Source organism: Pongo abelii, chromosome 12, assembly GCF_028885655.2.
Source record: "Pongo abelii isolate AG06213 chromosome 12, NHGRI_mPonAbe1-v2.0_pri, whole genome shotgun sequence".
NCBI lineage: Eukaryota > Metazoa > Chordata > Mammalia > Primates > Hominidae > Pongo > Pongo abelii.
The window spans coordinates 126888477-126960565 of NC_071997.2; the positions used below are offsets into that span (position 1 = coordinate 126888477).

At 41.2% G+C, this 72089-nt stretch overlaps 1 long non-coding RNA gene across 1 annotated transcript; it reads right to left on the bottom strand.

Annotated features, from left to right (window-relative positions):
* Positions 1-23712: 23712 nt before the first annotated feature.
* On the bottom strand, positions 23713-24759 carry LOC134759725 (uncharacterized). Its single transcript, XR_010136372.1, has 2 exons — positions 24431-24759; positions 23713-23970 (listed from the first exon to the last, which is right to left on the bottom strand). It is a non-coding gene; the product is annotated as an uncharacterized LOC134759725 (long non-coding RNA).
* Positions 24760-72089: the final 47330 nt, after the last annotated feature.

Consider the following 72089-nt stretch of genomic DNA (forward strand, 5'->3'; position numbering starts at 1 on the left):
AGGTTGTTTAATTTCTATGTAATTTCATGATTTCAAGCAAAATATTTTTAGTCTTGATTTCTATTTTTACTGCACTGTGGTCCAAGAGTGTTTGGTATGATTTCAGTTCATTTGCATTGGCTGAGGGTTGTTTTATGTTCAATTGTGTCATCAATTTTAAAGTATGTGCCATGTGGTGATGAGAAGAATGTATATTCTATTGGTTTTCAGTGGAGAGTTCTGTAGGTGTCTATCAGATCCATTTGATCCAATGTTGAGTTCAGGTCCTGAATACCTTTGTTAATTTTCTGCCTTGATTATCTGTCTAATACTATTAGTGTTGAAGTCTCCTACCATTATTGTTATAGTAGTGTGGGAGTCTAAGTATATTTGAAGGTCTCCAAGAATTTGCTTTAGGAATTTGAGTGCTCCTGTATTGGGTGCATATGTGTTTAGGACAGTTAGGTCTTCTTGTTGAATTGAATCTTTTACCATTATTTTTATTTTTATTTTTTTTACCATTCTTTTTACCATTCTTTGTCTTTTTTTTAATCTTTGTTGGTTTAAAGTCTATTTTGTCTGAAATTAGGATACCAACTCATGTTTTTTTCTGATTTCCATTTGCTTGGTAGGTTTTCTTCCTTCCCTTTATTTTCACCCTGTTGGTGTCATTATGTATGAGATAGGTCTCTCCTCTTGAAGATAGCACACCATTGAGTCTTGCTGTTTTTTTTTTTTTTTTCAGCTAACTCCTCTGTTCCTTTTTAAATAGGACATTTAGCCTGTTTACATTCAATGTTAGCATTGATATATATGACTTTGATCCAATCTTCGTGTTGTTAGCTAGTTATTATGCAGACTTGTTTGTGTGGTTGCGTTATAGTGTCACTGGTCGGTGTACTTCAATGTGTTTTTGTATTGGCTGGTAATGACCTTTTTATATTTGTGCTTCTTTCAGGATCTCTTGTAAGGTGGTTCTGGTGGTGTCAAACCTTCTCAGCGTTTGCTATTCTGAAAAGGATCTTATTTCTCCTTTGCTGAGGAAGCTTAGTTTGACTGGATATTAAATTCTTGGGTGGTTGAAGATTTTTTTTCTTTAAGAATGTTGAATATAGGCTCCCAATCTCTTCTGGCTTGTGGGGTTTTTGCTGAGAGGTCTGCCATTAGCCTGATGGGGTTTCCTTTGTAGATGACCTGCTTTTCCTCTCCAGCTGCTTGTAATAGTCTTTCTTTCATTTCGACCTTGGAAAGTCTGATGATTATATGTTTTGCAGATGAGCTTGTGTAGAATCTTGTAGGTGTTCTCTGTACTTTGCAAATTTGACTGTTGGCCTCTCTAGCAAGGTTTGGGGAAGTTTTCATAGACAATATCCTGAAATATGTTTTCCAAGTTGTTTGCATTCTCTCCATCCCTTTTAGGGATGCCAGTGATTTGTAGATTTGGCCTCTTTAGATAATGTCATATTTCTCAGAGGTTTTGTTCATTTTTTTTTCTTTTGTCTTATTTAAGAGAGTCAGTCTTCAGGTTTCAGGATTCTTTTCTCTGCTTGTTCTATTCTGCTGTTAATACTTGTGATTGCACTGTGAAATTATTGTAGTGTGTTTTTCAGCTCTATCAGGTTAGAATTTTTTATACTATTTCATCCATGAGCTCCTGTATAATTTTATTGTGATTCTTAGTTTCCTTGGATTTTGTCTTGCTGTTCTCTTGAATCTTGAGGATCTTCATTCCTATCCATATTCTGAATTCTATCTCTGTCATTTTAGCCAACTCAGCCTGGTTAACAACCATAGTTGGAGAACTAGTGTAGTCATTTGAAGGACATACAACACTCTAGCCATTTGAGTTCTGGGAGTTCTCATGTTGGTTCTTTCTCATCTCTGCATGTGAGTGTTCCTTTAACTGCATTGTAGATTAAGGACAGTCAGTAGACTTCTTGTCTTAATGTTTCCACAGGGCCCAGGCTTTGAGCATGGTCTTTATTTGTAGCTGGCTTCTTGTCTCTGTTTTCACAAGCAAGTATGCTTGAAAGGTGTTTTTGGTGTTGAAGCTTCAGGGTGTGATCCAGTAGGTAGGTGGTGCTTAGGCATATTGGTCAGTAGGTGCACTCTTGCTCAGTTGTGTGGCTCCCTTATATTTCCTCATATGTGCATCTGTGCTCCCTCTCAATACTCTGAAAGTGTGGACTCCTCTCCCACTTGAGTGCTGGCCATTGATTGTGACTTAGTATTCCTGGGCTGCCCAAGATAGCTCTGGGGTAATCCCAGGGTTTATGTTTCCACCCTATCTTTGAGGCAGCAGAGGAAGGGACCTTACTCATGGTTGTGGCTGAGGGTCTTTTACTTGATTACTGGGGACTCCACCCCAGAGAGATGCGGGTCAGGAATTGCTCAGTGCAATCAGCCTGGGATGGGGCGGTAGTTCTGTGCTGTGGACCCGAGCCAGGGGTTCCCTTTCTGGTGACAAGTGGGGGAGGGGTGGGTGGCTGGGACCTGTGGCAGATAAACTGACCTCCTTTCCTTGGGCAACTTCTGCTTATTGGAGGTGTGGATAAAATACTTGGTGTCTTTGCTCCTGCATTATTCCAAGGGTAGCAGAGTCAGTAACACTGCAGAGGCAGTGGCAGAGGGGCTTTTGGTTGCCCCTGAGGGCTCCATCTCTGAGGAACATGGAGTCACTGTTATTGGAAGTGTTCAGCCAATGAGGTAGGCAGCTGCAGTGCTGGCATGAGCTTCGGGCTTCACTTGCTGGGGAGCAGGGGGTTGAGGGCTCACTGGAAGGAGACTGGTCTCCTCTCTGTGCAGTGATGGTGGTCTGCTATAGGCTCAGGTGTAGTCCTCAGGCTCTCTGTTTCTTCCCAGGCTGGGGATGGCAGGGATAGAATCACTGCTATGGGAGGGGCTGTAGATGGCTCTGTGGGCCTCTCCCCAGGAAAACTCCAGCTACTAACAGTGGGTATGTTCAGCCACAGGTGGGACAGATGTTTTGCAGTCATGAGCCTGGGGCCCTACTTGGTGAAGAGTGGGAGGTGGGGGTTGCCAGGGAAGAGGGGCTGGACTCCTTTCTGTGTGGTGGCTGCCCTGTGCTGGTACCAGTGTACTGACCAGGTCCTTTGTTCTTTCCCCAGCCCAAGGACTTTTAAAATGAGGGTTGTGGATTGACTGCAGCCGCAACGGTGGAGGGGTGGTGGGTTGATTCTGGTATTTCCTCCTCAAAGAAATGCTGTGCTGCTTCTAATTGAAGTTGTCAGGTGAGGGCAGGGTAGTTGTGCTGGAGTCCCAGGTAGGGCGGACCTGTCCACTGAGAAGCAGTGAGGACTGAACCTGCATGCAGAATAGTCTGGCCACTTTTCCATGAGGTGGGTGCTCTGTGCTGGGGGTCCTGACCAGCTCCTAGTCCTCACAGACTCCAGAACCTGGAGACAGCAAGGGTGAGGGAGGTGAGACAGCAAAGATGGCAACCCACCCCTCCCACTGGGGGCTCTATTCCAGGGAGTTGCAGAGATGCTACTGGTTCCATAGCCCCAGCAATGGGGTGGCTGGAAACCCAGGCAGGGAGAACCTGCTCAGTGAGAAAATATGGGATCAGGAACCAATATAACAAAAGGTCTGGCCACTTTTCCTCAGGCTGCTGCAGTGTGCTGGGGGTCTCCTCCAATCCCTAGTCACCTTGGATTTTCCAGCAGCTGAAGGTATCAATAGTGAAGGCTATGAAACAGCAAAGATGGCGACCTGCCCCACCTTCTAGGAGCTCTGGCCCGGGGAGGTGTGGACCTCTTGAGGGCCTGAACACACTGGTGGGGGTGGTAAGGGATCCCAGTTGGGAGGTCTCACTGAGTGAGGAGGATCAGGGGCCCACATGCAAAAGCAGTCTGGATGCTTCCTAGAGCAACTGTGCTTTGTTGGGGGTCCGCTCCAGCCCCCAGTAGCCTCAAACTCTCCAAAGGCTGAAGGCAGCAATGGCTGAGGCTGTGAAACAGCAAAGATGGGATGCTCATTCACTACCCAAATAATAAGTAATACTGACTAGGTTACACAGAAAACTAGGCTTGACCACTTACATGGGAAGTTTGCTCACCCCTCCGTCTGGGAACTCCAACCCACGGAGGTTTGGAACTGCTACCTGCTGGAAAACATCAGTCAGGATGTTATAGACCTCAGCTGGCAAATTCGGTCCAGTGAAGAGAAATGGGATCTGACACCCACATGAAAAGCAGTCTGGCTGCCTCTTTGTAGAGCTGCTGTGCTGTGCAAGGGACTGCTCCAGTCGCTGGTCACCTCATATTCCCGGGAGCCTGAAGGCACCAACGTCCAAAGCTGTGAAACAGCAAAGATGGCGGCCTGCCCCTCCCTCTGGGGGCTCCCTCTCATGGAGGTGTAACGTCGCTATCCCTGCCTGGCTGAAGTTCCAAGCCAGTGGGTCTTATCCTGGGAGGTGCCTTGGAAGTGGGGCCTGCAGACCACGGCTGCTCAGCCCCTGGATTTCCTAGGGGTACAGACGGAGGTCGAACCTCCCACTTTGCCAGAGTTGCTGCTGCTTTTGCAGCGGAAGCCCAGATATCTTAAGCTCCTGGGGCTCTGTGTGTCAAACTGCAGGTACTGGTCGAGCGGGTTCATGAGGGGGTCTCCTGATGCGAGCTTTGCAGAGATCTGTGGGAGAAGCATGGGTTCCCAGGGTCACTCACTCACTCGCTGCTTCCCTGAGCAGCGGAAGCTTCCCTGGCACCATCTCACTCCCAGGTGAGCTGTTGCCCTGCCTTGCTTTTCTTTGTTTTCTGTGTTATTTTCTTGATGAATCCCAATGCATGTACCCAGATACTTCAGTTGAAGGTGCAGTATTTATTAATATTTGCCCCTTCCATTTCTCTCAGGGAGAGCAGCACACACTAGCTGCTTTTAGTCAGCCATCTTGAAAAGAGTTAATTCCGATAACAAAGTGCCAATCAGCAGCTCCCACATTATTCTCCAAATTGCCAGGGCTTTGTACTGTTTACGCAGGCACTTTCTATACCTTTACCCAGAAAAGTGAGCAAGAGGGAGTTTCTGGATCTTGGTAGTAAGAATTCTATTAGTCTTTACAGACTTAGGATTGCTTATTCACTACCCAAGTAATACTGACTAGGTTATACAGAAAACTAGGCTTGACTACTTATATAGAAAGCGTGCTCATCCACTAAGAAGTATAAAACCAAGCTTTAAATGAATAATTTCTTAATTTAAAAAATGCAAAATGTTTAAATTAGGTGGTGTAGTACTGTGAATTCCTAGCAAAACCAAAGGGACTGATTTGCCATTTGGATTTGGAGAAATCTCTTTTTTTTTCTGTAACATTAGGAACTTTTTTTTTTTTTTTGAGACGAAGTCTTGCTCTCTCGCCCAGGCTGGAGTGCAGTGTGGCGTGATCTCGGCTCACTGCAAGCTCCACCTCCCGGGTTCACACCATTTTCCTGCCTTAGCCTCCCGAGTAGCCGGGACTACAGGTGCCCACCACCACGCCTGGCTAATTTTTTTTTGTATTTTTAGTAGAGACGGGGTTTCACCATGTTAGCCAAGATGGTCTCTATCTCCTGACCTCATGATCCACCCGCCTTGGCCTCCCAAAGTGCTGGGATTACAGGCATGAGCCACTGCGCCCAGCCAGGAACTTCTATTACCGTCAGAGGAAACTATAAAAGCATGCAGGAAGGAGAATGAAGCTGTGGTTGAGACATGTGTCACCCAAGTGCACCAAGTCTTTGCTTTCAGAATGCTGCCTCATTCCCATCCTAACCTTGCCTAGGATAGCCCAGGAGAGCACCTCTCTGAAGCTACCTCACTAGAAAGTCAATCTTTTAGTGGGGGGAGATGGAGACCAGCTGCTATGTGCCCCAAATAAAGTGATTTCCCCCTTTTGTAGACTTCTGAGCAATATTCCTGTTTCAGCTCGATACCATAAGCAAGTGTTCATAGAAATTCTGTGTCTCTAGTTTTTTAGCCTCTACAAGTTTCAATCATGGGAATAAAATTGCTTCTAAGTGGTAAATATCTCTTCTCTCCTTTTCTACTTTGCTAAGCCAGTTGTGACTTATTTATTCACTTTTCAACTTCCAGAATTGTATAGTAATCTCTTATTTCCTTTGTTATTTTGTTCTCTTTGCATTTGTATACAAATATATAAAAGTTGTCCTTGCTGTCATTGTAGCACAGTGTCAGAAGAGAAGTAGAGATAAATCCACCATGTATGTGTTAGTTTGTTCTCACACTGCTAATAAAAGACATACCAGAGGCTGGGTAGTTTATAAAGAAAAAGAAGTTTAATGAACTCACAGTTTCACATGGCGGGGGAGGCCTCACAGTCATGGTGGAAGGCAAAGGTGGAGCAAAGACACGTCTTACGTGATGGCAGGCAAGAAAGTATGTGTAGAGGAACTCTCCTTTATAAAACCATCGGCTCTCCTGAGACTTACTCACTATCAGGAGAACAGCATGGGAAAGACCTGCCCCTATGATTCAATTTCCTCCCACTGGGTCCCTCCCATGACACGTGGGAATTATGGGAGCTACAATTCAAGATGAGATTTGAGTGGGGACACAGCTAAACCATATCAATGTGTAAGGTAAAGTTTGTGCCTTATTTTTTGCTTTAGTTTTATGGAAGTAGACTGGATTGTGTCACTGTGGAAACTTTCTTTACTTTTGATCTCTTGTTTCATGCCAGTCTATTCAGCACAGTCTAATCCATGGGTAGACAGCCTCCCTGACTCACCCAACTGATCCACAAAGAGAACTGAAAAAATGAGCAGTGATAGTGGCCATTGCCTTAAATGAATATAGACAACGTTAGAAATAAAAGATTAAAGTGTTCTCTGTCAATGCAGTAAATATATTCAAGAATGAGAAAATAACTTTTTAAAAACATTGCTTTTTAAACAAAGTTTCGTGGTCATTAGACCTTGATTAAAATTCGAACTTTACCAAATACTTCCTAGGTCCCGTTGTAAGAGTCTTTGAAGCCTCATTTTTTTTTTTTTTTTACTTATAAAATGGGGATTTTGTGAACAAAAATCAAGATAGCAAGTGTACAGTATTCAGTATTCAGCACTTTGTTTGACAGGTAAGTGATTCTTGAAAATATTAGGTCCATTTTTACATACTCACGTGTCCAGCCTTCCTAATGGGGAATAATTTATATCAGAGAAAAATATATAATTTATTCAAATTAAACTTAAATTAGTTCTGTAAGTATTCTATCCTTCAAATCTTGGGGACCAAGTCTTTTCTGTTGTTCTGGCTTTAAATTTCATTCAATTCCTTGGGCAGAAACTTTGGAGACTTAAAATAGTTTATTATGTTCTTTATGGAGTAATACAGTTACATTTCTGCATATAGGCTCTAGTCAGAGAGACTTAAAAAATTAAATTTTCCTAAAACTGGAAATGAACCAAACCTTACAAACATGGTTCTGAACAAAGGCCATTGTAGTAATAGAGTTCCAGGAAAACAATAGAGACCACATTTTCAAAAACTCATTTCATGTCTGATTCCAGAGCGAGGTAGAGGAGGTACAATATAAGCTTGGAACATCTTTTTATACTGCACATACTGTATATCTGGTACACTATTTCCATATAGGTAACATTATAAATATGTAAAAACTGTGTATTTCTGGCTTCATCATTTGCCAACTCTGAGACCTCAAGAAAGTCACCTCCCATAAGGTTTCCATCTTTTATTTGTACGGTTGGACCGATCACAGCTCCTCCCTCACGGTGTGAAGATTGTGTGAGACTCTGTAGGTGGACACCTGGCTCCCCATAACTGATCATTGTTACCATAACCCAGAATTTCTCTTGTGATCAAGGCATTGTGTGGGGGGTGGCATGTGATGAGCTTTATATTTTCTGAGCATTAATCATCACCAAGAACATGGGTTTTTACTTCTTTGCATGGTCCTGTTCCCTAGTGTGGCTACTGCCATTACTCAGTGTTCCAGTTACTCACCTGCTGGGCAACTTGCCCTTCATAGTCCTCGCAGGAGGGCACTTTCCTGCCAAGTCTGGGAAAGGACCTGCTAAGTAGAAGCTGAAAACCAGCCACAGAGAGCCAGTGCGTGGCTTGGGAAGGCCGTCACTCTCAGGAAGAATGACTTTTTGTGTGTTGTTTAGAAGCATCAAATAATCACTTGAGCTGAGATGAGAGGCACTGTGAGCTTTCACAAAGAGAGGCAAGCCAAGAACCTAAGAAGTAATATGGAATAGAGAGAAATACAGATTTATATTCAAATTATTATTACCATCCTGCTCCTAATGAATAGAATACGCTTTCTCTAGTCAGCACTAGTTTATGGTACCAGAAGGTGAATCAGGTGCTTGAACAGGAAAACCCAATGCCCATGTGAATCCCCACCATATAGAGAGAGGGATGAGACCAAGACCTGAGGCTTACAGAAGGAGAATAAGACCAGAAAAGGGAGCAAAGAATTAACAAAGGTGGAAGTGGCTACTTTAATTAGCAGCAAAAGTGACTCGGAAAAAACCACAGTTTTTAATCCTTTCCCCCAACCTGCCACAAGTTAAGGTTGTTTTATTTTCTTAACAAAAGCAAATATTTTAAATTGGTCAGAGAAAGAAAAAAGGAATCATTATTTATTAAAGGTTCTAAGAACAAGTTTTGTAAGAGAGAGTTAGACACTATGAGCCAACCATAGCAGCAATCTTTCTAAGAAATAAATTTAGGGCACAAAAATGTACCATTATGACTCTAATTCAGAAAAAAAAATGAAGATGAGTTTTCATTCATTTTTCATACAAATCCTTTGGGCCCCTGTCACATTATTTGCTACCTGCCAAGTACTGCAGACTTGGATCTCCAGTGACAATCTCTCTCTTTCCCTCACTCAAATGCAGGGCAAAACAAAAACGAACAAACAAAAAAAAAAGGAAAATCAAAATACTCTCTTCCATAAATAGCTTTATTTCCAAATTAACTTTCTCTGTGCTTCATTGCTCATGGGAACATCTGCTAGGCCTCATTCTGAATAATTTTGGAGTAATCTTGTACCACATTCTTGCCTTTCAGAGAGGCACCTAAGGAATTCCTCTGTGCTCCTTTTAGGCAAAAAGATAATTCACATTTGTAAGAAGTTTCTGCATTTTCTTCTTTGGTCTCTGATACTCCTGTCCTAATAACTTGTAATTACTTTGCCTTTGAAGAGTGAGAGAAGGTGCTGTTCAGAGCACAGTCCCTTTTTTTCTGGGTCACTATCTGGCATCTCTCTCGTCTACATTTATAAAAAGCAGAATAGATTCTAACTAAATCCCATTTTTTCAGATAACTCTATTGAGTAAACTGATAAAGATGTTATCAGTGGACGTGTTGTCATGTTTGATCAAGTTCTTTACAGAGCTGTATAATCTCTCATAAAACCTGCTTGAATGGTGTAGTTCAGAGAAACCTTTGAACAGTACTTTTCTGTTTTCTAGAATCAAGGGGGGTAGAGGAGGTAGGGGGATTGCTTGAGAGGCTCCTGTTACTCACTTGGAGTGATGCTTAAATGGTTTGTTTTAGGAAAAAAAAAACTCTCTTCTCATCTTTTACTGTCTTGCTATGAAATCCCACTCAAGGTACAAATGGAACCTATTTTCACTTATTACTAGGGTGAAAAGAATGAGCCACTTCAAAATCACAGTTTTTTTAAGGCTGAAATTTATTTAATGTCTATTATTTGTAGGGGACCATACTAAATATCCTACATGAATTATCTCATTTGATGCCTATGACAATGCAGGATGTTAATTCTGCTTTGGAGGTAAGGAAATTGAGGGCTGGGCAGACTTGTCCAAGGTCACACAGCAAAGATACCTCTGAGCGTAAGAGGGGAACAGGGAAAAGAGGAAGGAGAAATAAAGCAGCTCTGTGTGGAGATGAAGTTCTGTGTATTTATGTCAGTTAGGTCTCTCATGGGAAACACACCCCCAGTAGGAGAATTCAGTAAGCTTTATTTACTGAGGGACTACCAATGTTTGGGTGGCTACAGAGGCATGGGGCTGCTGGCAGCTGAGCTTTTACCCTTCCTAAACCTGAGGGAGAAGGATGAGGGGAGAGAGGCCTGCAGAGTCACAGCGTGATGGAGAATGACATGCTTTGAAAAGATGGACGACCTTCAGTCTGAGCAAGCAGCCACCCTGAGGCCACCTTGCTGGCAGAGTCAAGACCTCCCTCTCCCCAGCTAGCCCATCAGCAGAACCTTCCTGCAGTCCACAGGACATGGAAGTCCTGCTCACACTACCCTGACTCAGCCTCTCAGGCAGCCTGTGGTGGGTACAGGACCCCAAGGTCTATTCCCGTTTTCACCCAGAGCCCCCATGAGTTTCAGCCACACTGGGCTCCCTGGCTCCTGCCTTGTGGCTCCTGTCCCTTTCACACAGGGATCCTTGTCTCTCTTGGTCTCATTTAGAGGGACAGAGCTAACGTGGAGTGATGACAGAGAAGGGGCCTGTTTCCAGAGCATGTGCAGTGGAGCTAAATCTGGATGAAAAGCAGTAGCAACATGGGGAGACTGAGGCAGGGTGAGCTGAGATGGGGGCGGGCCCTGGAGACCATCACTGTCCACCTTGTTTGGATATTTGACACTTGGATAAGGTCCTGGGCCATTTACTCCTGTTTTTGGCCATCAGATATTACTACTATTTCCCCCAAAATAGAACTTTTTTGGGTGGACATTCAGGAGGCTGTCCCACATGCCTTTACTCCTCCACTTAGGGATTATTTCATTGATTTATCCATTCACTGTCATTCATTTATCCATTCAATCAGCACATGTTATGAGCATGTATCAACTTACTATTTGCACAAAGATCATTGTAATATGATCTGTCTTTAAAGCATTTGCAAGCTACAAATAAAATTTTAATGATCTTCACAAATAATTTTAATTTATTTTAAAAAGTGGGAAAACCCATGCAGATGGGATAGATAAAATGTATTTAACTGTTGAAAAAACAAGGAGGTTATTTTTAATCCTCACATCAGAAGTTCAAGGTTCAAGTTCTTCTCTTGTGGAGAATTGTCTAGCACCATCTTCCTAGAAACCTGGAGTAATTCTGCCCTAGACTTAGCTGTCGACTCTGAGCTCTGATGGACAGAGTCCGATATCAGATGATACAGTGACTTCTACCATTCATGAGCTTGCTCTTGTGTTTACTTCTGCTTTCACCAATGATATTTCCATCCAAGGCTTCCGTCTGGCTTCTGGATTCTTTCAGGGACTGGGTGGGTTCCAGCTAGTCAATGGTCGACCAGAGATGGTGTCAGTCACTGATGAGGAGTAGGAGACTTAAGCAAGTTAAGTGATGTCCCCATGCCACATAGCAAGCCAAGGCTAAGACAAGGCCACAGGTCCCCAGCGCACACTCCATCATCCCACTCTGGCTCAAAACTAGATAAGATGAAGCTAGATACAAGAAAGCTAATCTTCCTTCTGATTAAGTTAAGACAAGTCCATAATGAAAATTGATGCCCAACGGTTTCCAGGCACTGTCCCTTCTCTTCCTCTCTTAAAACCTCCAGGAAACTGCTCACTGCATTTGAGAAATGTGTCTCTGCATGTCTGTTTTCCTTACTCTCTTGTGAGCCCTGGGAACCACAATCTGTGTCTTATTTATGTTTGTATCTTTAGTAGAAAACTTTGCCTGATATGTCGGGAGCATCTATTAAATGCTCATTGAGGGAATGCTTGCACTGGTTCTTTCTTTTTTTAAAAATAATATTCACAAACCTTTAGTGACCAGACCCACAGCAAAAATTATTAAATGCTGTTACTGGATGCCCCTTTCTTAAACAATTTCTACTAGTATCTTGTGAGAATATTAGCTCAATTCCCATTTTACAGACAAGCAAATAGAGGCTATGGCTGGTTGAACAATAACAGCTAACTCTTCTTGACCTGACACTGTGTCAGGCACCATTTGGAGCACGATCCCTGTAATGCTTCATTTAGTCCTTATGATGACCCTATGAGAAGATAAAATTATGGTCTTCATTATTTCATATGATGAAACTGAAGCACAGAGATGTTAAGTAAATTGCCCAAGGTCACAAAGCCATTAACAAGAAGCCAGGATATGAGGACAGTTAGTTCCACTTGAGGACTCAAGTCCTTAATGGCTTCATTGTACTGTCTTTAATGACCTACCAAAGACTCAGAGATAGCCAGGGACCACAAGTTTTTCCTTTTGTTAATGACTGGGCTTATGATGCTGAAAATGTCTCCATCTTTCAGAGTTTGGTTTCCTTATCTCTGAGATGTTATACCAACATCCACTTCCCTAATACAGGTCTGATTTTCTCATAGACTGCCCCCAAGCCTACATAAAAAACATACATGTATAAGCCACTCTTTGGCTTTCAAAATGCCAAAATCTCAACGGAATCATTTTATCCTCTACATTTTTAAATATACTAAGCAACTAAGCACCATTTGTCCAGCCCTGGGCTCAAGAAAAATACTTTTTCAATGTTTGAGAGTCAGAGTAACATTGGAAAAAAAACTAAGGGTATAAAATTGTCTTTTTTTACCTCTTAATAACTGTGTGACCTTGGGTACTTCATGTCAGTTCTATGTATTTGATGTTCATCATCTTCAAAATAATAACAGTGACGACAATAATAATTATCAATGAATTATTTTAAAAATGAGAGAATGATACACAGCTTTTTAAAACAGTAAGAACCAATTAAATGCTAACCTATGATTACTATTTATACTGATTCAGTTAGTTCAACACTGTTAGAACACAGACAAAACTCCAAAGGTTTAACTGAGTAAGTAACCTGAGTAGTGGATGGCAGTCTGTATCCTCAGATTGTTCATTTACTGGTCAATGTGCAGATACGGGGTTAAGAGGACATAGGAGAAAGACCCCACACTCTGGAATGAAATACTGTTATGTGACCTTGGGCAAGAGGTTTCACATTTCAAAATATCCATGGATGTTTACACTAAGGGGTTAAATAACTTTCAGAATTGTCATGGTCATAGGATGTGATGCCCGAAATACAGTGTCTGGCTCAGGTGAGGATTGAATAAATATATATTTTCTTCCTCGCTTTGGATAGAACTGTTTTCATGAGTGAAGAGAACTCAAGCAATTTTTAAAATTCCAAGTTTAATAGAGTATCATTATTAACAAATAACACTACTAGCCTTCCTCTCCCCTCCTTTGCCAACACTCTAATCATTTCATTGATTTCAGACTCCATTTGTGAGATGAGAATGCCCCATGAGAAATAGCCTCAACACAATGCTGCTTCCTCACAAATAAAGACAATGCCTATTTGATTGAAGGAGAGAGTACATTTACTAGCTCCTGATGGAAGCCAACTTGTCTCCTCTCATATGGACCATCAATGTAAATGTGTATCTCTTTTATAACTTATATAAAAACTAGCTTTGTGCTTGAAATAATAGCATTAGAATAGCTTCAGGGAGCCAGAAGTCCTGGTTTTAATTTTACTTTGGCAACTCTTATTCCTGATACCATGGGAAAATCTTTATCATTTCATGAGCCTCAGTCTACTCATCTACAAAATGGGGATTAAATGGGTCCAAATATGTAAAAGTTTATAACATAATAACTCATACATAGTAGGAAGTTTGTAAATGTACATTTTCTATCATCTTCCCCCATAAGACCATACTTTAAATTTTACATAACTATATAGAGCCCATAATGACTAGCAATATGCCCTGCACAAAATATGCTCTTGAGAAATGTTTATGAAATTAAACTAAATTTAAAATATATACAGATAATACAAATGTTTTAATACATCATTATTTTAAATTATAAAAAATACAAGCTTAGGGCCTAAAATTAATTTTATATGTTTTGAATTTTATGTATTATAATTATAACTAAAAATTCACAGTGCTCAAACTTTTTTTGTTGTTGTTGTTGGTTGGTTCATTTTTTTTTTCAGCCAATCTCACATGAGGCCACAGAGTATCAAGGAAAGAATAAACAATTTGAAGCCAAAGTTGAATTTAAATTTAGCATATTTCATTGGCTCAAAGATACCATTATTATGAGATGCACATATACAATTGTTACAAAGACTGTACTGCCAATACACTAAGGCAAGATTGCTAATGCATTAATTGCACAATGAATACTTATTTCAGAGATATTAATATGAAAGAAAATATGACCCAATGAAATGTTATTTAACTTCTTTGATCCCCATTTTCTCCATCAGAAAATTAAGTCTAACAATAATAACTAAGAGGATCTTGAAAGAATCACATGAAGAAAGGGTATGACTGTCCGCTTCAAATTCTAAAACACTGAAAATATTCTTTACAGACAACAATCTCACTTGATGACAAGCTAAGTTTGGAGATATGAAATGTCTTCTATCTTCCTGATCTGTTTTTCCTCGGTTGCTTATGTAATGCCAAGACCAAGAAGTAACAGGTTTTGTGTCTATTTCACTGTAAAATGACAACATATAATCATGATAGATCATCTGAATTTGTGTTACTTTGCCTTTGGAGTAAACTTCTTAAAGATTTTTTTTTCTTAATCTAGTTTCTGGTAATTATTCAAACACAAAAGTAATTGTTTAATGATTATTCAAGAAAAACTTTATATCCTATTTAGGTACTCATTTAGAAGAATTGACCTTAGATTTTTAAACAAATCCAAAGAAAACAAATCAGAAAGCAAAACCCACAAAAAAAAAATCTAGAAAATTACCCAGGTCAGGGAAAGAACTGGATGATTTACATGGCGAACTATTCTTGAATTTTTTTTCTATAAGTCTAGGATATTAGATTTGAACATTTTTACAGAAACCTCAACAGGTCCATTTGACTTCAAAGTTTGGGACTGAAGATAGGAGACACACTTTCTAGGCTTCCTGATCTTCTGTGTGTCAGGTGACATACCTAAAGAATTGCATGCCCTATGACTTAAATAGTTGGATGTTGCAGATTCATTGTCTTGTGGGGTTTTGCCAATACCTCCCGATGTGACAAGCAAAGGTGCCAAGAAATAGTATGATTCAGCTTTGTGAGTCCCTCCTGTTTCTGATTTTGTAACTCTATTTCTGCTGCCCCTGGAAAGATGGTCATCATTTGGTAAATTTGATTCATGTTTGGAAGTTCAATGAGCAAAGGAAATGCAAATGGTTTACAACTTACAAGTACACACAGTACTGCAGAATGCCACAATAAAGGCATTAACAAAGTCATTGTGACGTTTGATGGGGATAATTTTTTAAACTTAGGAGACAGCAAGGTGCTGGACACGTTCTGCCATGTGTTCCTGGACTCTTCCAGGTTTATCTCCTAAATAACTCCGATAATTCAAAGTACCTTAAGATTACTTCCCCTCATTCTCAAGCCTTTAATTGGTGTGTTTTCTTCATCAAGAACATCTTCCTCAGTGCTCTCATGTTAAAATCCTAAATATGCTTTAAATTTCAAACTCATTTTTCTTTCTTCCATAAAACCTTCTTGTCTCCTTGCAATCTCTATCCCATAAAGCATTCCATTTAACATGTCCTTGGTACATCCAGAATAGCTCTTATCCTAGTTGCTCAGGGATTTAGGGATATGTTTCTCTTATAGTTTTAAATTTCTCTGTTTTATTTATAGTTATAATCCTAGGGCTTATGTACAGATTTATTCAATATTTGTTGGCTAATTTTGATTCTCTTTTGCAATTGGGATGAAGAAAGAGACTGTAAATGCGTGTCATAAAGCAATAGTTTTCATGGAATAGGTAATGTTCACTGGGCTGCTACCTTCCCTTGCCCAGCTACCCCCTAGTCCAACTAACTCCATGCCTCTATTCCTGTTAAAGAAAAAGAATAGCAAAATCCAAAAAAGTGAGAGTGATATTATAAAAGAGGACCATTAAATCTGCAAACCTCACGCTTTGTTCTTAGTTATAATGGACTTAAAACGTACCTCAAATTTCTGCATGTTAGGTTTGGCCATGCTATAGTTGAGAGCTGTTGCCCTCAACCCATGCTCAAAGAATTTTGCACAGAAATTGTTTCAAACTTCCCCCACTTTCTCCTAATCACAAAACACCCTCTTGTCTTCAGAAAATTACTTCCTGTTTTATCAATCTATGGCAGCATTTCTCAGCATTGCGCTGCTGACATCATGAATCAGATAATTCTTGGTTTTGTGGGCTGCATGTGCATTGTAAAATGTTTAGCAGCATCTTTGATTTCTACCTGCTAGATACCAGTAACAATCTCATGACAATCAAAAGTATCTCCATACATTGCCTAATCTCCACTGGGAGAGAAGAGATCCCCCCAGTTTTGGAGTAACTAGTCTATAGAGACGCCTCTGGCTAAGCCTCCTCAACTTACATAACTGAGACTATTAAAATAGGAGAGATGAAAGCAGCCACAGAGATTCACTGGTGCAACCACATATTACAGATAAGCCCATAACAGCCAAGCATTTTCCCCAAATAGACTAACAGTGCAAGAGTAATGCATCTAAAATATAAGCGTGACTATGTCCTTCTAGTATTTAAAATTCTTCGGTGGCTCTTTGTAACTCACAAGAGAATATCATAAAATCCCTTGCCTTGATTCACAGTGTCTTCTCTTGTGGTTCTACCTGTCCAGCTTCATAGCTTCCTCAAGCTACTTGCAGATAGTGGAATGTAGTGTGCTCTCTCACTCATTGGCATGAGATGTTCCCAGCAAACATCTCTGTCCTTCAGTGTCATATTTTGACATTTCTCTGCATATTTGTCAGCTTCTCACCATGAGAATGTAAGATCCATAAGGGCAAATGTCTGGTCTGCCTTCCTTGTAATTTCCTCACCAGCACCTTACTCCACAAAGTTGGTAGAAAAATGACTGGAAGCCTCTATATTTTGGCTAATATTTATCTACCTGAAATGCCCCTTAGAAATTCAGTCCAACTTCATCAAAGAGCATACAAAGATACAAATATTCTCCTCTTTTATCAGAATGGATCCTGTGAGTTTCTCCTAAAAACCTTAATGGCTGGGTTGTTCACCTGTCAGTCAGCCAGATGCTCATTCTCAACACCATTGATTTCTAAGAGCAAGGACCAAATGGCACCACACTTTTAACCTTAGTGTTTAGTGCCACTGTTTGGCTCACATTAAATATTTCATTTAAAATGGATGTCTGTATCCCTTACTTCTTCCTTTTCTTTTTTGAGTACAACAGAATTTGTGTCTCATCCTTCTGGATATTTTTCATAGTGCGTAGCACAATACCTGGCAAACAGTAAACAATTAGTTAACATGCTACATCTGTTTCTTCTTCATCATTGCTTAAAGGTTTTGGGGAGTGCTAGACCTGAAGTTTCAGCTAAGCTTTCTCAGGAATAGCATACATTGTTTATTGGTTTCAGGGTGCTTGGCCACTGTCACCAACACTGCCAGTGCTCTGCACAGACCTTCTTAAGTCCCTCTCACTGCTTTAGTATTTGCCTTTCCCAGCTTCACGGTGTTTCTGAATGCAAGGTCTGTACCAGCAACTCTTTATTGAGGACTGCCCTTAGCTACCAAGGGCCTTAGTACCTTTGTGCTGCTATAAAGGAATACCTGAGGCTGGGTAATTTACAAATTCAAGAGATATATTTGGCTCATAATTCTTCAGGTTATCCAAAAAGCACAGGGTCACCATCTGCTTTTGGTGAGGTCCTCAGCAAGCTTCCAGTCATGGTGGAAGAGGAAGGGGAGCCTGCATGTGCAGAGACCACATGGAGAGAGAGGAAGCAAGACAGAGAAGGAGGAGGTGCAGGCTCTTCTAACAAGCAGCTCCTGTGGGAACTAATAAAGCAAGAACTCACTCAGTGTTTTCAGAGGACATTAATCTGTTCATGAAGCATCCATCCCCATGACAAAACACCTTCCATTATGTCTCACCTCTAACGTCAGGGAATAAATTCCAACATGAGATTTGGAAGGGTCAAACATTTAAACTATATCGTGGAGTCTCATTAACTACTGGTGCAGGGAAGGGGACATTCTTGGAGGGCCCCACATCCACGCCCAATTCCTGTATCCAAGCATAGGGGAACACAGAAGCTCAACTGCCTCACCTCAGGTTCAAATACCAGGAGCACAACTTACACCCACACTCCCTTCTGGGCTGGACTGAAGCAACCCTCTGGGCACTTTGCTTGAAATTGCACACTGGCCTTGCTTGTTTCCCTTTCCTGTCCTCCCCCCCGCCCCAATTCCTCATTTGTTTCCCTTGGAAGCAATTTCTTTATAAATCATTGACACACAAACTCTTATCTCAGGGTTTGCTTCTGACAGCAAACCCAGGACAACATCTTCCTCTCTCCTAATTGTTAACCAGCAGGGGAGGGAGGGAGGAGCAAATCTGAATCACTTGAGGACATGACTGGGTACATAATTTGTGAGGCTGTCTTAGTCCATTCAGCTGCTATAACAAAATCCCATGAGCTGGGTGGGTTATAAACAGCAGAAATTTACTTCTCATCGTTCTGGAGGCAGGGAAGTCCAAGATCAAGGTGCCAGCCAATCCAGTGTCTGAGGAGGCACCTTCTTGCTGTGTCCTTGTGTGATGAAAGAGGTAAGGGGGCTCTCTGGAGCCTCTTTTCTAGGGGCTCTAATCCTATCCATTAAGACTCTGCCCTGATGACTTAATCACCTCCCAAAGGCCCTACCTCCTAACACCAACATTATGGGGATTAGAATTTCAACATATGCATTTTGGGGGATGTAAACATTCAGACCATAGCAGGAGCCGAGTGTGTCTGAAAATCTGGGTCTCTTGTTCTTATTATAAATTTCAAGATCAGCAACAGCAGAGCATTGATCTAAGTGTGGTTTCCTTCTGGGCCTGGGTACTTGTGTGACTGCCCAGATTGCATGCCCATGAGGTCTGCCCTACCTAATAGACTTCGTCAATCTCCCATATCCAGCTACTCTTCCACAACCACCAACAACCAATAACACATGTGCACGGCCTTTGTATGGATGCTTTTTCCTCTCTCTAAACAGCATTTATTTAAAGTATTATCGTAGAAAAATAGCTGTAAAAAATGGAAGACATATGGGGAGATTTTAAAATATCAATAGCTTCAGCAAAATGATCTATGACACATGAGGGAGCTTTAAGATTCATTTCCTGTGGGCAAAATTCTGGACACATAGTAGTCACTCAATAAATGCTCATTGATTGGCTGATAAGGTTTCAAATATTTGACATTTTTAATTGGTTTCCTTTGCACTTGGCACTATTAGAAACACATAGGATTGGAATATATGAAAGTTAGAAAGGACCGAGGACCTCAGTAACCATAATTCAAAAATTTGATTTTGCAGATCTGAGACCAATATATTTTAATGATTTCCCTATGGTCATATATCTGAGACACAGTAACAAAGAATTATGTAGCTCGTCATTTTTTAAGAGCCATAGGATATAAGTTATAATTGTTTATGGGAATCTTATTAATATAAACTTAAGAATTACCAAAGGGACAGTGAAGCTCTGTTAAAAGACAAGTTTGAAAGTGCACTATTTATCTATAGCCATACAGCAATGAGTTACCACAAAATTTAGCTGCTCAAAACAACACACATTTGGTCTGAAGAAAGAATTTAGACATGCTGGGATGGGAATACAGAGAAATTCTGTGTGCAATGGGTGAGGTGTATAGATAAAGAAACTCAGAGTTCATGTGAAGAGCAAATCCCCTGCTTCAGATAAAGAACTAGATCTTAACTGTGGGCAATTTGGAATAAAATGAATGCCTATGAAAGTCACATAATCCATGGTATTACTTTCAGTAGGTAAGTGTCAGCTCTGTGCATGAGGAATTGAAGAGAATAGGGAAGTGCTATGATTAAAGATGCTCTGCAAAAATTATTAGTGAGACGAATGAAGGTATAAACTAGACACAGCAATGGATAGGAGAGGACCAATGTGGGAGCTAACATGCAGGCAGAATGGGTCAGACTTGGCAGTGGATTGACTAGAGGCTTGGCAGTAGCTAGGAAGAAAGAAGGGAAGTTAAAATGAACTGTAGGTGTTCCAGCCATGAAACGAAATAGCATCTCAGCTCTCAGCAAGCAAGGCCCATTCTTCTTACAAAACCCCTTACAGATTCCTATACTTCCTCTAAAGAACGTTTGCTTGAGATAAGGTAGTAGATAAGTGGTTCCTAGGAAGTACAGCAAGTGCAAGAAGGACAAGCTAAGGTTTTTGAGCCGATCTTTTTGGTGTTGATGAAAATACTGAATTCTGGTTTCAGGAGCTCAATCATTGGAGCTTCATTTATGGATTCAAGGGCCAGGGTAGATCTATTAGTGATCTAGACAAGAGCTGTCCTGTCAGAGGAGTAGTAAAATTATGTGAAAAGACAAGTGCAGGACATATTGGTTACCTAAAGCCCCATAATCAATTACCCCAAATCTTAGCAGCTTAAAACAACACACAATGCCTGAGGGCCAAGAGTCAGGGAGTGACTTAGCAGGTGCTCTGGCTCAGAGTCTTTCACAGGCTGAGTCAAGCAGTCAGCTAGGGCTGCAGTCCTGTGAACGCTTTACCTGTGATTCCAAGGAGCTAATTCATATGGCTGGAGGCTGGAGGCCTCAGTTGTTTGGCATGTGAGCCTCTCCACAGGGCAACTGTCTTCTATGAATCAAGTGATAAAAATGGGAGGGAAAGAGAGAGCCAGAGAGTGAAACAAAGAAAGTAAGTGAAACAGAAAGGCAGAAAGAGAAAGACAGACAGAGAGAGAAGAGACAGAGAGAGAAAAAAAGAGAGAGAAAAGAGAGAGACAGACAGAGATGGAAGAGATGCAGAGACAAGCACGTACCAGAGGGATATCAAGCAGGAAGCTGATGAAACTTTTATGACCTATCTCCAAAGTCAGACACAATCGTTCCTCCTTATTTTGCTAGAAACAAGTCCATCCCACACTCAAGAAGAGGGAAATTAAACTCTACCTCTTGAAACAAGAGTATCTTAAAATGTAGAAATATATTTTTAAAACCACCACAATGGGTGAGCTGGACTGCAAATGAAAAAGTGTCAGGAAGATGGAGAAGACTCTGGAAAGAGAAAGAGGAGGAAAATTAGGATTAATAGATCCCTTGGCAAACACAGACAGAGGAGGGGAGTACAAATCCCTCTATACATAGCTCTGATGCCGTGTTGAGCTTACTACCTTATTACTGCAAGAAAGAAGTGGAGAGTTCCATGCCAACATGTATTTGCCAGGTATGTGAACCAATAGCCGAGTGCCTCATCTTCCTGTACAATTAGGTGATATTTCAGCTGACCCATTTTTTAAAAAAAATTTCCCTCCCCCAAATTGCTACAGAACCATACTCCGTTATCATATAATAAGAAAATGGCTTAGGTATTTCTTTCTCAAATCTCTTTAAATAGACAAGGTGCAAAAACAAACATGGCAACAACCTGGGCTCTTGTAAGTGCCTGCCATTTCCTGGGCTACAGGGCTTGTGCATCCTCTTCAATGCTCATCCTGCAGACTTGCACCTGCAAGGGGCTGCTGTGTCTGCATCTGCAGCGGCTCATTGATTCTGCTCTTTTGGCCAAGAACAACTGATGGACATGCAAAATACATGACTGGGTGACTAATAAATAACCATGTGCAATGTCTTGGCTCCCAAATGAATTCCCATAACTCATTTAACTTTCTTGTATGCTTGGCCAAGACAGTGTGTTCTTATTGCTTCCCCTTCTTTTCCAGGTATAACAGAAGTTAAGACACAAAGAACAACTGTAAAGCATTTATAGCTAAAACATCTCAGATGTTTGTTGTATTCATCACTGGCTGGAAGAAATAGAAGACACTCTGAGGTAGTGGATGAAGCCCTAGATTTTAGTCCAAAGCCCTGGATTGACAACTGGCTTGGTGGCCACTTAAGTGAAAACTCTGGGAAGGTTGATCCTTGGGAGCATGAGATGTGTGCTCTTTTTTGCTTGTCCATTGGTGGACTTTGGTTGGCAGTTGCCAGTTCAGTAACAACCTCCCTTTTACAGATCCTCTGGCAGCAGATGCATTTCAGTTTCAACCGGTTCCGCCTCGGTAGCAAGCTGTGGAGTTTCTCCTCACTTAAACCTCCAGGGATTATTCAATTATTTGTTTATTTATTCTGGCACCCACATATTAATCTGACTCTTAGTTTGCAATATCTTCTGCCAAGAAATCGGATTAGAAGCAACAATCCCTTGGGCTTTAGTCAAATGTGACTTTCCCTTGAATCCATCATGTGCCTTAGAAAGGAGACTTAGCACTTCTCTCTTTACAGGAGGCTTCCCTGCTCCCCTGGCTTTCCTGTCAACCTCTTGCTCCCTGTGTTATCTTAGACTAAGGGGTGCTACCATAAATAGGGTGCACAGAGTACTGTTCCAATATCCTGGCCATTGCCAGATTATGTGGTTCCCCCAGGTCCCTCACTATGAAGCCACTGAAAAGCATGATGGAGTAAAAATGAAGCCCCTATTTGGCTAGTCTTCATTCCGCAAAAGAAAATTTAAAAAAAAAATCAGATGCATAGTGTTCAATTTGATTCCTGTGTCCTGAACATAACATTTGTCTTTAATGCCGGAGGTTTCTTAGAATGTAAAAAAATATGTTTCAGCAAAGGGAGGCCAATTTTCAAAATCACTCATTTGGCAAATGCACCAGCTTTCAAGCTGAAAAGCCCTGCTTCTGGTTCCTCACAGTTTACCTAATCCAAAAGCAGTGGTAATCATGTTAAAAAAAAAAAAATTATCAGGTCTGCCAATAGCCTTGGGCTTTGCTTGCTGCCACAGTAACATACACAAAGAGAGATGGTGACAGTGGGTTGCTTATGCAATTGAAATGCACGGCCATCCATATAGAACATGCATGCCTGTTTGAAGAGCTACCGGGCACAAAATTTATGGCACCCTTGATTTTACAACTGCACCACCCTCACTATAAATACTTTCATGGGATCAGCCAGTTTATTTCTTGGCTAATAACTGATCCATTCAAGCAGAAATGCCTGAATAAAGAGTTCTACTACTACCAGATGTGGTATTTGATCAGACTACAATCAACATATCTCATTTTACTAACACTAGGATAACTTACATAATAAATTTCTCATTGTGGTATGGATTGAGTTCTTCCTTAAAAAAAAATTTTTAAAAAAACTTGGAAGAAGACTAGCACTTTTATAATTTGGGCTGGCATTCAAAGTCTACAGGAATCTCTATAAATCTGCTTTCCAGCATTATAAAATGATGTGTCCTCAGCATATTCTTCTCTTTCTTGATGTGGAATTGCATGTGCCTACCAGAGCAGAATCAATGAGGGATGAAAATGCTACAAGGATATCTTGCTACAGCCATTCTCTCCTAAACCATCAATTTGCAAGAGACTGACTAATTAAATCATGCCTTGGGTCTTCCTTTCAGCAGGAAAATGCAGTTAGCTAATCTGAGCTCATATACTAATAATAGAAATAGGCATCTTCACATAGAAGACATTATCTAGAGTATCACAAAATATTCTCACTTGTTTGTATTTAATGCCTAAGGTGAGCATTGCCTTTTTCCAACCTCATGTCAAACACATGTTTAACGTAGAAGAGTCCCTTAAGAAACTGTAGGGTCAGTGTGGACCAAAGGATGCTAATGGCTGCTGTTGGGTGGCACGGCCAGGTGTTGGTTCCCTGGGACTGTCATAACAAAATGCCACAAACTGGGTGAATTGAAACAACAGAAATTTATTGCCTCATAGTTCTGGAGGGCAGATATCAGGGTATCAGCAGGGCTATGATTCCTCTGAAACCTAAAGATGAGAATCCTTCCCTCCATCTTCTCCCTCTGGTGTCGGGTGGCAGTACTTGGTGTTCCTTGGTTTGCTGCTGCATCAGTCCAGTCTCTGCCTCCATTGTCTATGGTTGTCCTCCCTCTGTGCGTCTGAATTTATACATGGCGTGCTCCTCTTTATGTTTCCTTTTCCTAAAAGGACATTAGTCATATTGGATTAAGGGTCAATCCTACTGTTATGACCTCCTCTTAACTAATTATATCTACAGTAATCTGATTTTCAAATACAGTCACATTCTAAGGCATTGGTGGTTAGGACATCCACATATCTTTATAAGGGAAAAAATTCAATCCATAGAAGGCTACTTATGCCCCAGTTGGTTTTGGTTTCCATTTAACAACTAGGATTATATACAGATTTGGTGTATATCAGTCAGATGAATACCTTTGTCAGTGCTTTGTCAGAAAGAATGGCAAGCAAAGATGTCTGTATCCGGTTCTATTGGCACTAACAGATCCCAAGCAACCAAGTCCAATGTTACCCCTTCCCATTTACCCTGGGACTCTCCCAGGGAATCATCAGTGGGTTCCAGGTGGATATGGGAAGGGGCACCACTGACTGAGCAGAAGAAACTCCACTCATTGCTGTTACCTTAATGAGTCATCGTTCTCAGGGGATTTTGACTCAGGAATCCAGTCTTGTCTTCGCGCCTAGAATTGTTTTATCTCAGAAGAGAAAATCATGCTGACTCAATTCTTCATGCCCAAACCATAATCTAAGTATGTTCATTTTTCATAGAAAATCTGTGCCACAGAAGCTGGAATGTCCATTTCAGTGTGAATGTGAATTTATTTGCTGTAGGCTGAGCTATACAGGAAGCAAAATCAAAAATTGCCTTAGTGAGAGTGGAAACTAAAGGAGGGAAGACAGTTGGCAATTCAGTTATTATGTTATGAAAGTCTGGGACAGCCATCTTCTTAAATTTGTTTCATATAAAAATGGATAATAAAATAATGAGTATAGCTGACTTTTATTACAAAGTTACTTTGTGTTAAACATTGTACTAAGTATTTTTTGCACATTCACATTTTTTAGTCTTTTCAACAATGGTATGAAGTAGATGATATTGTTTTGCAGATCAAGACACAGACAGGTGAAGTGCCTTGCTCAGTATTCACAGTTAATAAAAGGCAGCCCCACAACAAGAACTCTCATCGGCTGGTTTCCAGAAGCCAAACTCTTTTTTTTTTTTTTTTTGGAGACAGTCTTACTGTTGCCCAGGCTGCTCACTGCAACCTCTCTCAGTGAAATCTCTGCTCACTGCAACCTCCGTCTCCCTGGCTCAAGTGATTCTCCTGCCTCAGCCTCCCAAGTAGCTGGGATTACAGGCACCCACTACCATGCCCAGCTAATTTTTGTATTTTTAGTAGAGATGGGGTTTCACCATGTTGGCCAGGCTAGTTTCAAACTCCTGACCTCAAAATATCTGCCCACCTCAGCCTCCCAAAGTGCTGGGATTCCAGGCATGAGCCACCATGCCCATCCCCAGAAGCCAAACTCTTAATCAGCGTGTTACTCTGTCTGCAGAAAGTCCCTTCCCTGGTCAGTGGTAGATTCGCACTGCTGGCTGCTCCCCGCTGCCAGTCTCTGATTCTACATTTCTGTGCTGATTTCATGTCCTGCACTTGACAAACACTAATTAGTTAATATCCATGATTGGTCCAAAGAGAAGTCTTATTATTCTTCTTTCTGGATTGAAAGACGTTTTGTTTTTCATTTTGGTGCTGTGAAAGGAAAATAAATCTCGGGACCCCAAACTCACTAAGCTGAATGGAAAAGTCAAGCTGGAAACTGGGTCAGGCAAACTTGCCTCCCATTTGATTCCTAAATAACATGGCTACAAAGATAAAAAGCTACATACCTCTCCCACATTTTGCCCACAAGGAAATTCCTGGTGGCCCCCAAGATCTTCACCCTAAAGCATTTCTACTAACGTTCACCATGGCAATGTAAATTGATAACTTATCTTCACAGGTGCGGGGACATAGGACAGAACTCAGAGTCATCCTTCTGCTAACCTGAGACAAATGCATATCTGATTGCTTCCTCTGCCCTATTGTCATTGTCTACATTATCTTATATAAATATTCAGATTCCCTGAGCCAGACAAAGGCATGAATGACCATTTTCCCCATCACCTCTCACATGAAAATTGTGTATTTCCCCAGTATCCACCTTTCTCTCTTTAAATATTGAAGCCCTCAAAATCATCTTTGGAGAAAGGCATAGACTTGTCTTCCAGGCACGCATCCTTAACTTTGGCAAGTAAACCTCTTAACGTGATTGCTACTTGCTTTGGTCATTTTCTGATTTACAGTGCATGACACAAAATAGATTCCTTTGCTCAATGGCTGGTAGTAATAAGTGCCAGAAAGAAAAATGAATCAGCATTAGAGGCCATGGAGTGACAAGGAAAGCCATGTTAGATAGGATGGTCACGGAGATGATATCTGAATTTAAACCTAAACTAAATGAGAGGAGACGTGAAAACAGCACTAGCAAAGCGCCCTAAGATGCCCAAAGAACCACAGTGAGTGTGTCACTCAGAGCAGGAAAGAATGATAGATGGGGGCAGAGGGTAGCTGAGCCCAGGGACAGGAGCTTCTTACACATCTCAGGGGTGATGGGAATATACGGAAGGTTTTGCACAAAGAAGACATGTTATTTGACTTATGTTTATAAATAATAATTTAGGCTATACTTAAAAATTCTTTATAGTGTCAAGAGTAAAAGCAGGGTGTATTCGGTCTGTTCTCACACTGCTATAAAGAAATACCTGAAACTGGGTCATTTATAAAGAAAAGAGGTTTAATTGGCTCATGGTTCTGCAGGCTGTATAGGCTTCTGCTTCTGGGGAGGCCTCAGGAAACTTCCAATCACGGCAGAAGGCAAAGGGGAAGCTGCCGTATCTTACATGGCCAAGGCAGGAGGAAGAGGGTGAAAGGGAAGGTGTCACACACTTTTAAACAACCAGGTCTTATAAGAACTCACTCACTATCACAATTACAGCAAAGGGGAAATCCACCCCCATGATCCAATCACCTCCCACCAGGCCGTTTCTCCAACACTGGGGATTGAAATTCAACATGAGATTGGAGCAGGGACACAAATCCAAATCATATCACAGGGAGAACAGGAAAAGCCTCTTGCAATGATGGTGGCCTCCCTGGGCCTGGTTGATGTAGGAGGAACACAGACTTCACATATGTGGCAGCTGCTGGAACCACAGGGACCCTTTGACAGATATTCCATCCGTCTTCCCATTAGAAGGGCAGAACTTTGCTTCTTGGAGATCCGTCTGCTGCTTGCACGAGCTCTCAGCAACAATTGGCATTGTAACACCTCCCCTTTAGTTAGGGACTCCAAACCCATTCGGGACCGAGGGGTGGTGGCCACCTGGCCTCCACATGAGTGTGTCTTGAACCAGAACGTGCATCGTATTTTATCCACAGGCCTCACTGCAATGGAAGGAGCGAAGAGAAAGCCCTCATCATAACCAATAAAAAAGTCTAAGGACTTTTGAGAATGACTACTCTGGTCATCTTTGGGAATTTTCTCTGATTGTGCCATCTCCAAGTCATCCCTCCCTCCTCTGAACACCTATTTCACTTACAGATGATTAAACAAAATGTAGCATTTAGCGGTGCCCCTGTTATTTCATGTGTGTTCACTACACCTACCTGAGTGCACACACATGAAGTAGCATGGACAGCAGCAAGGTCCATTTCACCCTCATCATCCTAAAAATAATTAATATTTATCAGGCACCTACGGTGTGCCAGATACTATTTTAAATGCTTTACATATACATATATCAAATCATTTAATCCTCATGACAAAACTGTGAGGTGGATACGATGATTATTCTTAACTTTCTGATGATGAAGAGACTGAATTATATGAAGATTATGGCACTGGATGAAGATATCCCTCTACCCAAGCAGTTTTCCCCAGATTTCTACTCTTCCACTGAGACACACGGCTTCTTGTGTTGACCAGCACAGCAATGAGCACTGAATGCAGAGAGATGACTAAAAGCAGATCTCTTACTTATGGGTTAACTAGCCAGTAATAAAATACTTTAACAGTGCATTCACAATTATGCTAGAAGGGGAAATAGGAGAGAGTGGAAGATGAACACACTCAGAATGTGTGAACTCTGTTGCTCGGCCCCTCCAGGAGCCGGCCTGAAGACAGATCACACAGACGTGGGCTCGGACCCTTCACTCTGTCCATGGCCTCCATATTCAATCATGGACCATCACTCAGCATCCTGACCTTGGTCTGCTGGTTAACTCAGCAAATGTTTATAAAGTATGCACCAGGTAGTACGGGCCTCATTGCCAACTCCCTGGGCTGTGATTTCACTCAGGCCTGCAGCTTCTATTCTGTACCACACCTCTGGACTTCAGTTTTGACATCTCTTCTCAGCTACAATGTGGATGCTTCCCTAGGGTTATATTATTTGAACCAGGCCACTGCCTTCCCAAGAAGGCAAATAAGGTGAGATATGGAAAGTGACTGAAAAACAAAAGATAAGACTGAAAGTTCCAGTGACAAGTATACATTCCAATAAGTGGTGTCATATGAGTAGTGCTAGGGTGAGTGGTAGGAAGTTTTTTCACAGGAGATGCATGAGCTGGTCGTAGCGGAATCGGGGGTATGTTGATCGAATTCATAAAAACAGGGAAGTCAGGAGTAGGGCTAGAAGGACACACAGGTCCTACCTGCACCTAATTCTCCCGTTGTTTTTGTACACAGTGACCCCTTAAGAACTGCTCTGAATTCTATCTCTTCCTAATTCCTTTTTCTACCTCCCTGTAAAGCTTAAAAACAGTACATTTTCTCTCCATATTTCCTAATATACTGTGAACTAAACTTACAAAGCCAGCTAATCAATAAATAGCAATCCAACATCTCAATGCTATGTAGGCTGTGCATAAGATACAAGAAGAAAATATGTTCTTATTTTTCATATCATCTCAATTGCCTTTCAATATTAACACCATTTATTCTACAAGCACTTATTAAGCACCCACTATTAATGATGCACTATCTTGGGCAACTGAGAAACAGCAGCAAAGAAGGCAGACAAAACTTCCTGCCTTCATGTAACTTACTATTTAAAAGAGAGACAAATGACTATAGAGAATTCTGACACTGATGACAGAAATAAAGAAAATTAAACAAAGTAAGAGAATGAAGAGTAAAAGATGGCAGACAGGCTGGTCTTAAAGGTTGTATTAGGGTTCCCCAGAAGGACAGAACTACTAGGGCATGTATATATATATATATATGAAATATATATAATATATATGAAATATATAATATATATAATATGTATATGAAATATATGTAATATATATGAAATATATATGAAATATACATGAAATATATATATGAAATATATGATATATATGAAATATATATGATATATATGAAATATATAGGAAATGTATATAGGAAATACATAGGAAATACATATATATGAAATATATATATATGAAATATACATATATGAAAGATAGTTTATTAGGAAGAATTGGCTCAGAAGATTACAAGGCAAAGCCCACCATAGGCTTTCTGCAAGATGAGGAAAGAGAGAAGCTGGAAGTAATTTAGGCCAAGTCCGAAAGCCTCAGAACCAGGGAAGCCAACAGCATCCTTCAGTCTACCGCTGAAGTCCCGAGAGCCCCTGGGGAAGCAGCTGGTGCAAGTCCCAGAATCCAAAGGCCAAAGGATCTGGAGTCTGATGTCCAAGGGCAGGAGGAGCAAAAGCAAGTGTCTGGCATGGGAAGGAAAAAGATAAACAGAAGACTCAGCAAGCTGCTCATCCCCCTTCTTCTAACTGCTCTGTTCCAGCTTCACTGGCAGCCGATTGGATAGTGCCCACCCACACTGAGGGTAGGTCTTTCTGTCCCAGTCCACTGACTAAGATGTCAACCTCCTCTGGCAGCACACTCCCAGACACACCCAGAAACAATACTTTACCAGCCATCTAGCCATCCTTCAATCCAATCAAGTTGACACCTAATATTAACCATCCCAAGTAATGTTCCACAAAGGCCCCTCTGAGAGCACAAAGGTACAGAGCTTGTCATGTGATTGTCTGGCAGAAGAACCTTCCAAACCATGAAACTGCAATTGCACCAGTCTGAGCACAGATTTGAGCTTGCATGCTGAAAAGACAGAATAAAGATGCTCCGTGGTTGGATGTAGAGTACAGCCTAGAGTATGGCAGGGAGTCAAGTTGGAAATGTGACTGGAAGCCAAATGCTGTTAAGTGTCTTACAGACCAGGATCAGGTATTTGGATTTCATTCTAATTGCACAGAGAAGCCAGGCTGCGTGGCTCTGGGACACTACTCGAGAGAGTGTTATGACGTGCGTTTGAATTTTTAAAGAATTGCTCTGGCTGTTGTGTGGAGAATAGGTGTGGAGAGGATACATGGCTCTATGTGGAATAAGAAGTGGGAAAATCCGAGAAGAATCCACGAGAAGAAAGAAGGAGCATCAGTAAGGGTAACTTCTAGGTAAACATAAAAGACATAAAAGAGGTACAAACACATGTTTTGTTCTTAACTCTGTTCTATCTGATTGAAAAGAAACTGCCTACACCAGTAATTATAAAACTGTGTTTGATGTGCTTATAATGTATAAACATGTAATTTGTGTGATAATAACAGTGCACAGGAGGAGGTGGAAATGGAGCATCACAGGAGCAAAGTTTTTGTATACAATTGAAATCAACTTTGTATTAATCCAAAGTTGATTTTATAAATTAAGATGTTAATTTTAACCCCCAGGACAACCACTAAAAAAAATTCAAAACAGCCAGGAGCAATGGCTCACACCTGTAATCCCAACACTTTGGGAGGCTGAGGCAGGAAAATCCTTTGAGGCCAGGAGTTCAAGACTAGCCTGGGCAACATAGAAAGACACTATCTGTACAAAAGAAATGTATTTAAATTAGCTGGGTGTCGTGGTGCCTTCCAGCTACTCAGGAAGATCAGGTGGGAGGATCCCTTGAGCCCAGGTGATCAAGACTGCAGTCCGCATTCCAGCCTGGGCAAGAAAGTGAGATGATATCTCAAAAAAGTATAAGAAAGAAAGAGAGAGAGAGGAAAGAAAGAAAGAAAAAAAGAAAGAAAGAAAGAAAGAAACTCAAAAGTATAACAGAAGACAAAACAAGAAAATTAAAGTGTTACACAAGAAAATACGTACTTAACATAAAATAAGTCAGGATACTGGAGCAAAGAAGACATAAAAATAAAATGGCTCACAGAAAGAACTACAAATGAAATTAGGATGCACTTTAAGATGAATGAAGACAGAAACAGAACATAAAAACACTTCTGGGATACAGCTATAGTAGAACTGAGAGAAAAAAATGTACATGTTAATGCCTGTGTTTAAAGTGAAGCAGAACGCTAATAAATATCTAAATACTCCCCTTAAAAAACTAGAAAAAGAAATAAACTAGAGATTAGAAAAACAATAGACAATGTAACAAAACCAAAAGTTGGTATTTTGAAAAGATGAACAGAATTGACAAACTAGACTGAGCAAGAAAAGAGAGAAAACCTGCAGTTCTGTAAAAGTAAAGAGATCGAATCTGTAATTAAAAGCAAAACAAAGCAAAAAAAAATTCCCCACAAAGAAAAACCAGGACTGGCTGGCTTTATGTTTTCCACCAAATATATATATATGTATATATATGTATGTGTGTGTGTGTGTGTATATATATATATGTATATACGTGTGTGTATATATATACACATATATATGTGTATATATGTGTGTGTGTGTGTATATATATATATATATATATATAGAGAGAGAGAGAGAGAGAGAGAGAGAGGGACAGAATCTTGCTCTGTTGCCCAGGCTGGAGTCCAGTGGCACGATCTCAGCTCACTGCAACCTCCTCCTCCTGGGTTAAAACAATTCTGCCTCAGCCTCCTGAGTAGCTGGGATTACAGGCACCTGCCACCATGCTCGGCTAATTTTTTGTATGTTTCCAACAAATATTTAAAGAAGAATTAACAACAACCCTTCACAAACTATTTCAAAAAATAGAAAAAGAGGAAACACTTGTCGTATTCTATGAGGCCAGTATTACCCTGATGCCAAGATTAGACAAAGACATCACAGCAAAAGAAAATTACGGGCCAAAATTCCCAAAAAGTGTAGATAAGATGCAACAATCTACAGCAAAATAGCATCGAACCAAATCTAGTCAAATATGTAAAGGATTATATACCATGACTAACTGGTATTTAACACAGGAATGCAAGATTGGCTCAACATACCAAAGTTAATCAATGTAATGCACTATATTAACAGAATAAAGGAAAAATATCACATGATAATCTCAACTGATGCAGAAAAAAGTAACAATATTACTCATTTTCACCAGAAAAACATTCACAAGGAATTGAAGAAAACTTTCTCAACATGATAGAGCATATCTTTTAAAAAACTCACAGTTAATATCATACTTTATGGCAAAAGACTGACAGATTTTCTCCTAGATTAGAAACAAGACAAGATTTCCACTATCACCACGTATATGAAATATTTTACTGGAGGTTCCAGCTTGGACAATTAGCAAGAAAAGGAAATAAAAGTCATACATACTGAAAAAGAAAAAAAGAAAAGAAAACTTTTGTGCAAATGGTATAATCTTTAACATAAAAATTCCTAAAGAAGCCAAAAAATTATTATAACTAATAAGTGAATTCAAGGCTGCAAAATGTACGACAAATATACAGCAATAAATTATAGGTCTATACGTTAACAATTAACAGTTGAAATATGAAGTTAAAATTATTTTATTTACAATAGCATCAAAAAATAAAATTTTTAACATAAAAATTACTAAAGTACAAGTTTTATACACCAAAGACTACCAAAATAAATGCCTGAATTAAAGAAGACCTAAACAAATAGAAAAGTATCCCTTATTCATGGTTTGGAAAACACAACATTGTTAAAATCCCACACTGTCTACAGATTTATTTATTATTGTTATTATTATTTGAATTGGAGTCTCGCTCTGTCACCGAGGCTGGAAAGCAGTGGTGCGATCTTGGCTCACTGCAACCTCTGCCTCCCGGGTTCAAGCAATTTCCCTGCCTCAGCCTCCCAAGTAGCTGGGACTATAGGCATGCACCACCACACCTGGCTAATTTTTTTTGCATTTTAGTAGAGACAGGGTTTCACTATGTTGGCCAGGCTGGTCTCAAACTCCTGACCTCAGATGATCCACCTAACTCGGCCTCCCAAAGTGCTGAGATTACAGGCATAAGCCTGTCTACAGATTTAATGCAGCCTCTATATAAATTGTATATAAATTGTAGCTGACTTTTTGTATAAATTAACAAATGAATCCTAGGACTCATATGAATAAGCAAAAGACCCAGTATAGCCAGTCTTTTAGAGAATAAAGTGAAAGAACCCACATTTCCAAAAGCTTAAACAATGTGGTCCTGATATGAGGATAAACAAACAATATCAATAGAATGGAATTGAGAATCCATCTATTTATGATGAATTCATTTTTAACAAGGCATCAGAAAAACTCAGTGGGGAAAAAATAGTCCTGTTAAGCAACGATGCTAGAAAACTGAATACCCACATGTCTATTTCACACCATATAGAAAAATTAACTCCAAGCTGATCACAGACTTAACTATAGAACTAAAACTGTAAAACTCACAGCAGGAAACGTAAGAGTAAAACTTGGTGATCTTGATTTAGGTAATAGTCACTTAAATATAATAGCAAAAGGTCAAGTGACTAAAAGAAATACAGATACATTTGACTTTATCAAAATGAAAAACTTTTGTGCTTCAAAATACAACTTCAAAAAGTGAAAAAACAATTCACAGAATGTGAGAAAAATATTTGTAAATTATGCATATGATATGAGATTGTATCCAGAACATATATATATAATTTGTGTATATTATGTGTACATATATATATACAAATAAATTCTTACAACTGAACAATAAAATGACAGTCTATTTTTTAATAAAAAAAGGATCTCAATACACATGTTTTCACAAAAAAACAGACAACAGCTATGGCGTAAAGGTGAAGAAGTTGGGACCTTCAAATATTGCTAATATGAAAGCAGAATGGTAATTATTTGGGAAAATATGTTATCACTTCCTCAAAATATTAAATAGAGTTATCATACTACTCAGTATTCTACTCTTAGTGGAACTCCAAGAGAACCGAAAACATATGTTCACACAAACACTTACACAAAGATATTCATAACAACATTATTCCTAATAGCCAAAAAAAGAGAAACAATCCAAATGTCAATCAACTGATGAATAGGTAAATAAAATGCGGTATATTCATAAAATGAGAACTTTTTATTTAGCCGTGGAAAGGAATGGAGTAATGTATGTGCTACAACACGATCAACTTTGAAAACATTATGCCAAGTGAAAAGATCAAAAACAAAATGGTCACGTATTATATGATTCCATTTTCTGTTTTGATTCCATTTATATTTTATACTGTATAAATGGAATCAAAACAGAAAGTATGTTAGAGGTTGCCTGGGGTTTGGTGGAGGGAGGATGGGGAACAATTGCTTGTGAGTATGAGGTTTCTCTGGGGGATGATGAAAATGTTTTGAAATTAAATAGTGGACAACTTTGCGAATACTATAATAAAAACATTGAATTTTGATCATCAAAACAATAAATTTTAGGGGATATAATTCATAAGTTAATGTAAATTATTGGCATTACAAAAACATAGGCTTTTATTGGCTTACGATTCTGTAAGCACAGCCATGTTATGGCTGGGTTCTCTGCTTAGGGTCTCATAAGGCAAAATTCAAGGTGGTGTCAGGCTGCGCTCTCCTCTGAAACTTGGGATCCTCTTCTGTGCTAGATTTTGTAGTTGGCAAAATTCAGTTGCTTGGAAAGGAATAGCACTGTGGTCACTGTGTCTTTCCTTGCTGTCAACCAGAGGCCGCTCTCAGCTCCCAAGGGCCACCCACATTCCCTGCCACTTGGTCCTCTTCATTTCAATGCCAGCAATGGGTAAAATCTTCCTTGAGAAAATGCTCTTGCATGCTTCAGACCTCTTTATTCAGGATGAAACTTGTCTCTTTTGATTAGGTCAGTGCTGTCCAGCACAATCTCCCTTTTATAAGCTGGCTGTGCTATAATAACCTGCCTTCTTCATGGGAATGATATTCCATCCCATTCACAGTCCCAGAGATTGTACCTGGTGTGTACACATGGGGCTGATTGTCTGAGTGGGCATCTTATCCTTCTGCCAATCACAAATTGCTTGCTTAAAGCCGTCCTGGTTTTATGCTCATCCCACCCTGTTTTTCTCTTCAGTGTTGCTCTGCATACACTCTTCAGCACAGTCACACAGTCTAGCAAGGAGCAGCAACTTTAGTGAGACTCTAATGGTGTTTTTAGACTAAAAACCAAAGGCGTCGGAACCATGCCACTCACCCTCACTCTCAGGATACGCGCAGGTCAGTGCACTCAACATTCCTTTTCACATGTACTCTAGGCAGCGTGCTCAATGTTAAAGCCTTCTAGGCATGCTCCTATGATTGTTCTAGAAATCTTAGTCTTATTTTCTATATTTGGAAATGCAACCCTTAGAAGAATTATGTGTGTTTATGTGTATGTCATAGAGATAACATGTGTGTGGGTGAGAAAGACAAAGATGACTGACAGAAACATTGCTTTATTGCTGCTATTGCTTCAAGCCATTCTGCTCAAAAATGGGAAATAACATGAAAATCAATAGAACATAATAAAAGTCATCACCGAAGTGAAGAAGGCTGCAGCACAGCAGGCGTATTTCCTGGAATGCTGGTAATTTCTTTCCCTGTTTTTTCTCTCTACTCTCCACAATATGCCTAGCTTCTGAAAACCCAAGGGGCGGGGTGAGCCTTAATTGCAGCCACATGAAGCCTTGGAGGGCTTGGCTTATTGACACGGCCTCCCTGCAAGAAGCAGAGGCACTGGCCAAATGATTATAATTGACCCAGACAGCAATCACAGAACATTTTGGCTTTGCAAAGTAGTTTTATTCACCAGTCATGATATAAGATAAAAACTGTGGGCCTATGACTTGTCTTCAAAGAAATGTTCTTACCTATTAGGCAAAAGCATAGTTGGGTTAACTTTTCTTATCTATATAATATGGGGAGATGAAATTCACCCTGGTTTTATAAGTCGCATATAAAAGATATGCCTTTTTTGAAATGTGTGTTTACTTACATAAGAATCCGATTTTAATAAATAACATGTGATGCTTTTATAGGTTACAATTTTTTTGGCTATGTGACAGAAGATTTTACTTGTGATACATTGTAAAAACCCTAAAACAACTCTTTGAGATGCATTTAATTCTTCATTCTTTTACAGATCAGAAAAGTAAAGCTCTCTAGATGATATGGCTACTTATGGATGCTAAAAGTTAAGTGAACTGCATGGCCTTCAGTTTGCATTGACTGCTTTTCACTTTCTGCAGCACCACCGGCCTCTGTTATTCGTCGAGACACTGACGCATTGCTTTCCCAGGAACTTTAATAAGACAATGCTGCATTTTATCAAAGAAACATTTTACAAATTTATTATTACACATTCTTTGTCTAGTGGAAAAGACATTTATAACTAGAGGTACCTTGAATCATTTTGTAATATGGAATACTAAGCATGTGGTTCTCACTCATAGGTGGGAATTGAACAATGAAAACACTTGGACACAGGGCAGGGAACATCACACCCTGGGGCCTGTCGTGGGGTGGGGGGGCAGGGGGAGGGATAGCATTAGGAGAGATACGTAAAGTAAATGACGAGTTAATGGGTGCAGCAAACCAACATGGCATATGTATACCTATGTAACAAACCTGCACGTTGTTCACATGTACCCGAGAACTTAAAGTATTTTAAAAAAAGAAAAATACTAACCATGTGGAATGAGTGAATTCCTAACAAAACTATCCAACTGCATATAATGCACTAGTAATTGTACATTTTCTTTTTAAGGAACCATTTGAGAATCTTTTCAGACCAAGTTTTGACATAAATAAGTGTAACTGATTATTCAATAATTGTGCCAATCTTTAGAGCTTTTACTATGGCCATGAAACCAAATACCCAGGTGACAATTACCTCAGTTTTTTTTAAAGGGTAGCTAGACTCATTCTCTGTAGCAGTTGCTAAGAAGTCATCAAAGCTTGTTCTAAGATCCTTGATCTATCACCTGTCTTTGAACTTCAAAAAAGAGGAGAGTAGAAATTGATCAAACTAGAAATAGGGGAAGGCAGGGTGTGGAGTGCCTAGGAATGAAAACTGTATTAGCACAAGTGATGGAGATGGTGTTGGTGCCACAGGGAAGGGGCGGGTGTCTATCGAGAAAAGAAATTGGAAGCTAATTCATTCCCCCACTCCAGCATGGAAATAAGCTGCCAGCACATTCGGGAGCTAACTCATGCAGACACCTGCTTTCTTCTGAGGTGGAGCATGAAGAGCTCTCAGGAGGTTCCTGGATTTCACTTGGGGTAGGGGCGTGGGCGCCCGCATTGTCATAGAGATGTGTTTGCATTGTTCTTGGGTGGCTGTATTTCATTGGGAGGGTGTGGAAGGGTATGCATTTCCCTTCAAAGATGTCTCTATTCCATTGGGAGGTGCCTACATTGTTAGAACAGTGAGAATGCCTGGTAGTTCTTGTTGGCAAGGGGAGACTCCCAGGAAACCAGCTGAACCAAAGATGGTGGATCACCCATACCAGGAACAAATGCATTATTCAATGACAGGAGGACAGGAAGAAGACAGAGGATCAGTTATATCTTAAATAAACCCACAACGAGTGCTCCGAGGTGAGCCAGCCAGCATTTTGGAACTGCACAGAGGTCACTAATCACAAAGGACATTGCCCTTGCAGCACCTCTTTAGAGGAATTATAGGTGATATCCAGAAGACGTAATGTAAGATGAAACCTAAGAGCACGTTACCCCTGCTTTCCTCTGAAGGCTGCAGAGACTGAGTCAGACATAAACTGTGTGATTGTGGATCATTTCAAACAAATATGTGAGACAAAAGTATTTATTTATACTAGCCTGGAATTTTTAGTAACTGAAAATGAGTTCATTTTAATGCCTGAACATGATCAAAAAGCTACTAAAACTACCCATTCAGAGATATCAGAAAGAAATAAAAAACAATGAATTGGGTTTGAAGATGGTGATGAGAGAAAAATAAACTTTTTTAACTTGCCTGTCAAGTTCAGCTCGTGCAATGTGTTAGTTACAGATAGCCATGAAGGCACGCAAATATATTTAAGTAGAGAATGCTGTAATATAAATAGTATGTGAGGAATATTGCCCTCTAGAATTGGGCTTTATTTAAAAAAGAGATATCATTCATATCTACGTCTATTGACCCTGTTCCTTCTCTTTGCCTTCCATTTCTATCTTCCCTCCTCTTCCGTATTTCACGAATCTATATTCAGTCCAGAATATTGAGTTCCTGCTATGTATTCAGCACTATATTATGGAATATACAGGAACACAAAAGCATCTGTCCACAGGAAATATGATGACAGCTTGGCTCAAAATAATGACTACTTAATAAAAATAAAAGATGCAGTCATCTTAGTAATTTTTTCAAAGGCTTTGTTATAAAATGAAGAATACCACATCTTCAAAATATTTTATACAGTCATTTTACTGATGAAATACATTTGTGTGCACAGCCAATTGGGTTTTATTATGCAAAAAAACCTGGCGATTGAAGTAACAGAAACATAAAAGGGAAAAAAACATGCTTTGGTGAATCTATGCTTCTTTAAAGGCAATAATTACTTTTTTACTAAAAAAAAAATCAACATCATTGCAATTGTGTATTAGAAGAAGTGTGTTCTAGGAGTTAAGAGCCCTGGGTTTTAATCTTAGCTCGCTTTAGCTATCTATTTGATCTTGAATCATTTTTCAACATCTCAGAGCCTACTTTCTCATCTGTAACCAGCAGCTCTGAACCTAAACATACTCTTTCAGATTTTCAAAGTTAGGAAAGCAGTTTAATTTCCTGTTTTGCAATCTACATATTTTAATGCTTATGTTGGGTCTTTTCCATGACAATTCCAGGAGGTAAGCAAATTCACTCATATCAAGTCTCCTACTGCATCTTTTCCAAAAGATAAACTGAATTTTAGGGTAACAGATGTTTGCTTATTATAGGAAGACAATGCTGTAAAATTCAGGCAGCTTGGTACATTTGTTTCCAAGCAGGAGAGTTTAAGACATTTTGAGTATTTGTAAAGCGTCAGTGGTTCTGGCTGGACGAGATGCGGCCTTTGTCCATTATTTTTTCTCTTTGGCATGAGATCACCATAGCAGTGGTCATTTAGAGAAAGGTAAACTGAATAGAGGCTATATGAAGGATACCTACCACTGTCAAAAATATGGCTATTTTTAATGAGGCATGATCTTTTCACTTGAAGTTGCATTTTACCAGCAGGGAAACTTTTTTTCAGATTGTTATGCTCGGGGTTCTGCAGGTTAGCTAGCTAAACTCAAATGTGATTGGCATGCAGAGTCCCTTAAAACTGTCAGGCCACCTTGCAATTAGGCATAATGCCACTCTAACAGATGGCGTGAATGATGCCAGCCAGCCAATACGTATCAGCATTGAACATTCAGAGAGAATTTCCTCTTTCAGGATGTCAGAATGTGGGTCTATGGCATAGCTAGCAATGAAGGATTTCACACAACACACGAATTTTAGACAGAATAATACTGCTTTTACATAGGGCTAGATATAGAACAAGATAATCATAGGCTCAGTCTCTCAGGGTTAAGAGGCAGTTTAAAGCCAATGAATTTTAATGCCCCACATGATGCTTCATTCATTCATTTATTTATTCAACAAATATCGAATATCCATAATGAGTTAGGCACCGTCTAACTATCTGCCCAGCCACTGGGCCACAACATCACCTAGCCTAGCCTTGACTAAATCCACCATCAAAGAACTCACTACTGTTACATTCAATATCCTAGTTATCCTCCACAGAATAACTTAAATACTGACCACATTCTACAGCATCCACACCCAAATCCATTGCTCTCCTTGGAACTGGTTCTAAGATATCAGACAATAAATACTTTAAGTGGAGTTGCGAAATTGTTTAATGCTTTTGCTTGAAATATGAATGTAACTCATTATTCGACGTTATCACCTTCTAACTTGAATCAGTTTTTATGAAACTTAACAGGCTTTGCAATTCTCTGAGAGACAACAAAAAGCCTGTAGTTTTGAAAATATCCTCATTGTGACCTTGTATGGTGACATGACATAAGAAGCAGCAATTTCTACATCAGGTGTCGTTTAGAAAAAGAATATAAATTTCCTAGCTTAGCGTCTTGGGGGAGCTATTTAGTTTTCCTGAGGCTCCATATGCTGCAAAGTGGAGATATGACTGTAGTGGAGATATGGATATGTGGATATGGAAAAGTGGAGATATGGAGATGTATAATTTACATCTATTCCTTTTTTTGGCAAACATATTTCATAAGGATTGTGAACAAACCAACCAACATAGGACATAATTAACTATGGAATGTGGAGAGTTCATATTCTAATAGGTAAATAGTCCATATTGCTGTTGGACTATTTGATTAGTCCATAGATAAATAATCCAAATTGCTATTGGACTATTTTCTGAGCAAGTTGCTTCACCAGGGTGAAGGTCACAATGACGATATTTTCAAAACTACAGGGTGAAGCAACTTGCTCAGAAAATGTTTATGGAATAAAGGAGAAACTTAACCACAAAAGATGGAAGAAACCTTATGATTAAATGTAGGTATGTCTGTCTATGTCTGGAAAATAGTGCATCTCTGTATAGAAAAGAGACTGAAATAAAACTTCCTAAAAGGAAAAAAAAAAAGAGGTTGAAACTATACATATGTTTTAAGCCATTTGGGCTACTATAACAAAATAACAATACTACATGTTTTCACTTATAAGTGGGAGCTGAATGATGAGAACACGTGGACACATTGGGGGAAACAACACACATTGGGCCCTGTTGGAGGGTGCGGGGGTGGGAGGGGGGAGAGCATCAGGAAGAATAGTTAAGGGATGCTGGGCTTAATACCTGGGTTATGGAATGATCTACTCTGTGCAGCAAACCACCATGGTACACGTTTACCTATGTAACAAACCTGCACATTCCGCACACGTACTCCTGAACTTAAAATAAAAGTCTGGGGAAAAAAAACTTTGGGCAATTTATAAAAAACTAAAGTTTGTTGCTCACAGTTCTGGAGGCCAGAAAGTCCAAGATCAAGGTGCTTGCAGATCCATTGTCTGGCGAGGGCCTGTTCCTCATAGATGGTGCCTTCTAGGTGTCCTCACATGGAGAAAAAGCAAAAGGGCTTTCGCAGACCTCAACTATAAGGACACCAGTTTCATTTATGACGATGAAGCCTCAATGACCTAATCACCTTCTAGCAGCCTCACCTCCTAATAGCACCACATTGGGTATTAAGTTTCAAGATGAATCATGAAGGCACACAAACTCTGAGACCCCAGCAAGGACCATGAGCCAAGGCTAGAACAGAACTGAATGGAATGGATCAAAGGAATGATTGTGAGGAAGAGTGGTCCTCAATGGAAGTTATTTCAGAATCACCAAAGATTCCTTCCAAATACCCACACTTACATTTGGCCTCCTCCTTCTGCACCTTTATGTGACATTGCTACACAATATAGTAGACTATTGGAAGAGGAAAAGAGGGAATTGAACCATATTCTCCAAGGCACCCAGATGGCCCCAAAGCCATATATGCCTTTTTCTCCCCTACCTACTCTCTCCATGTAAAGCAAGGATAAAAATCATTGAAGCAAACAACGGTCTTCTCAGTTGCTCTCTGGTCCAGACCCCATGGGTCATGCTTGATCTCCTGGAGAGGTTGAATCCTTGAGATATGAATGACATTGTGTCTGTGGTTTGATGTACAGGAAATGTTCTCCTGCAGAAAACACCGAGTATGGCAGTTTTGGTATGAGTGAGGTGGACATCAACAGTGGTGATAATTCCAGCATAGGGCATTAATGAGAGTGCCTTCTGCTTTATTGTAAGCATACGTGGTGCTTTTGGTATTAGATGGTGTTATGCACTAAACTGTGCTCCCTACAAATTCATATGTTGAAGTCCTAAAGCCCATACCTTATTTGTGACATCATTTGAAAAGAGGGTTATTGCAGATGTAGTCAGTTAAGACGAGGTCATGCTTGGGTAATGTGGATCTGTGGTCTAATCCTTATAAAAGGGGAACATTTGGAGACAGACACATAGACATAGATCTACAAGCCAAAGACCACCGAAGATGGCCAGCAAATCAGCAGAAGCTGAGAGAGTCCTGGAACAGGTTCTTCCTCAGAGCCCCAGCAGGAACTAATCCTGCTAACACCTTGATATCAAACTTCTACCCTCCACACTTCTGAGAAAATAAGTTTCTGTTGCTTAAGCCACCAGTTTGTGGTTTTTTGTTACAGCATCTCGAGCAAACTAATATAGATGGCAAGGGAGACATTTCTATAATCAGTCAACTGGAAACAGAGAGGAATGGCAGATGCTCCATAGAAACCAAGGGGATTGCTTCAAATGTGCCACGGGGCTTCCAGTGGGATGGGAGAGACTGTGGCTTTTATAGCATGAATGTAGACAGAGCCAGCAAGAAGTATTAATGAAAGTTTTGAATCCTAGTTTTACCAACTGGTTTATATAATCTTGACTTGAAGACATTTATGTTCATCTATTCTGTAATCATCCTAGGTTTCTCCCCAAACTCTCCCTCCTCTGCTGCATTTAATCAGTTTCCAAAACTCATAAAATCTGTCACGGTAACAGCCCTGATATCTGACCCTTCTTCTCCACTCTTACTACTCTTACCTTTTGGAGAATGTCACCCCTTCTTGCCGTGACCAGTGAAGTTATCTCTTGTTTTCTCTGAAGTCAACCTTCCACCTTCTCTCATTTGCCCTTCCAAATGCAATTGCTGATGGATGTTGAGAGCTTGCTAAAGTGTACAGAAAAGTCCAAACTCCTTAGCCTGTATATGAGACTACTGGGATCTTTTTTTTCTCTCTGGAGTATGTAACAGTTAAGAACACAAGTTGTCTGAGATGAACATGCATTTCTACACTTCTTAGCTCTGTAACCTTGAGCTCTTTATGTAACCATGAGCATTGCTCCCATTGTTATAAAATCAAATAGCGACTGTGTCTCTCTAGGTTTGATGCGCGAAGTGAGTGAGTTTATAATTTTACTATTAAAGAGCGTAACTTAAAACACAGCTGCTTAATAGATGTAGTTTATAATCATCTCATGTTTAAAATCTTTTCACTCCCTCTTCTTCTAGCCATTCCAAAATGCTTGTATTCCCAGAATGAGCCAAGCTGTATGGTTTCTCAGACTTTTAGTGTGTGCTTCCTGGCCCTTATTTGCCTTGAAAACATTGACTGCTATTTAGAAATTGTCTCAATTATATCTTTTTTAATGAATGTTTTCCTGAGCCCTACAGGTGGAACTGACCACACCCTGGCTGTGCCCCAGTATGTTTTTTTCTACAGACTTCTTTCTTGGCACTGAGAATTTACCACCAGAAGGGTTGGCTTATGTTAATCTCCCTTAGGGACCAAGTCTTTGAATTTGACCAGCTTTAGAAGGTTCTCATTACATACTTATTTTTAATCAATACAATTTTAAATCTATATTTTATGACCATTAATGATAAAATTACCATGTCTTGTCCTCCACAGTGATTAGCTCCAAACAGCTTGCTGAGTGGATAAATGAATGAAAAGTGCGTCTGGGAAAATATTCTCATAAAGTTTGCTGTGTTCACACATAAAGTAAAAGAACCAGAATAAACAGCTCCAGGCTTCCAACGGTCAAGCCAATACCTCTGGCCCTAAATCACACACAGGCCAATGTAAAAACACACAGGAACACATTGGTTATAGAGAAACATAAAATTTAGCCACTTACAAGTATCTCACTTCTGCACCTACGTTCTCCTCATTACATGGAATTCATCATCTTATCATCCTCATTACTCTTTAAAGTATGAGAAAAATACAACAAGTTGAGTCAACATTGAATTTTATAAGTTTTTGCTTATATTCCAACAGTCTCATGTATCTTTTTCCAAAAAGCCATAGAAAGAAACTAGACTTCAGGGATTATTGGCTTGTTGAAGAAGCCATCTTATCAGAATGGCCATTTCTTCAAGAGGGAAAAAAGCCGTCATCAGCCAATGCTAGTGTGCAGGTATCCTTGCCCACTCCAGGAGTACCTTAGAGGCAGATGGCAACTTAGTGACCAAGTACAGTTCAGGTATTCAGATTTTAGACACAGAAATTTGTATCGTTCAGAGTGGATTATATCTTCCCGTAGTCCATTCTCACACTGCGAATAAAGACATATCCAAGACTGGGTAATTTATAAAGGAAAGAGGTTTAATGAACTCACAGTTCCACATGGCTGGGGAGGCCTCACAATCATGGCTGAAGATGAATGAGGAGCAAAGTCCTATCTTACCTGGCGGCAGGCAAGAGAGCTTGTGCAGGGAAACTCTCATTTATAAAACCATCAGATCCCATGACACTTATTCACAACCACGGGAGTAGTATGGGGTAAACTGCCTCCATGATTCAATTATCTCCACCTGGCCCCACCCTTGACATATGAGGATTATTATAATTCAAGGTGAGATGTGGGTGGGAACACAGCCAAACCATATCAATTACATGTTAGCATATACTTCTAATTTCTAGCACTAAACATAATTGTAACTATTTGTAAACTTCATTTAAGGCAAGCTTGTCCAACCTGGGGCCTGCAGATCACATGCAACCCAGGATGTCTTTGAATGCAGCCCAGCACAAATTCATAAACTTTCTTAAACCATTATGATATTTTTGGGAACATCACACACTGGGGTCTGTCGTGGGGTTGGGGGAGGGGGAGGGATAGCATTAGGAGATATACCTAATTTAAATGACGAGTTAATGAGTGCAGCACACCAACATGGCACATGTATACATATGTAACAAACCTGCACGTTGTGCACATGTACCCTATAACTTAAAGTATAATAATAATTAAAAAATTGCTCAAGCAATAAAAAAAATTATGATATTTTTGACAGTTTTTTTTTTTTTTTAGCTCATCAGCTATCATTAGTGTTAGTGTATTTTATGTGTTGCCCAAGACAATTTTTCTTCTTGTGATGTGGCCCAGGGAAGCCAAAAGTTTGAACACCACAGAGTTAAGGTGATGATCTCTCTGCCTGCTAAAATTTCAATTCCTAAGACAGACATGAGCTTAGATATGCTACGTACTGTATGTATAAATACATAAAAATAACATAAATAAGTGGCTTAACAAAGAACTTTGCCTCTGGACTGCATCAGGTGTGGTGGGGGTGGAGGAGGCAGTGAGCTTCTGGCATTTTTTGTTTACTCATCACAGTTACTTCAACTAAAATTCAATCCTCAAATGTTCATTGTGTATGTAACTCCTTTCCATATGCTAAGTAAACTCAGGACAAAGTATTGGGTAGGCATCAATTCTAAAACAATGTTCTAGATCTTGGGATTTTCCTTTTATTCATTCCAGTTCTTGGCCTATGAAAATATTATGTTAAACAGCATACCTCAGCAACTTAATGAGAGATTAAGTAACTTTCAAGGTATTACAAATACAAATGAAAAACCATCCAAAAAGACTGAAAGAAATGGTGCAGAATCTATGTTGAATTTCTATATGCTGATTATTATTCAAATAAATTTAAAGAGATACCACATCCAAAGTGCTCAGTATAGTGCCCGTCATGTATTGGCAGTTAAGAATTGTTGTTTTCTTCCCCTTGAAGGAAAGTATTTTAATTATCCCCTTCCCATTTCTCTTCCTTCTCTTCTTCTCATCAGTATGAGGCTTGGCTTTTCTGGAGAGTAGTGAAAAGTCTTGTTGAAGTGAGAGCCTTTACTCTAGGGTCAAGAGCAAAAACCCACTTTTTGGCAAAACATTAAGCCTAGTTTCCAGGGGCCAGACAGAGAGAGAGTAGCCTGCAGTTTATCTGTATCGACAATGATAGGTTCTGATTCAAATGCAATGTGATTGACATCTTCTATCCCACCAATGGATACAGATTTGATGACCTTGAAACTCTGTCTGCTAAGACAATTGTTGGAACTCAGAGACAAATCTTTCAGTTTCAAAAGCATTACCTGCTACTCTCCATGAGCATACCTCCATTTGTGAAGTATTACCTATTTGAAGATAGCATGAGAAAAATCCTTCTCTTTGATATTTTTCTTACACTCACCGGATACTTACATATACATACATACATACATATATATATATATATATATATATATATATATATATAATTTTAAAATAAAGACATAAAGACAAAAGAACATGAGTGTTTGTTAAAGCCTGTATCTGGCTAACAGCCTCAGAAATCAAAGCCTACACTGCTGAAAGACATAATGTAATTTAAAAATCATTTAGGAATTTAAGATGCATTTACAACAACTACAAGGCCAGTGGAACTAAAAGGATTATATTTTTTATGCATTTGTGAGATGTCTGTCTGAAAATAGGTAAGAAGGGCCCTCCCCTGTCTCATTTTCCCTGTAGTAGAGAAATTCCAAGCACGAACATTCAGAAAGCAGTGTTGTTTTCTCCTTGGTGCTGCTTTGTGACACTTTTTTTTTAATGGTCCCAGCCAAGTACTTCTCTTGATGTAACCAACTGAACACTAACAACTCTCAGAGGGAAAACAATAAACAGAAAAAGATGCATCTGTGTGTGCCGAGAGGTACTGGAGATTTCATGCCACATCCTGGATAAGTTTTTAAAAAGGGGTACAAACGATGGCAGAAAAATTTTAAAAAAATGTAGTAGAAGATTTAAAACACACTTGACAGCTGAGCATAGCACAGTTGCTATGGCTGAAAGCTGAGTCATTGTGGATCAAGCCCATGCAACCTGGAATATAGGAAGAAAAGAACTGAGAGCTAAACAACATGAGAGGACAGGGATTGATGACGGCCGGCAGGGATCAAAAATCTCAATAAAAAAATGTTTGGCATTTCTGTGCAGGATATCAACTATCCATCCATTCCTTTCTCCATTCATTCATCCACTTGAAAATATACATGAGGCAATTGCTATCTTCCAGGCATAGTGTTAGGCTATAGGGAAGAACTTAATGAGTAACACAAAAGTATCCTGCTGTCATGGGGTTTTATTTCTAATAGGAGAAGAAATATCATAAACAAGCAAACAACTGAAGAAACAGAATATTGTGAGATAGTGACAAATGCTTTAAAGTAAATAAAACAAGGTAACGTGTTAAGGGAGACTCTGGAAACTCCCTTTAGATCACGTGATCAGGGTCAACCTGTGTGGGTTGGCAGAGCCCTGAATGTTGAGAAGGGGAATGACCCACGGGAAGGTAAATGAAAGGGGAGATGTTCCTTGGTACAGAAAAAAGGGGACACAGAGGTGCTGGGTGGGGACTGTGCCAGCAATTAGTGACACTGAGCATCATTTGGGAGACCCATGGGTTTATAAAGACCTGCATATGTAACGATGAGACTCCAAAATGTTTACCAGATCCATACCCAAACTGATTCTGTTGGTATTTTAATAAAAGAAAAATCGTATATGCATTTATTTAGTTTGCGTGAGTCATGAGATGATCACCTACAAAGGCAAACAACACTAGACTTATACTTTGCCTCAACGTTAAGTGCTAAAAAGCTTATCCAGCACAGCTCTAGAATTTTGGAGTAGGAAATTTGAGGTCTAAGAATTATAGTTAGTCAAATTGTTTTACATTATCATCAGATATACAAGTGCTTTGAAAAAACATCAACCTGGTATCTTTTTGGAAGATAATGTTGGCAAAAGAAAAAAATTCTATTTCTGAGTATTGGGAAGTATTAGGTATCATATAAAATATACATATAATTGGTTAAACAGAAGGTTTTCAACAGGCCTAACTTCTAGAATTTTTCCTTGAGTGAATTAAAGATCATCTCAGCAAAATATATCCTATTGTATTGGCCACAGTAAAATCTCTGTTAAACAAATGTTGTTCGTGATTGTATTAGAAGTTTAAAAGTAAGTGGTTTCAGCACAAATTTTTTTCTTGTTATATGAACATTATTGAAACAACACCATAGAAATGTATCAGGAACAGCCTTTCTTTTAGACAATATATACATTAAATTATGATCTCTGATACAAAAATATCACAAGAGTGTGTTCTAGTTACTATGACTATGTGACAAACCACTTAAAATGTAGTCGCTTAAAGCAAAATCAACATTTATTTATTTTTCTCAAAAATCTGCCATTAGGGAAGGTCTACATGATGACACCATCTCTCTGCTTCTGCTGGAGGAAGCTGAGCTGGCTCAAGTCTGGGCACTGCAGTGGTTTTAAGGCTTGCAGACTCACAGAACTGGTGTTACTACTAGGAATACCTTGGGCTCCTCAGCTTCTCCCCCTCCATGCGGCATCTCCAGTCCAGTAGCAGCAGAATGAACGCTCATTATGTGAGACTTCCGGGCTCCCTTTGTGCATAGCCCAAGGGAGACATTATGGTTTGAATGCTGGTATCCTTCCAAATTCATACATTGAAACCCTACCCCACCAATGTGATGGTATTGGGAGGTGGGGCCCTTGAGAGCTAATTAGGATGAGATGAGGTTATGAGGATAGAGCCCTCATGAAAAGGATTAGTAGCCTTAGAAGAGTCACAACAGAGCTTGTTACCTCTTTTGCTCTCTCCCTACCACGTGGAAACACAGCCAGAAGGTGGCCATCTGCAAGTCAGGAAGAGAGCTCTCATCAGAACCCGACCATGCTGGCTCCTGGTCTCAGACTTCCAGCTTGCAGACTGTGAAGAATAAATGTTGGCTGTTTCTAAGCCACCCAGTTACGGTAATTTGTTATAGTAACCCCAACAGACCAAGATGTCAGAGAGGGAGCAGGAGGAAACCTATGTGACCTACTCTTGGAGGAAGTTAGGCAGGATTCTTTGCACCCTCTTTCACAGAATGCTCCCGAGTGTCAGCAAACATTCTGGGAAGGGTGTGAAATTCTATCGGATCAGAGCCCTGTCAAAGGCCTTACAAAAGAATTTTAACATCTTTGGTGCCTGGAGAAAAATGTTAAAAGTAAAACATCCAAATGCAATGCTGACAGTTATTTCTTTTGTCATTTTACTTTTCTCAATTTTCTTAAACATCGTTCTTTTTCCAACAAAAAAATAATGAAAATTAGAAATGGCACAGCTATGTAAGCCTTTCCTTAATGCCTGCTGCTAACGATTCCCCTACACCCCCTCTCCAGTCTTTCTCTTCATGTATCCTACTTCTTTATCATCCAAATCCATGTATTTCTTAATAATAATATACAATCTACAGGCAGTTTGACATAGGCTGATATCAAGCCATGAGGAGGTAAAACACGTAATGGAAAGATGTATGTTCCCATCTGTCATTCACCAGGTGCGTGAACTTGGGAAGTCTATTTAACTCCTTTGAGACTCCTTATTCATAAAAGGAAACTCAAACTGCCTAACTCACTGAAATATTGTGAGGATTAATCAGATAATTTATATACAATTGCTAGAGAATGCATACATATGAAAAGTAGGCACTCAATAAATATTGCCTGGATTTAAAGCTTTACCATGCTTCACATAGGCCAAAATGACTTCTGTATTTTTCTAGGTGATGGATCATTAATGTGGACTCAGCAGAGCAACAAATTTGAAACTAGCACAATTGTCTGTTCTTTGCATTCGTAGAAAACACACAACATTAAACGTCAAGGCACAACACTAAAAATAAGGCAACATTTTAGCTATTATAACTCTGCACTGGAATTTCCTATTTTAGAGCAAAATGGTATACTTCCATTTACCCAGATAACATTCATCGCGTAATCACCAATTTCAAAACGTGATAATTAATCTGTAGCTTGCAACAAGCTTGACACAAGAAAAAGCACCAATCAATTAGTCAACATGGTGCTGCAGGTACAGAATGCCAGGAGCCATGCTACATAGGGTGCGCAAAGCCCTTTGTATTCCAGCAGAACCAGACTCATTCTCACTAATGACAAGGGAGCCCATTGTGAGTTAGCAAATTTCACCAATTAGCAAGTAAGAAAAAAACATAATTAAAAGAATTAGGGACACTGAATCATGGTATGTGCAGTGTTCATTTATTTTGACAAGTATAATTTAATTTTACTTATTTATGGTAATATTTCATAGTATACTAATGAATGCACTCTTGTCTCTTTTGTAAATGTAATGAAATATTAGTAATATGAGACCTCAGTGCTGCTCTCTGTTATTAAATTGCTCCTGACAGGTGAGGTAGGACCACCACAGTTGGGTTTGCGCTGGAATGGTAATTGCATTGGTGGCATAGTGGTGTGAAAGTGAGTGAGTATTCACTGAGGGACTAACATGAAGGTGTGCAAAGTTCACTGCTAAGTGAATACACAAAATTTAAAGAGACATATTAGGTGTAATGTTTATAGTAGTCTTCTGGTACACTCTAAAACTATTTCTTCTTTGGGAAATTGGAATCACCATTTTTTAAAAAGGCATTTTTATATGCTGAGAAGCACTACTTCTTCCAGAGTCTTATTTCTATCAAAGAATCCCTCTTTCTCCAAGATAAGGCTGAAAAACTTAGAAATAGTCTTTTCTGTTTCATTTTCTCCCCTATACATTCATTGACAATTCCTCACCATTCTTTTCCTTTTCCTTTTTTTTTTTTTTTTTTAAAGACAGGGTCTCACTCTGTCACCCAGGCTAGAGTGCAGTGGTGTGATCATGTCTCACTGAAGCCTTGACCTCCTGGACTCAGGTAATCCTTCCATCTTAGCCTCCAGAGTAGCTGGGGCTACAGGCATGTGCCACCACGTTTAATGTTTTTGCATTTTTCATAGAAATGGGGTTTTACCATGTTGCCCAGACTGGTCTCAAACTCCTGAACTCAAGAGATCCGCTCATCTTGGCCTCCACAAGTGCTGGATTATAGGACTGAGCCACTGCACCTGGCCACCTTTTTTGTTTGTTTGTTTGTTTGTTTTTAGCTTTATTGGTGTATCATTGACAAATTGAAATTTTATTTATTTAACATGTACAAGGTGTTGTTTTGATATATGTATACATTTTGAAATATCCCCACAACCCAGCTAATTAACACATCTATTGCCTCGCTTAGTAACCAGTGGATAGGGCTGTATGCTAGTAGGAGAGACACTTTCTCTGGTATCTGAAAATCATATATCCACTCTCTCCCCATGTTAACTTTCTGGACATGACTTGTTTCTGGATCTCTCATATCTCTCTACATGCTTGCTCCAAGTCTACCTTCCTAGTTTTCTTCTTGTTTGCTTTAAATTTTATTATTGACCAGTATTATATAGTTATATCTTGCTACTGTTATTCTCACTGCATGTAGACTTGGTTTTTAGCTGTCCTAGAGTGTTTCTGACTTACCTTCATCCCAGCCCTGACATTCCTCTTGAGCTCCGGGCACTGGTGGTTGGTTAACTAGCCCACTCCTCTTGAGTGTCTCATTGGTGCCTCAAACTGAAATTGACTCACACTGAAATCATGATGTCATCTCTAAACAGTGTCTTTTTTTCCTGTATTCATTCCTTGGTTTAACAACCAGCATCATTTCCATGCAAGGTAGCCAAAGCAGACTCCAACTCCCCTAACTCCAGCAGCCTGCTCAGCCCCATTTACGTGCTTCTTCCATAACTTGAGAGTCTATCATCACTGTTTAGCCCAGTCTTTCAGTGCCTCTTTTCTTTTTCTTTAGAGTCCTCTCAGCTTGTCCAATTCTTTCCTCACGTGAAGTCCGTCCTTTCACACAGCCATCGAGGGGCACTAGCTCACTCTCAGGGTTCCTCTTGAAGCTTCTCAGTTGAAATCTTCAACAGCTCCTCAAGTCCTTGAGTAAAAGCCCAAGTTTTTGCTGTAGAATGAGAAGTCCTTCATGATCTTCTAAATTCTGTTTTTCTCCTACTTCAATTCCCACTATTCATCCAACAGGTCCTTACACTGCTCAAAAGCCACCTTCCCTGAATTCAACTCCTACTTCCAAGACTCATAAACAAATCTCTCTCCCAATTCTCAGGATGCTGTCCTATAACTGTCTACTACTTGTCTTCCTCCCCCACTGGATTGTGTATTTCAAGAGCAAGAATCTTGTCTTATGGATCATTTTAGCCCTGGTATTTTTTTCCTGTGTCTGGCACATAGCAGACATTGCTTGTGTGAGTAAGCAAATAAATTGATTATATTATTTCATACTTTCCTGATATAACACCAAGCTAAAATAAATTGCTGTCTTTTATCACATATGATCTAATTTCTAATCTCATATTTGGACAATATATTTGGCTCTGTGTCGAGCCTACTGGCATCTTTAACCAGGCAGCACCTGGCAAAACGGAAACAAAATAATGCAACAGAAGAACAAGAAGTTAAAACTCAGCCAGGGCCCGAGTTGCCTCCTCATTCACTGCCTCCTGGATTCACTATCCCACCATTTAACACTTGAACTTTCAGCTGCTGAGATTTGGAACGACGATGCTTAATTAGTCAACAAGACATGACAACATTCTGTTACAGTGAGATTACATACACCTATGGGTGTTAGGAGACACGTAGTAAAACCCAGCAACTTCAGAGACCTGAAAAGAGTGTTATCTTCCAGCAGCACATGGGAGAATGCTCCAAGAGATAAAACACACAAGACGAATGGTGTCTCTAATTGAAAAGCAATGGAAGAATGGAGCCCATAGAATTCCAAATACATTTTCCCTCCCAGTGTCCCTAGACGAGTATGGTGAGCTGGATTAACAAAGAGTTGTGAATATCTTTAAATAGAGAAAATAATGTACATTTCTAAAGGGACTGACTCCAGGGACCATAAAAATCTGTGCAGACATCACATCACTGTATTATAATGTCCATTCCATTTATAATTCATTATTTATTCCACAGTATTAATGCAAGATGCATATGTCTTTATTTGTTAAAGGAGGAGAAGGATGTTTAGGAACCTCTAGGAATTCCTTTCCACATAATGATGCTTCTAATTATGGTACAACTCAGAATAGAACAGAAAATTGACGCTCCACAGGTTCGGGAACAGGTTCCCATGGCCTTAGGAGTGCAGAGCTGATCTCTGTCTAACCCAGTTGACCCAGATTGGTTCTGTCTTTCTTAAATGTTGCCACCTTCACATCAGTGACTTCTTCAGGGGGATCTATGTGGGCACCTGTCTTTTGGCTGACTATGGTAGTTTGACCACAATGGCATAAAGCACACTCTACAAGGCATTCTCCTGCCCCAGTCCTGGAGGCAAGCAGAGCAAAGCACCTTTGAATGTTAGCTTCCTTCCCAGTCATTGATTGAATAAACATTATGGTCAGCTGCGTCCAGACTCTGGAGAGAAAACAGAGAAGATGTTCCAGTGAGGGAGCTGACAATAACCCTGTCAGCAAATAGGCGTATGACACAAGCATCAGTGAAAAGAAAGCCTAATAAAATAGGGCTATGGATGGGGAGGAAGGGTATATTGAGAGTCAGATGATCAGAGTAGTTCTGAGAAAGCGATGTTAAAGCAATAATACAATAAAGTAGCTACGGAAAAAGCTATGTGACACCAGCCCACCGAACATTCTCCACCCTCCACACCCAGCAACTTGCACCTCCTCTCCTTCTCTTCCGGGGTTTCCACTTTGCCAGGACAAGTCCAAAGCTCTAACAGACCTCAGCCTCAACTTCTCTCTCTCTCCCTCTCTCTACTCTCAGGAGACTGTCTGTGGAAAACACTAACATGATGATCATAATTAAATTGATATGGCCCAGCCGGGTGCGGTGGCTCATGCCTGTAATCCCAGCATTTTGGGAGGCCGAGGTGGGCAGATCACCTGAGGTCGGGTGTTCGAGAGCAGCCTGACCAACATGGAGAAAGCTCATCTCTACCAAAAATACAAAATTAGCCGGGCATGGTGGCACATGCTCGTAATCCCAGAAACGGGAGGCTGAGGCAGGAGAATCGCTTGAACCCGGGAGGCAGAGGTTGCGGTGAGCCAAGATTGCACCACTGCACTCCAGCCTGGGCAACAAGAGTGAAACTTCATTTCAAAAAATAAATAAATAAATAAATAATTGATATGGCCAAAGCCTTGGCATTCAGAAGGGGTGATTTAAAATCTCTAAATCTCTTCTCTCTCTACGAAATTTGACTTTCAAAACTAAGTCTGACTAAGGAGATCAAGAAAATCCACCTTTAAAATATAGAATTCATCAAGACACTTTGTGCTCAGATGAGAATCGACTCCCTCCTGCTGTGGGCAACACCCTCTGTGGCTCATTCTTGGGAGGAACAGGCTAGAAAGGAACATAATTTCAGGGGCAAATAAAAACATATCAATTTACTATCCTTCTAAGTTTCTTCTATTATTGTGTATGTCTCTAAGCAAGGACTCACCCAGGCACAAAGACTGTCATCTTTGTCCTTAAAAGATGCCTTTACTTCTCCTGTAGAAAGGGGAAGGAGACAGGCAGCCAAGGAGTCAGGTTCAATATTGTCTTTAATCATATGGGCTCCATGAGCAACTTCTTACCTACTGGTGTCTTCCACAGTGAAGTTGTTGCTGTCCACAGGCAGTGAAGGCTGGGATGACTCCCCTTCCTCCTGATGAATGAACTTTTACAGGGAATCAGAAAAGGCTTCTTTCAGACACTCATTCCTAGTTTATAATAGGGGAATCCATTTGCCTCAGAGCTCAGTGAGGTGGAGGTAGAGAGGCGGTCCATAGCAAATCTAAACAACTTTCGCACTCTATAAACAAGCAGGGACTGGTTACTTGGCCATTTGAGACGTCCTTGGGAATGGACTTTAATTTAGACAGTCAAGGTAAACCCCAGCCTCCCTGATGACTGTTGAGAAGTCTGCTATCAGACTAATTTGTTTTTCTTTATTGGGAGTCTGTTTTATCTCGGGGTGTGTGTGTGTGTGTGTGTGTGTGTGTGTGTGTGTGTGTTTAATCATGTCTTGTATTGGGTAGCATGTAATTTCACAGTAATGAATTTAGGTATGTACCCAATAGGACGTATTTTTCTTAGGACTTACTGAGATTCCTGATTCTCCAGACTCCATTCTTTCCTAAGTTGTGGGAAAAAATATTTATTATTTCTATGAATATTGGCTCTCTTCCACTTTTTTCTGTTTTCTTTTTTCGGTCCTCTAATTAGAGGTAGGTTTATAACAGGTAACCTATGAGGTTTCTAACAGGTAAACTACGAGGTAAAATCTCTGTATCTCTTTTTGTTCAATATGGGATAAATTATTCTAATCTATTCTACCACCCATTAATTCTTCTTTTCATGGGCATCATATGTGCTGTTCCTCTCATTTGAATTATCCCAATTTCAATGATTACATTTTTAACGGGTTCCATTCGATTTTTTCTAAAATCTATCTTGTATTTTGAAGCATCCTTTGTCTTTTCTGACAACTACGTTTCCTTTTTAAAATGTCTTTAAGCATTTTAAGCATACTTGTTCCACATGAATTTGGGGTGTGGGGATGCTGGGGAGTTCATTTTTCAGGAGTGGTTTGCATGTGTTTCCAGCAGGTGTGCCAGAGGTTCACAACCTTGATAATCTCAGTTCCAGCCCTAATCCTTTATGAGTTAGGCCCGTGGTTACAAACGTTCAGGGAAGTTCCCGCCGCCTGTATTTTACTCAGTCCCCACTGACACCCACGTAGACACAGCCTGGGATTCATTCCAGCCCTCTGAGCTAGTAGGCAGGTTTTTTTCTTGCATACTTTTCAGTGAGGGTGTAGCCCAGCCAGGGCCAGGCTTAGTTGGGTAGGTGGAGCAGAAGATGGGAGTAAGTTTTGATTTCTGACCCAAGGATTCAAGGACCCAACTTTTGTCTCCTGTGGTGATTGCCCCCAATCTCCCGATGCACAAATTAGAAAAGCATTCCTGTCCCCTGCTTTCCTGTGTCCTCCCAGTATCTCCCAACACTTTGTCCTTCACTCTGGCTGCTCAGAGTCCCTGTCCTGAACTCAGCCAAGCATTCAAATAATGCTGTAGTCACGCACACAGAATTTCCAGGAGGTGTCAGAGGCAGCACCTTCAGGATACCTGCTACCACATTGTCGAAGTTCAAATAAAAGGAAATTGTTATAATTATTTTCTGTAGGGATCTCTGCAAAATTTCTAATGATACAAATACATTAATAGCATGTTATTCTCAAACTAAATAAAACAACCACTTTCTCAATGGATTATAATATTTTCCTTTACGTGTAATTATACTTTTATAAAATATTCACTCTGACCTGAAAAAGCAACTTTCCATTTATTTGAAAACCAACATAGGATGATTATTTTATTTCATGATTTAATGGATTAATCTAATTGATTTTATTTGAGTCTGGCAACAATGCCTTGAGGTAGGTTTCATTTTGATTTGTTTTCTAAGGGAAAAAAACTGAATGTCAAAATAAAATGAAAAGGGAAGTTTTTATTTTCAAAATGAAAGGAAAAGTCAAATTAGAATGAGCAATTCTTTCAAAATTCTAATGTTTGCATATGGCAAAGGTAAGGTCTGAACCAAGGTCTGTCTAAATCCAAAGTCAGTTCTTCTTTCGCCAGTGAGATTCCTGTTGACCTCCTTCAGGAATCCCCTGACACTCCAGGAATTCTGCCCAGACCTACTCAGGCACCATCAGTAGAGATGAGAATGGATACACTTTTCAAAAAGCCTTCCAGGCAATCCTTTTCCACTCAGGTTTGATAAACATTGCATGCTATCTTGCTGCTTTAGTATGTACGACTTAAATCAGCTCTTTTTAACTACAGATTTTATGTGAGGGTAGTCAAATCCCCTGGAGAACATCAACTACAATCCATTATTTTGTTCAAGATGCAGAAAACAATAGTATGTGGAAGACCCGGGTGGTCAGAGTGAGGCTGGTCTTGTATGGATGGATGGAGGTTGATGGGACACCGAGGAATTCATGGGGAGAGGAGGCTTCTTTTTGATGTTGCCACTCGTCTCTGCCAAGATTTTGTTTCCATGCTTGCCATTTTCTCATGCCTTTGAATTTTTGCCTAATCTGGTAGTCTGCAGTACTTCAGATCTGAGCCAAGAAAGGACGGTGATGTAAGTGGCCAGAGAATGAAACAGAGGTGACACATGTTTGAGGAAAGAGGACGGGGGAAAGAGAGAGACCAGAGGAGGGAGGCAGAGCTTCCACAAGATGACTCTAGTCCAGAGAATCAGAGGGTGAATCGCTACCTTGAAAAATTACTTGCTCTGTCTGAATCTTCATCTCCTCATTTGTGGCATGGGGATAAAAAAAGACTGCCTTGAAGAAGAAAATGAATGGAATGTGCTTTGAAGAGAATGGGGTAATGATGCTGATTGTGTCCTTGGAGCAAATAGGAACACAGCATGGTAGTGATGACAGCAAGTATGCCATTTCCCCTGGCTCAGACCAGCTAGGGAAAGGAGAGGCTGCAGGGGGCTTTATCCAAGGCCTTGCGATATTAGTCACACAGAAGCTCCCCAGAACCATCTCCATGTTCAGCACTGCCCACCCACCTCATTCTACTCTGAGCCTGCACCGAGCTACACATGAGAAAGGGTCAGACATCCCGAGTTCCAGGCAAGTGAGAGGGCTTGTGATAAGCCCCTTACTTGCACTCACAAGACCAAACTGCCTGGAGCATGGGGCGTATCACCTACAACACAACAGCGCACAGCACTACAAGAGGCCTTGAAAACGTACTTTGCCAAGCCTGGGAGAGGAAAGGCATTCCTAGTGGAGGGACATGTGCAAGGTTGAAAAGGCCTGAAGGCAGCCTCTTGGGATGGGGCACGAGTGTTGAAGAGAGGGGAGTAGTGACTAGGAGTCTGCACAGGTGCATGGAGGGTTGACAGCACATTTGCAAAGCCTCGAGTGCCGTGCTGAGAAGCCTATTCTATATGTGCTGGAAAATAAGAGCTTTATATATGAAAAACAAATCTAGGGGCAGAGTGGAAGACAGACTGGAGAGTAAGGGGGGACCTGGATATAAGAAACCCATTAGGTGCATTAGAAATCACATTGGCAAGAATTGATGAGTACCTAAACTGGGCAATGGCGGTGCATGAGAGGAAGGGGGGATTCCAGAAATGTTTCAGCAGCAGAAGCAGCAGATTCAGTAAACAGATTAAGGGAATTTAGGGTCTGTGTTTGTGTGTGTGTGTTTGTGTGTGTGTGTGTGTGTGTGTGTAGGGATTGCATCGCCAGTTTGGGCTAATTATGAGAATGCCATAGATTACACATAGGTAATTTGGAGAAGAAGCAGGATGTGAAGGACAGATCAGAAGTACAGCAAGCAAGGACACTTACTTTATTTGGATGGTTGGAGGTCGTGATGCCTGCAGAATGGGACAGAGCTGACCAGCAGGCTTTGAAACTGTCCAGGATTCAACAGAGAGGGATGAGCTGCCTATCAATGTTTTACAAACACCAGAAGACAATTGGAAATTCAAGTCCTCAGTGTTGCAATGGTTTAGTTGATGTGACTGGGCTTAGGGATGCCCAGATACCTGGTAAAAACTTTCCTACTGAGCATACCTGTGAAGGTCCTTCTGGAAGAGTTTGGCATTTGATTCAGTAAACTGAGCAAAGAAGATCACCCTCACCAATGTGGATGGGCACCATGCAATCTGTTAAGTGCTTGAATAGAACAAAAAGGTAGAGGACGGGTGAATTTCCTCTCTGCTTGACCTGAGACATCCATCTTCATCTGTCCTTGCATGTCAGTGATCCTGGTTCTCAGGCCTTTGGGCCTGGACTGGAACAACACCACCAGCTTTGCTGGGCCTCTAGCTCTCAGGTGGCAGACTGTGGGACTTGTCTGTCTCCACCATTATTTGAGCCAATCTCTCATCATAAATATCTTTCTGCATATTCCTATATATGCTATTGGTCCTGTTTCTCTAGAAAACTGTAATACACGTGTCAGTGAGATATCCAGGAAAAGGGAGAGCCTTAGGGGAAGTAATGCAATTGGAGGAATTGTGAAATATGGCCAGTCCTAAGAAGCGGACAACCAGAGAGCATGATCAAAAAGCTGCTCTAAGAAGAAACGCCTCAGTGGAAAAAGGAAAGGCAGAAGACATAGAGGGGATAAGTGTCTGGGTGTGTTGTGCTCACCCTTCTAACCACTACTCAGCCCTGGGAATGGAGAAGGGATGGGGAAGAGCTTGGCATATTCCAGCTCTGACCTAATGCCTAGGCCAGTCCTGTGTCATGAGGCCCAACCTGATGCAAACCGGAGAAAGAGCCACAAATCAGCAAGATTGAGCGCTTTTCCTACAGAGAAAATTCTGCTAGGACCCTAAGAAATGGGTTGTGTGTGTGTGCACTGGGACATACAGTGTGCCCATGTGTATCCCTACGAAATGGGTTGTGCGTGTGTGCATTGGGGCATGCAGTGTGCACATGTGTGTCCCTACGAAATGGGTTGTGCGTGTGTGCACTGGGACATGCACAGTGTGCACATGTGTGTGCACACATGTCTGTTTAGTTTGTGAAATTGAATCCCTGACTTCAAACCTTGTTTTATCATGGAATTGAACAGATTTCTGCCCAGAGATAAACAGGTCCTGCCTGGATGTTTGATGGTTTTGTCTCTACCTATTCATCACCTCTGTTTCAAGGAATGGTATGCGCCATTTGAAAAGTCAGATCTTTGTTAACAGATCTTTGTTTGTTTGTTTGTTTGTTTGCTTTTTCCAGCCACCAGATTAGTTTACACTCTGGGAGAAGGTAGATACATTTTGTTATCTGAAAAAGAGAGATAACGATCAGCTCGCAGGCTCCAAAATAGTTAACAAATGACCATAACTGTACACAATTTATTTAAAATGCTAAAAATCATCAGGGTTTTTCAATGAGCATTTTTTTTTCTGAATACCTTCAACTGAATCATATTTTTGCTTTTAAGAATGGATTTTCAAAGTGGAATTATGTGTGTCTCTGCTTTTCTTTAGGTAGTGGTGATAAATCTGTGCCTGGGAGTCTTTTACCTGAATAATTAAAATGATATAATAAAAACGACCTCTCAGCCCTATAGACCCAGTGAGCTTTGGGTTGATAATGGAATAATCAAATAATCAGAGAACAAGGCCATTCACAGAGTTCCCGAGGAAGCGAGACCAGTGCATGGTGAAAGGTGATGTCAGGGACGATGTGGGGAGACAGAGGCAGAGGGAATCACAGCCCACAGCACCAAGTGCAAGGTGGGACCAGAGATCATGTGTGTGACAAGGAGGCATCCATGGTGAGTGGGGGGAGGCATAGGGGAAGTGGATGCAGAGAGAAGACCAGGCTTGGAGGAGCAGGTGTCCAGTGGGGGAACGCATCAGGGGGCAGTTTCTTGGAGGCGGAGAACCACTTCACACTGTTTGTTCCATTTATAGCATCTCAGAGCATGGAGTCATTTTTCAAGCGAAGTAGCTGAGACAAGGATCTCTGACTTGCACTTTCTTTGTACACCTGCACAAATTGTTAATGACCTTAGCTTCCCTATAAATAACATGGGCCACTTCTTCAACGGGGCACAAGGCTGCAAAGGGATGGGTCACTGGGAATCAGCTACTGTAGTTTGGATAGCTTGAGCCACGGCAGGCACCAGAGGAACCTGGGCCAGGCTGGTTTCACCACAGCCTCCCTTAGTTTTGGAGACAGCACATTCAGTCCTCTCTCCGAAGGCACAGCAACATCTGTGAAGAGGGCAGGGGACAGGCCCTCAAGCGAGGCCCCAACACAGTTCTGGCAAGAACATGGTTTCCAAGGTGGTAGATGACAGGGCACGTGCTCACGCCTGCTGCAGGCCCATGCGAATGGGACCAACTGGCAGAATGGAATAAGCGCTAAACCACCGAAAATAACAACCACTGCAGTAACACCAAACAGAACTGGGTTGTTCGGAAAATGACAGAAGCCCATGTCACCACCCTTAATTGTTTGTTACATGCTGCTGCAGAAAATAAAATTATTTTGGTAGAGGGAAATATTGTGTTTCCCAGCTTTCAGGCACAGATGCAGTTTGGGTGATAAAATAGAGATTAGGTCAATAAAGGGGCCTCTGGTCTTCATGCCTTGTGTCCAGGGCTGGCCGTGTGCCTGATATTCTTAGAATGAATGCTATAGATGACCTTCTTCCTTTGATAAATGAAATTGCTTGGCTCACATACTTTTTAATGTGGTTTTTATAGAATCTTTCAGAGCAAGGGAGAAAGAGAAAGCGTGAGCGAGTCTGTGGCTGCCTTTCTTGAAAAATCACTGTGGGCCACAGCGGAACTCTGAAAGTGACAGTGTGAAGTCATTCTTGTGCTTGCCGTTTTGGATGGCAGATGGGAAGCAGGTGCGTTTCTGCAGGATGAGCTGAAGAAGAGGGGCTTAATTAAAGAACACGCTCACGGCATCCAAAAGATCTTGAATTGCCACCGTGTGGGCCTGCCTTTCCCCTTCCCCACAATCTTTTTAACTCTTTTCATGGTGGGTCATTGTCCTCCCTGCAGCCCAAAGCAATGAGGCCGGGGCTATTATTTTCCTTGTGGACAAATGGCTCTGCAGAGCTGGCTGCCGGGCCAATGGAGCCTTCTGTGGCCACTGTGCAATTGAAATGGTTCTCAGGGAAGGGGCCTCAGCTGCTGCCTGTCTCTAATTGTTGCTGGGACCCAGCCTTCTGGTCAGCTCTGGTCCCTGCCGCTGCTGTCTACACCGACTGTTTTTCCTCCCGGCTTCCAGAGATGAGGCTTCCTTTTGTTCCTCACAGTATTGCACTTTCACATCCCCTGCAAACGCGGGAGTTGGTCTTTTCTGTTGTGCGAAGTCTCTGGGGGCCTCCGTCGCTCTGCTCACTACTGTCCGAAGGTGAGCTTCTTGCCACTCCTTTCCAGCCTGGCTGTGTGGGTGGCCTCATGAGCTGTGATTCAAAAGATGACAAGGAGGCACTGGAAGGAGCCCCGGAGGCCCTGGGGTCTGCCGTCTGGTTGTAGGGACAGGAACATTTGAGGTCAGGAGGGGAGAGACTTTGCAGGATAAATTTGTGGCAAATCCAGGCATACGCCAAAGAATGCTGATTCCCAGTGCCTGAAATGGGGGAAGGTTTTCGCAGCTTCCAGGAGACGGGCCTGGTGGTGAGGAAGGATGGGCCCTCCACACCAGGACTGGGAGCCACTCCGAGGGAGAAAGTGCTGCAGTCAGACCTGCTGCTAGAGCCTGGGTCTGGGCCACATTGCATCCAAGAACAGGATGACTCCTACCTGGCTGGCCTCTAGACCAAGTGAACTAGAAACAGGAGAAGCACCCCTGCATCCCGTGAGCAGTGTTTCTGGAGGCCGTTGGTAGGGAGGAAGGCGGAGGTGCCAACTCACACTTCCCTCCAGGACCTGAACATCACAGACGCTCCTACCAATGTAGCTTCCATATTTCACAGCCTAATTCTGGATTATTTATGACAGCAAAACAAAAATTATTTATTAAGCAACTGTTCACAACTGAGACCTAGGGAAGTGACATAATCTAAGATTGCATAACTAATTAGCGGCAGAGCTAACACTCTGTTATATCATCTCCTTATTTTAAATCAATTGCAAAGCTTTGCAAACATTTCAAATAAGCACATCTCTGGCATTTTATGACCTTTTTATGCTTAATTCAAAAGAATGTACTTGCTTTAAATAAATATTAAGGACATGAAATACATTGATACATACACAAAAGACTGTTTATAATCCTTATGTATTAAGATCCCATTGTGTGCTGTGTTTTTTTATTTTCCTGCATAAACAGCATTCTCTACTACAACCCAGCAAGGTAGGCATTACTGCCCCTGTTCTGCAGCTAAAGCAGCTCTCACTAAGAAGGATGAAACAGCAGAAAAGCTGGGAAAAGATCACCCACAAAGCAATAAAGAAATGGGAAGGGACACCCAGATCTGCCTGGCTTCAAAGCCAGTAGTAGTAACTTCCCTAGTGTGAACGAGCTCATCCAGGGATAAAGTTTATTTATGAACAAAAGAGAAATCCCACCGAATCATTCCTACACATTTTTCTTTCTTAGTCTAAGGAGTGATAGGAAAAACTGTAGAGAATGGGAAATAGACAAGCAGAATTGGCAAGTGTTCTTGACTCAAGACCCCTCATGAAAAGGGTAAACCATTCTCTCTGCCCAAATGTGATTCCTGTAGCTGGGTCCCAGTCAGCACGTTTTCCACTGAAACGCTGAGGAGGGGAGGGGCTCTTCCTGGGGTAGCTGTATACAGCCATGGTGGCCAGCCTAATTCAAGTTGCACAGCATGGACACACACACTCTCATGCTGGTGACTCCCAGGCTGTTAGTTCAACCGTCCATTGGGTTTGACATCATAGATGGGGGTTGCAGGGTGCGCAAGGGAATAATCTGATTTGCAGAGAGGAAAAATTGTTGTGTATATGCTTCCTGTTTTTATTTTCACTATTCTTTTTCACTCAGCACTTCTAATTTCCACATATAAACAGAGTCAGTGGAAAGTGTTATTATCTAACACTGTACTATCTGAAATTCCCTCTATTATTCTATGGGGCCATGTTGATCAGGACCACCCCTGAATGTAAATGATGCAGTCAGAGGCCTTGCAGTCCTGCGGCCAGGGCTGCATTTTATGTGTGCACATAAACACACAGGATGCCCTGCCTACAGACCATTTTGTCCCCAGGGCTAAATATTTAAGTGTCCTCATGGTAGTAATCAGAGATAAGACTTTTACATTGTTGTGATTACAAAAGGGAGTATACATTTGCATCTGTGAATAATCACCACCCTTATAAACAGCAATAACAACTTTGAATTTTTCTTACTTATTCGTTTAACCTGTACTGAATGCCCATTGTGTGCTTGTACTCACTGGATTTTTTACCATATTATTCTAGCCTTACACATACATGTGTGATGTGTGATGTTCATTCTCCTTTGAGGATTTTGGCACTAAAAGCTTTCCTCTATTGGGAAAAATGTGAAAATATCCTTTGCATCCAGAGTCAACCCATTTGGAAATAGGAGCAAAGCTTCCACAGACTCCATTTTTTCTCTCTATCAAATATCCTTTGTGAGATAAAGCTCCAAGGATGGAAATTAGCCGCTTCTGTCCTGAGAATCTTCCCAACCCTATTCTTTCAAAGGATTGTCCATAAGGCTCTGGGACCACCACAATGCGGACACGCACCGCTGGCTGACGGCCTCGCTTCAATAGAAAGCCTTTTAAAACATGCTCCCATAGTCCTGAAAAAGACTCTTCTTGGGGGCTTAGCGGGGGAAAGGGAGCCAGGGCTCCGGAACTGCTCAGCGCAGCTCACGAACTGTTTTCGTCCAGATCTGAGAAGACTCCAAAGCACTAAAAATGATGAGGGGAATTTAAAAATCATGTTTGTTCAAGGGATGGGGGAAAGGAAAGGAACAGAAGACGGAGGCAGGGGAAGAAATTTATAGCAAAAAGGTTACCTCGGCTATTTCTCCACTCTGGGGGTCATCCTAGAAACGTCCCTCCTCCAGACATGGGGGTGGTGCCAGTTGCCAATAATCCTCTCTTCCCGGAAAATAAAAACCAAACGGTTAGCAAATGTCAAGATAAAAAAGAAAATCAGCTGAACAAGGGAACAGCCAGGATGGGCTGCTGGATGGGCGCCGGCCACGGGAGCCCCAGGTGCAATCAACAGCTCTTTAAGACTGCAGGGCATCATTTCTCTGCTTTGAAAAACCCAGCCATCTCTTGGAGAGTCAGATCGATTAGAGGCCACCTTTTGTGAAAGTGATGCTATCATTGCGGTTGTAATGTATGCAAAGACAGTCTGTGGCACACGATGATTAAATTATAGTATAGAAGACAGGATTTCTATAGCGTGTTCCCCCCTCTGGATTTTGCACTTTTATCTACATTCGAATCAGGTCTGTGAAAATATGGTGCACATGCTTTTCATTCTGGATGACAGAACATTTCCACATGTTTCTGTGTATTTTTGAAGTGGAGAGGACGGTACCGCCACTTGGAGATCCAACTGAGCCCACGAGGCAAAGGCAATGTGATTCTTTTATAAAAAGAAAGAAAAGCAGACAGAAAGGGTTATTTCCTGGCACCCTTTAGGGGTGAAGCTGTGCAGGTAAAATAAAATAGTAAATAAAATAAATTGAACAAATAAAAGCATTGCGACTTAGCTCCCTGAACGTCAGAGACATCACCGTACAGGGTTGCATGTGCAGAAAGGAGACCCAAGGTTAAGATTTGCTTCTTACCTAGACAACACCTCAGCATCCTGCCTTGTGGCCATAACTAGAAAGGAGCTTCCTCTGTCTCCACGTCAGCCACCATTTTAGAGTGGTCTCTGGATACGGTAAGATGGAGGCAGACAGAGAGAAAGCCTGAGGGGCTCCCTCTGCACACGCTCAGCTGTGCCCCGCAGCCCCAGCGCCTCTCCCTAGGTGATGCATTATTCACCATCCCCTTCAGCTGAGTCAGGAGGAGCTGAGACAGGACAGCGCCGCGGCGAAAACGCAGACGATGACAAAGCCTGCTTTACCGCCGGTCCCGGGATATTGCAGGGAAAGGCAGCTCCCCTCCAAGGCATTACAACGTGGGCTTTTAATGGGCGATTTGCTATCTAGAGATATTTAAGATGCAGCCACTATCCTTGTGGGGTTGATTCCTCCCTAGGCTAGCTGCCTTTTCCTCTCTCTCTGCAAATATACAGCCCTCATGAAAAATCTACCCGGGGATCACAGGATGCTGCCGGCAGCTGGGGAGGCTCTTGCAGGGGCCGACGGGAGCCTGTGTGGCAGGGTGGCTTCTTCCTCCACCCCCTTCAGCCCTTCCAGCACCCTCGGTGCCTGCCCGCTGGATCCTTAACAAAGAAGAAACCTGCCTCCTTCAGCGCGTGAAGCCGGGGGAGGTGGAGGTTGAGCTGGGAAGAAATGGGGAGCAGTGTCCGGGCTGTTTCAGACCTTCCTGGAGGACCCAGGGAAAGAAGAGCCCCAGAGGGATTCGTGGACACAGCGTGACCTGCGGGGCCCTGGGCTGCGCCTGCTGTCCATCATATCAGGAGAAGGAGAGCACGAGGCGCTCGCGTGTGTGTGTGTGTGTGTGTGTGTGTGTTTTAAAGAAGGTTAATTCATACTGAGATCCTAGGGAATATTTTTCTAACTAGGACAGACTTGGGAATAAATAACATGCTTATATAGCTGGGTCTCCCCTCCCCTTCCTTTCTCCCACTCACTAACACACACACACGTGTGCGCACACAGACACACGCACACACGTGCACACACATTGCTAGTTACTAAAGCTAGCCTATGAGGCAAGGAAAAGCTGACCTTGAGAAATGCAATTTTCAATTCCAGCTGAAGCCCACGTGAGGAGACTGTGCCCGGCACTCCAGGCGGACTGCACACCTTAGATGGGCCACAGGCAGGCACATCCCACACGTGGACTTGGGCGAGATGCCCTAATGTGGCAGCTGAGGAGCAATAGAGGGACCCAGGTGGAACCATTTCCACAGGCCTGGAGTGTGCACTGCAGGTCTCCAGCCTTGATAAATATCATGGGTGTGCTGAGGTTTCTCGTCCACCCGAGCCTCTGTCTACACACACAGAGTGCCTGGGAGCTCAGAAGTGTGTTTATTCTGCTCCTTTCCTCCGTCATAAATGACTGCTACCAGCACTTGGAGGAAAAGCCCAAGCTGGGCCTGAGTGAATGGAAGCAGAGCGGGCAGGCCAGGCTCACTAGCCAAGTCCAAGCGACGACAGCGTGTGTAAGTGATTTCCATGCTCTCATTCCTTAACCCTTTTTGAGATGATCCTTCTCTTCCCGAGTGCACTTAGGGAAGGCAGGTACAATCATCTGCTTTCCTGTCTCTTTTCTTGATCTGGCTCTGTCAGAGAAAGAAAGAACTGTTAGGACACATCCAAGAGAAAAGATACCGGATCAAATTATTTCAATGAAAGAAATCCAGTTATAAGATATAAATATATATATTCAAATTCTATTATAAACATGAACGTGTCTGTGTGGGTGGGTATCTGTAGAAAATACAAGACCAATACATATCAACACGGAAGCAGTAATACCTCTTGGTAGTGTGATAATTAATTATATTTGATTTTTCATACTTTTTAATTTTTTCTCAAGCAAGATACGAGTTATTATTGCTTCTACAATCAGAAAACAATTAGCTTAAAGAAACAGACAATCTGAACAGTTACCATACACATGAGCAAAGACACTGTTTAAAGTTCCACTCAAGTACCCCAGTGTTCTCAGCAGGCTTTCTATCTTCTCATTGTATTTATTCCAGTTTTTATTTTAACTCAACCCAGTGTCTCTTCTGGGCTGTGAAGATACTTGTGGTGTAAACTGCTAGTGATTCTCAGTGACTGCACTTTGCTTATGTCTTATTATATAGGAATATATGACCTCAATATTTAGCTGGGCGTGTGGTCATCAGAGAATGCAAGGCTTTCCAGCACCTTTGCAGATGGGTGTGGCTTAGTGACTAAGTCCCAGCCCACCAAATATGAGCTGAGGTGATGTGTGCAACTTTAGTGTTATCAGAAGAGGCAGATCACCCAGACCTTTCCTTCTTCTCTTCTTTATGTCTGAAATCCAGCCAAAGCAGAACGCCATTAATAACGTGACTACACGGCAACTCCATAGCTGCCTGCAGGCTGACTTGCTGAAGAGCTCTGACTGAGGCTGGATGGGGAGGGGCTGCCACCCAGGACCATTCTCTCCCCAAGTTTGGCATCCAGGGGACAACTGGGTCTCTTTGTCAGCTACTTCTGGGCCTTGGGGCCAGATAGACAAACCAAGTCTCCTACAAACTCCAAGGGGCTCCTCTCTGTAACACTTTTCGAGTTTCTTGAAATTGCCCAAGAATTCCCTCGCTAATAGATTACTACTTAGGAATCTTCATTTTTGGTTCTGTGTGCCATAACATAGCCAGTTCTCTTTCCCCATTATTATCCTCCCCAAAACAACCACTGCCAGCCCCCTTATAAATTGTGGGAAGCGGGTGAATGTTCCACTTTCCAAAGCTCTTGGAGCTTGTCTCTGAAATGCTTTCCTACTCAATGTCAGGAAATCAGATGTTGATATTTACCTCAGCCTGGAATCTCCTTCCCAAGCCACCCTCCTGGGTGTGCCCTGCGCCAACACAATGATTCAGGTTACAAGGTCTGCAATAAGCTTCTGGTAACAGGACATTGTTCTGCAGTAACTGGCTATCTGGGACCTGTTAAAGGATACCCATGCTTGTTTCTCTGGAAGATTCCAGAGTGCTTCACTTCCATAATGGGTCACCACCCAAGACTAGGAAAGCCAAGTGAAATCTCCTATCTGAATCTCTTGCTTTTGCTCTTGATGAAGAGCCATCCTTTTTTTCTCCTCCTCTCCCTTCCATATCACCACTGGTTAGGAATATCTACAAGGAGTTCAAATCCAGTTATGCAAACCTTTGGGTCGAGGATGTCCCAGCTCTGCCCTGGCCACACCCATTCTAGGGAGGCCAAGCCATGCCTCCAGCTTCACATCTCCCTGTCCAGAGCCTCCACATCCATTTCACATTTCTGCTCTGAGAACAATGCAGAAATACCACCCCTCCCCATAGGCATTTAGGTAGGTGGCTTGCACCATCTGTCATCATCAACATGATCCAAAACCTGTTTTAAATTATTAAAAATTTCTCTGAGTCATGGTCATCAAAGATTCTCTTTGACTACACAAATGTCCTAAATGTGGGGCCCTGTGACACACCATCATGTGACACTTTCCGTGGCCTCAGATACTGACCATTGATGCAACTTCCCAGTAGGATGTCTCAGTTAAGGCTCAAATTTCTATCCTCAGCCCAGGCCTCTCAGCTGTGGAAAACACCTTGGATTTGGGTAAATTAGTCATTTCCACAAAGGCAGTGGCTTCATTCCCATAGCCACTATGGATCTCGTGCCTTGGGTGACAAGTCCTCATTCCTTGTCCCCAGGCATTCTGGCAACATGGACCCCAGTGCCATTCATCTCCACTCTGGATGAAAGCTGTGGTTTCTTAGAAATTCACATGTGGAAATGGGGCCTCAGCATCAGCTTCCACATACTTCCTTCTTCAGGAAAATTCATCTTATGGGCAAATTCCAAATAACTTCAGAATCCACCAGAAGAATTATGCTTGGCCATGGTTCTACTCAGTTGAATAAAATCAGGTCCCAATTTATCTTCAACCTACTGGCTGCAAATTTGTCTCAATCATGTTTTCAGCCATTCCTCCTGGACTTGAACACAATTCCCAAAGGTTCCGTAGAGTCCAAACATCAAAGGACATGTTCTCTGTTCTTCAGCTCCAACTGTTCCCACAGAAGGACACCCCGTCCCTTTTAGATAAGCTGACTGAGCTGAGTTTGGACACAGGGACATGTCATCACTGTCCCCAAAGCCGTGACACTCAGTGTCCAGGGTCCTCACATTTCGTGACCTCTGTGTGCATGGGGCTGTCTTATCCCAGGGACTTGGGGTACAACCACCACAACACCATCAACAACAAGAACATCTTCTGCATCCCCATGCCCTAGCTGTCCTTATCTCTCATCATGGAAAACATCACACTATGACTTCTCCCTCTACTGGCAGTGCCCAGCATGCTTCCTCTCAGAAAACCCAGGCTTTCATAGATTATGGTTTGCCTTGTCTCCTAGTGGCCTAGACACTACTGCTTTTGGTCCTATCACCCAAAAACATGAGCAAAATCTACAAAGGCAAGAGAACACACAGTCTTGGCCACAAAAGAGGGAGAAAAACATAACAGTGTCTCAGGATCTTGTTTTACCCCTGTGGTTATTAGCATTGCATCTGTATTTAGTCAATATGCTCTTGGTAAAAGAGCCTATCTTTGCTCTGCTTTAACTCTGTTAACAGAAGTACAGATGTTGAAGAATGTGGCATCCATGGGTGCAGGAGGCCAGTGGGGGTGTGAGACAGTTGGGACGGGGTTGGTTATCTCTTGTCTATTTTTCACATGAGAGTAATTTACATGATATTGGTTTGTGTTTTGACTTCTTAAGAGCTATCGTCTATCTGGAGTCTCATATTAGGTGAGATTGCTGCATGAAGGCAATACTTCTTTACAGAGTTTGCTGGCCACTGGTGAGCTAGACTACTTCTCTTCCTTTAGCTAGGATTGCATTTCTATTATTTTCAGAAATCAACAAAGTTTAAGACAGTAAGATCTCAGCATATAATCTCAATTCTTGTCATCAAATTATCTTACATCACTTATAAGATTCATCTCAATATTGTATCTAAATTTTCTCCTCTGATAGCACATGCCTTTTCTGCACAACAAAATGTTGACCTAGGCCTTCCTTGATAAAAGCTGCCTCAAGCACCCTGAGGGCATTAGGAGGTGCAATAGGGACAATAAAGCCTGCTAATGTGATTGTGGGTGGCCTGGCAACTGGAGTGATGGTGGGGAAAGCCTGGAAATCATTCCCTTCTGAGACCAGACAGCCTAAGCAGAAACCAGAGAAATGCATCATATACAAAGGAGGCAGCAGAGCTGTCTTCATAAATCGCAGCCTGTAGGCCTTTTAATGTGTCAGCGTAACCCGCCGTTAACCATATTTAATTGCTATCTACAGTAAGTTCCGTAGATCATTACCATACCAGTCATTTTTCAAAGATCCTCATTAGCACAGGACTAGTGAACACAATAAACGATGTGACAGGAGATGGCTAGAGAAATGCTGCAGAGAAGGAGCTCATGTAAGCCAGCCAGCTCATAGAGGAAAGCCCCTATATTTCTACTGGCACCATAATAAAATCCACCATGCACACTGGGCTATTTCTACTGCAGTGCATAAGACAAGAGAAATGGGTAACTATTGTGCTCCTGCTGGTTTCCTCTCCACCAACGCAGCTTGTTCCCTCACACACTAAGGTGATGTCCACAATGCCTGGCTAGAACAGAAAAGATCTGACAACACTGATGTCCACACCTGAAGTGCCTGAAAATAGCACCTTCCTATGAACATTTAAGTTGGCAATCCATCCATTTTGGAGGTACATGTGTACTGTGAACCTACCCAGAACCAGGCACTTTGCTAGGGCATTGAGATTCAAGGTCAAGGGAGGCACAGTCCCCATGGACCTTGCAGCCGGGGACACAGCTAATGGACAGGAGACATTCTAGTCCAACTCACTTGCTTTATTTCAGTGACTTTATTTTCCATTTTGTTATTACCTTCTTTTTCAAGTCTCCTGTTGGAATTTGGATTATGTTACTTTATTTTTTCCTTTAACATGCTTTTTGAATGATCAAAGGCCCATTTTAATCCCTCTATTGTCTGCAGCTCCTTAGAGATGAATTCTCCTTTTACAGAGTCTGTTTGCCTTCAAGGTGGTGAGTCTCCACAGGTGCTGGGGGCGCACCTTCCTTAGGAATCATTCTCCCATGGAGTCTCAGAAATGCCTTGAGCTCACAGGCATCTTCACTGGAGCAATGATTTTTATGCAGGGCTTCAGACTTTTGGGTTGCAATCTGTTCCAGATCAGCTTTTACCTTAAATTCTTGCTGAGATTTTCCAAACAGCAAAGACAGTGTGAACTGAGGCCCCTTACACCAGCCACAGTTGGGGTCCTGACTCCTCTGTGTGACTCCTGTCCCACCTCTGGCCTAGTCCCAGCATTAGCTTTTGTGATGCATTCCTTGATACGGAAGGCTAAGCATTGCTAGTTTCTATTCAGAGACACAGGGACTCTACCCTTGTTCCTGACTTTATAAAGCTGCTCAGTTCTAATGTTCACTGCACACAACAGCTGCAAGGGCCACAAACACCCCCAAGCAGATGTTAGGCTCTCAACCCCTAAGATATATAGTTTTCATCTCAATAGCTCGTAAGATTCTGCCCTCTGACGTGAGAAAATACAATTTGTTGTGCTTTTTAAGTATGCCTATGGCATCTTCTAAAATATACCATACGTGATCCAGTATTTCTTTGTGTTTGGAGTGTG